Source organism: Eptesicus fuscus, chromosome 19 (genome assembly GCF_027574615.1).
Source record: "Eptesicus fuscus isolate TK198812 chromosome 19, DD_ASM_mEF_20220401, whole genome shotgun sequence".
Classification (NCBI taxonomy): Eukaryota; Metazoa; Chordata; class Mammalia; order Chiroptera; family Vespertilionidae; genus Eptesicus; species Eptesicus fuscus.
In genome coordinates this window covers 24,124,689-24,196,777 of record NC_072491.1, presented here as the reverse complement: position 1 = coordinate 24,196,777, position 72,089 = coordinate 24,124,689, and the positions used below count along the sequence as shown (strand labels likewise).

The 72,089-nt window shown below is 39.9% G+C and overlaps 1 protein-coding gene across 1 annotated transcript; it reads right to left on the bottom strand.

Annotated features, from left to right (window-relative positions):
* Window positions 1–28,083: 28,083 nt before the first annotated feature.
* SLC30A8 (solute carrier family 30 member 8) lies at window positions 28,084–56,558 on the bottom strand. Its single transcript, XM_008143376.3, has 8 exons — window positions 56,488–56,558; window positions 51,226–51,425; window positions 42,609–42,755; window positions 40,003–40,156; window positions 37,289–37,439; window positions 35,210–35,315; window positions 29,870–30,004; window positions 28,084–28,270 (listed from the first exon to the last, which is right to left on the bottom strand). The coding sequence occupies exons 1-8, from the start codon at window positions 56,556–56,558 to the stop codon at window positions 28,125–28,127; spliced, it is 1,110 nt and encodes a 369-aa protein (XP_008141598.2). The 3' UTR covers window positions 28,084–28,124.
* Between the last annotated feature and the right edge of the window lie 15,531 nt (window positions 56,559–72,089).

The following is a 72,089-nucleotide window of genomic DNA, read 5'->3' as shown; positions in this document are numbered from 1 at the left end:
GTACCTGGGGAGGATTAGTCACCAGAATGAAATTTGGAACTTGAATCTCAACCACTTTGATCAAAAGTACTCTTCAAATTATTTTATATTGGTAATGTTATCACAAGCTTTGAGAAAGAACTTACTCTTAAACATTTCTTAAAAGTGCCAGGCACCAAGGCCACCTGTCAGCTTTGACTTGCCAAAATCACAGTTAAGAAGCAAATGCTTCTGTAAACAGCAGCTGCCAAGCATTTATGAAAGAGGGCCCAGGGTGTTCTGATGAACACTGAGCAAAAGCTACTGTCTGTCCCTCCCTAAACATGCCATGTTCTCTCCCTTGAGCCACTCTTCTACCTGGAATGCCCCTCTCCTCCACTTCACCTGGTGTCACTATTCCAAAGAGTTTGTCTTGGATCTTCCAGGTACATGTAGGGCCCTTCCTAAGTGTTCCCAGAGCACCTCACACATCTCCCTGTAAAAGCAATGATTCCTCTTCACCATACGGTGTTGGTTAGTTGCCTATATCTTCCCTTTGTTGTAACTCCGACACACTTCCCCCAAACACTGGAATATTGGAAGTACTCAATAAAGATTCAAGAAATGCACCAGTAAGTTTGATGGATGTGGATGATTGGAAAAGCATTGGGTCTTTTGAAGGATTGACTTACATGGAGGGTCCTAGAAATATAAGGCCCCAGCACCAGAAATCACACTTCATCGATCCTGCAATTCAGCCTGGACCAATCCCATGAATATGCCCTAGTAAAATCACCATGGCTGAGCCATGCTATTATACAATTTCTTAAATCTCTATTCAAAGGTATAGCTTGCTTTAATTAGAGGACGTGAAGGCCTAAGCCCTGTAGTCTCTATTTTATAGTCTTCAAGGTTTTCACATGGTGGAATAAGAATATATGAATTTTAGACTTGACAACCTCATTTTATCTCCTGATAGAAAATTTCATAATCACTCCCAGAAATCTTCAGGCATTCCTGGGACTTCCATTTGTGCTGAGATTGTTTCACCTCTTTTTTTTTTTTTTTTTTTTTTTTTACCCCCTTTGTTACACAGGTCATTCCAAACTCCAATTTGGGGTGGAATGAAGGAACCATGGTAGATTTAGTGAGATTCCTTTTTCTGAATATTCATAAAGCTTCCAGAAACACGCCTGGGCAAAACTGTCTTAGTGTTTCTCTGCTTCTCTGCTAAGATCCTTTATGTCCACAGCAACTAATGTATGAAGTCCGTGAAACTACTGAACTCACATTAGTTGTCGGAGCAGTAGACTGAGTACAAACTGCAATTAGAGAACCACTGGAAGAAGACATCGGTTATAAAACAACCCTAAATCCACTTAATATGCAGGTAATGTTCAGTGCTTAATACAAAAATAGGCAAGGTCATTACCAAATTGCATCATCATCTCATGATCCATGCAGAAAATAAATGGGCTAAACCAAATAATACCTTATAAACTGAGCTTTCAAAAGAAAACGTCTATTAGACAAGCTAAAAAGTCCCATATTTTGACTATTTAATACACTTAAAATAACACAAAAAATTCTTTGTATAATTTTATTTGGTTCTCACTAATTTTTTAAAAACACCTAGTAGGCATTGTTAAACACAACACACAAACACACACACAACATATGCTAAACATCACTAAAGCCTAATATGAAATAAATAATTTTAAAAATAAATTCTAATTCCTGCATTAGCATAGATTAATACTGACCTTGAAATTTATAAAATTGTTTTTAAGTTAGATATAGTATTGTTTTTACTAATTGCACCTCAAGAACAAGAGAAATAGAAGAATTGGAGCTTTCTAAGAGTGATATTGTATGACAGAGAACTGCATGTGAAATTATTTCGTCAGATCCCAACTTTGAAGGATATGATTGTGAAGTTCACACATTTCTTTGTAAATTAGAATTTTCTTTATTTTGTGACAGACAGATAGCAGTGACTGACTTTTATAAAGCAGTTCAAAATAAATGAAGAACTATTAAATTAACTACTAAATGTGCTACTTTTCCCAGTTAAAATAGTCCATGCAAGCTTTATCTCAGGTTTTTGTTTTGTTTTTGGATACTAACCTGCTGCTTATCTTGTCCACCATCTGTTTTTCATTTGAGCTCTGTAATTTGGGATTGTGAGCACATCTTTAGGGGACTTCTCTGTGAAAATTCTGGGCAGTATGGATTTAGGAAGTGTCCCATGAATTAGACTTGGTGAATTTAAAAATATTTTATCCTTACTAATTTTGTCTACTTAACTCAGTAAGTACTAAGAAACGTGTAAAACTCTCTATGGTAGTAGATTTTACTTTTTTCTTTTAAATGTGCTAAATATTACTTTATATGAGGGCATGTTGTTAGGTGCATAAAAGCTTAGAACATTATGATAGGGATTTCTAGTGCTCACCCATATGTACTTCTTCCGGCCTTCTGGGTACATTAGAATACTATACTTCCCTGCTCCTTTGCAGGAAGGCAAGACAGAGTGAACAATAGCATGAGACCCTGTGGTGCCCTCTTACCTTTCCATGGCAAAAAAAAAAAAACAAAGAAAAAAGAAAGAAAGAAAAGCTGTGCATTTCTGATGAGGCTGCTGCAGATGATAGAGACTCCATCAGCCTGGGTTCCTGAGTGATTATGTGGGATAGAATAACGCATTGACCTGTGGTGGCTATAAAATGTGAGCAAAACATGTGAAACAAGTGGGATTCGGGTTAATTTCTCCTGCAGCAAACCTGCCCTGTCTGATGATGCTTTCATCTCTAATAAATTTTAAACTATATTTTGTGTTATTCCTAGCTACATTAACTTCCCTTTCATTAGCAGCAGCTTACTGAATGTTTTATTTGTCCTTTACTTTTGTCTCTTTTTAAATTTTATTTATTGATGTTTATGAGAGGGAGGGAGGGAGAAGGGAGAGAGAGAGAAAACATCAATGTGAGAGAGACAAATCAATTGATTGCCTCCTGCACGCACCCCAACCAGGATGGGGAGCAAACCTGAAACCCAAGTAAATGCCCTTGTTCAGTAATCAAACCAGGGACCCTTCACTGTATGGGCGAGGGCTCTAACCACTGAACCACTGGCCAGGGCTACTTTCGTCTCTTTTTAAAATCTTGTTTCTTTCATTTTAATTGTGTCGCTTATAAATAGTCTATAATCAGACTTTAATATAATTTTGTATTGGTGAACATTTTTTTTTCAATTTCAGCTTACATTCAATATTATTCTGTATTAGTTTCAGTGTACAACGTAGCCAATCATGTACCTTACAGAGTGGTCCCCCTATATTTCACATACCCACCTGGTCCCATACACAGTTACTATGATATTATTGACTATATTCTCTATGCTGTAACTTACATCTCTGGGACTATTCTGTAATTACCAATTTGTACTTCTCAATCAATCTAATTTTTAATCATTTCAACAAGCATTAAAGCTTTCATTTAGCTTCTTCTAAATACAAGGCCCTATTCTGGGTGTTAGAGATAAAGAAATAGACAAAGCAGAATTTTTTCTCTAATGAAGCTGTGAATATCTTTTGCTAGCAAGTTTGACCCACTAAAACTTATTCCTATTGCTGATGTATTTTTATTTATTATATAATTTTTTGTTTTCAATTTAGTGAAGTCTTTCCTTTTTGTTTCTTTTATTCTCCTTTCGGCTACTAATGTACCAATCCATTTTTTTTTCTCTCCTTTATTCACTTAGATGTTCTATGTTCAATTTCTATTCTCTGGGATTACTGTTAAATATTTAACACTCCCTCAAGTTGGAAAAAAATTAAGGGAACTACTATCTTTATCCTTCTTCTGAACTATGTGTGTTTCTTAAAACATTTATAACTAAATTTTCTCTCTTCTAACTTCATGTAATTGTTGTTTGTTATTTTAGTTATCCTTTGGGTTTATGTAATCCAATTAGTCATTGTTTTGATAAAATCAAAAAGAACAATCTTTACAAAATTGGTATAGGCAAATTTTACTTGGACAGAGCACAGAAAGCACAAATAATAAAAGAATAAAATTAATTAGACTTCATTAAAATTAGAAACTTTTGCTCTTTGAAAGACAGCATTATGAAAATGAAAATTCAAGACACTGCCCAGAAGAATACATTTGCAATGCATAGATACATATATGCATTGGACAAAGGACTTGTATTCAGAATTTATAAAGGACTCCTACAGCTCAAGAATGAGTAGACAGCCCTGGCCAGTGTGGCTCAATTGGTTGGGCATCATCCTGTGCATCAAAAGGATGTTGATTTGATTCCCAGTCAGGGCACATGCCTGGGTTGCAGGCTCCATCCCTGGTCGGTGGGCGTGCAGGAGGTGATTGATGTTTCTCTCTCTCTCTTCCTCTTCCTTCCTCTCTAAAAATCAACAAGAAATATGTTTTTAAAAAGATGGGGAAAATTGAGCACAAATTTGAACAGATTTCACAAAAAAGGATAAACAATAGCAAATGAAAAGATGCTCAATATCATTAGTCATCAATGAAATGCTAACTAAAAGCAAATTGAGATACCACTCAATTTATATACTGACTAAACAGATTTTTTTAAAATGATTTAAAATATTGTGATTTTGTTGGGATACATAGCAACCACAATTCCCAAATATTGCTGACAGAAATGTAAAATGGTATACTCAGTTTGTGAAAGTGATTATCAGTGTCTGACATAGTCAAACATACTTATCAGATAACCTAACAATTATACTCCTAGATTTTTCCAGAATGGATATGAACACGTGTGTCCACACAGAAACTTGTATTCGCGTGGTCATGCAGATTGATTCAGAATAGCCCAAAGATAGAAACAACCTAAGCTCCTGTCAACAGGTAAAAGGATAAAGAAAGTGTGCTAAAAATACTCAATGGCATACAGCTCAGCAATAAAGTGAACAAACTTCAATACACACCATACCATGCATGAATCAGAAGAAGCATAATGCTGAGCAATAGAAGCCACATCAAAAGAATACATACTATATCATTTTAATTTATATGAAATTCTGGAACAGACAAAATGAATGTAAAGTAGCAGAAAGGAGGTCCATGGCAGCCAGTGGCCAGAATTGCAGAGAACAGATAACCTGCAAATCTGTGCCAGGGGATTTTGGGGTGACAGAAATGCTCTACGTCTTAAGGATGGTAATAGTGGCGTGGTGTGTGCATGTGCTCAGGTTCACTGGATTATATAAGCCTTCTGAGGCCTAGAACAACGGAGATGAAAGAAAAGAGCGCCTTGATAATGGCAGGTATTGGCCATCCCATTGTGGCTCTGGGGGGATCAGAACCAGATTTAATTTGGTTTAGGAAAACGAAGCAACGTGATGTTTCATGCCTGAATATTGTGAAGCAACTATCCTCCGCATGCCTTTGATTGATACCCTCCTTCCTGAACCTGAAAAATGCTAATCCAAAAGCAGGATACATACCCTGCACAGTCCTGTTATATTCCCCAGACTGTACATTATCTTGTTGCCAGGCAAGTTAGCAAAACTAACCATACTTTCTGTTGCCTTCAAAACAAACAGGGCTTTATTTAAAAAATTTAAATGACATGATTGCTATCGTGGTATAAAGGTGCCATTCAGCTTCTCGTGGTATTACAGCGAAGCAGCTTTGACCATTTTCCTGTCAGACATCTGTCCGCCTAGACTCTGGCCTTTGCTTCTATTTGGGGTACTTATCATTTTTCTTACCATTATTGAAACTGTGCTCCCTCCATCCCAGCCTTCTCCAGTGTTTGGTAAATTCTGCCATGGAGACCACACTGGCAGTTTGATGCCCGGTGTGTGAAATAACGTGGCAGTGTCCAACCTGCTCGGCAATGAGAACTGGCGTTTCTAGGAGCTCAAGTCCTGCAGAGCCAGAGCCTTTTGCTGCGAGTGGATAATACATAGTTGAAAAGAACCCTGATCATTCCTATTCCTTATCTACTGCATTGCATATTGTGTTCTTTTGATTTACAACCCACTCTCAGATTTCTGGTTTGGTAGTATCTACTAGTATTATCTATGGTTGTCACTTGCAAGAATTGAACTTTATTTTCTTTACCTCTCTTAAATACTTGTGGTAGATAAGAAATAACCTTCTCTGTGCTCTCATTTTCACAAACTATTCATTAAACAGTTGACAGGGAAGTCCCTCAAATGTACATATGAAGGGTGTGTAACCAAGTGTGTGTGTGTGTGTGTGTGTGTGTGTGTGTGTGTGTGTGTGTGTGGCAGGGGGAGCCTGAAAGAAAAAAGAAAGAATAGACCTTGGGCTCTTGATATAAAGAGAAAGAAGAAAAATATGCTTGTGTTTTATTTTGATCCTCACTCAAGGATATATTTATTGATTTCAGAGAGCAGGAGAGAGAGAAAGAGAGAAACATTGATCGGTTGTATCCTGAATGCACCCCGACAGGGGATTGAATCCTCAACCTAGCTACGTGCCCTGACCAGGAATCAAACTGCAACCTTTTGGTGTATGGACAACACTCCAACCAACTGAACCACCTGGCCAGCATGAAAATATGCTTATGTTTTATAGTTAGAAGCAAAGGGAGGTTTGATAAAGAACTCAAAATGGGTATCGTGTACCTGGCTCTCTTGCCACTTTCTAAGTTAATTAATATTTCAGAAATGAATATTTTTCATGTTTAAAGTAGTGATTGTAATTCCTATCCCACTATTTTGTTTTGAAGATTAAGTCAGAAAATGTGCAATGCCTAGCACTTAGAAAGTAGCTATTATGTACACTGGGTCAACACTCGTGTATCATGGTACATTAGGTGCCAATGATTAAACTGACACCATCTGGACAGAAACACATTGTCTTTGCCTAATGTCAAAAGAGCAAAGGCAGCAGAAGTCATATTTGGTGTGCAGAAACTTCTAGATATCAATCCGCAGAAGGCTGCTGAGGCTGAAAAAAGCAAAATCCTAATAGTCACAAACAGCTGAGAGTCCTGGAATAGGCCAGCAAGCCTAATGGAAGACATGACAGAGAACACAGCTCATAGTCTCAGGAGACATCACGTCTTTTTAGGTAAGAAGTAGAAAAACTGCCTTTCTCTTCTGCCCTTGGCACAGACAACCCCCAAACAGGATTTGTGAGACCTAGGCTCAGTGGAAACCTGAATCTCTGACTAGTGATGTAAGGCCTCTAGAATTTGCTTTGGGATCAGGCCATGGCAACTCCAGGCCCCAGCAGCCTTAGTCCAATGTATAGCAGCTTCTAGTTCCCTGTCTTGGGTTGTTGAAATAGTTTTAAACATTTTTTCTTGAATGTAATAATAAATAAACGTTTACAGTGTTTATTTTATAAGTTCAGAGTGTCCCACTTTATCAGAAATCTCTGACTTCCAAGAACTTCACTTCTGAGTCATTAGCATCATATATCATTCTTATAGCCTATGGGCCAAGCACTAACATTTTGAGTGTCTGAGTTTTGTACCTGGGCAGAAATATACACCAAATCATAGACAGGTCATATAATCCCAGGATGGAGGACACATTAGACATTGCTTCTCCATGCAGCCATTTTTAAAAATCTTAGGACTGGCCCTAGTTGGTTTGGCTAAGTGGATAGAGCATTGGCCTGTGAATTTAAAGGTCCCAGGTTCAATTCCGATTAAGGGCACCTGCCCGGGTTGCGGGCTTAATCCCCAGTAGGGGGCATGCAGGAGGCAGCCAGTCAATGATTCTCTCTCATCATTGATGTTTCTGTCTCTCTCTCCCTCTCTGTTCCTCTCTGAAATCAATCTATAATAATAAAAGCGTAATATGCTAATTAGACCAGATGACCTCAGGGCAACCTTCTGGACAAAGCCACAGCTGTGAGGGCCGAGCCCCTTGCACAGATTTCGGCCATCGGGCCTCTAGAAAAAAATATAAATAAATTTTAAAAGTTTGAGGACTGAAAGGTAATTGATTTTAGCGATTGGTACCCACATCCTTTTCTTGTATTATATTCAACAGAGTAGGAAAAAAACAGGGTTTTGATTATCAGCTATCCCACTAACAATTAGTATATCTTATCTATAGGTTCATCTCCCCATTTCTATACACTTGGCTATATTAATCAACATTTCCACATAATGTTAGGTAAAAACCACTCTAAAACAATAACCATTGCTACCTTTCACAGTTTATGCATCACTGGGAAGTTCTATATGTGCTCAGCTGATGCTGTTTAGCCTCACCTCTGAGTCTGCTAGTGGGTTGGATGAGGACCCCTGGTATAGAATGGCCTCTCTCCCTGACTAGTACTTCATCTGCGATAATGAGGTTGACTGTTCTGCTCCATGTGGCTCATCCTCTAGAAAACTAGCCTGAGCAGAGGAGGAGGAAAGAGGGCAGAAGTCCACAAGACTTTCTGAGGGCTGAACTTGGAACTAGCATTCTTTTGCTTCCATTACTTTCCATTGACTAAAGCAAGTCACAGAAGTCCACTTTCAAGGATTGGGGGGAAAGACTTCACCGCTTTTTGGAAGATCTGGATAGATCCATTGTAAAGGGTATGGTTACCATAAACCATTGATATGTGCTACAATTGATGAAGTTATTCTCTGTGTACTGGTAACCTTTACAATTCTTTTGTTTAGATGTTGAAATCATTTTTAGCCTACCTTGACCTTGATGGTGACTTTCAAGAATGGAACTTACAAATCCCCAAAGCTCACAGTGTGTTAGACCCCAGAGTGAGGCATCCTGATGGTGCTATATAAGATACAGATTATGCACAATGAATCGGACTGCCAGGGCCTTGAGAGAGAACTTCCAAACCAAACCAACAGCTTCTAGCCTTAGACCCCTGGATTTGAAGTTTTAGGTACAGTATAGAGGGGTATTTGTAGAAGACTTCCTCCCATTTCTGATCTGTTAAAAGCAGCTGTAGAAATGTTGATTGTGAGTTATAAAATTTATACAGTAAATTTACAAAAACTATAGAAATGTATTTATAATAGACATCCTATTTATAAATATATATACACATATGTGTGTTTGCACATGTGTTTGTATATATGTTATATTTGCATATGTATGTGTGTATATAACATATGTATTTGCATGTATTATAAATTCATCTCTGTAAATTACCTATGATGGTGGCAAATACTGCTAGGTATAAGTTTCAGGCTGAAAGTTTGCTGAGATAAAAGATATCTGTAAGGTTAAGGAAGAAATCTGTATAACACTTTGTCCCGAGTCCAGAGAAGGTGATCAGGGAAGCCCCACAGGTAAATAAGGCAAATCTGCTACTAAATTGCATCTAACACCTGGTGTAGGTATCCAAGTCTTGGGCCAGTCACTATATCATCACACCTATGCCCAAATTGAGTAGATTAAAATTCAAACAAGCCATCAAGATAAAAAACATGTATGTCCCTTTCTACCTTGAAATTCTACGAGAACATTCTTATTGCTGACTCATCTATCTAGAAGCCTGAAGTGCTACTTGGACCTACCTTGTCACCAGGACAAAGGCCCTTCATTTGAAAGCCACAGTCGGGGAGTCTACAGCAGTGCATGCATAACAACCACCTCTAAAGAAGCCCACCAGCCCCTGTCACAGTTCTCCACGGTCCCTACTAGCCCTGAGGCAAAGTTGTCTAGTGCAAACAAATGTTAAGATTGAAAATCAAATATATAGCAGGACACTATATATTTGTACCTAAGGATATATCTGTTTTTCTATACTTTGTGACATGAATTAGGATGAACACACAGTATACATAAGAAACGCACCAAAATCTCACTTCCTGCTGACTGGCTAGTTGGTGAAGCTTTTTGGAAATTTAAAGAGCAAAATAATTTGCAAATAAATTAGCAAGGGCTTCCGTGTGATTATCAAGTAAAGCTTTCAATTTACAAGTCTTTCATCTGTCCTTACTTTTCATCTTCCTTCTTCCCTTCAACATTATTTGAACCACAGCATTTCCATTAGCATGAAGTTTCTGAAAATTGCTTGAAGGCTTCCCTAAGGAGTACTGAACCATCTATTTAGATATTTTAAGGTGCTTTTAATTATACGACATGGTCTCCAGATACTTCCCGTATGGGTTGGTGAAATTCAATCAGTTCAAGATTAACCTGAAATAATAATAATGGTGACAATAATAATAGCAGTAGTGGTAACAATAATGCTAGTAATACTAATAGCAGTAATAATACTAGCCATCATGATGATCACTACATTGTCTCACTGAATCCTTTTGACAGCCTCTAAGATAGCACTTTTAAAAGGTGAAGAAACTGGCTTATATTTTTCTAAACCACACAGCTAACACATGGCAGAGGCAGGATTGAACCCAGGTCCATCTAACTCCAAAGTTCATGTTCTTAACTACTTCTCTATGTTGTTCCTGGATAGACTAAAATCAGGCTAATTTGCATGTCGCACAAGTGCTAGGCTGAGACCACTGGACCAAGATTATTGGCGACTTTATCGATAGATGCTCAAGCCTTGGCTCGTAGGGAACCAGCAGTCCACCAGGCAGGCCGAAACAGTGACCATGGAGAACCACACACCCAACTCAAAGCAGCAAAGGCAGCTTAGATCCCACCTTGACAGAAAGATGCTTTGGATGGAGTCAGTGATAACTTGAGGTTGGCTGACTCTGAACAACCAGTAGGGCAAAAGTACAGAACCAAGTGACAGGTGACATGCAGCAATAGGCATAGCAGGTTTTCAAGAATGTGGCCCAGAGAGGTCAGGTGCTACACTCATGGCCTTGGGCACTGTCAGCAGTCAGATAAGTATAAGTCATAACACCCCTAAAGTGTCAACTTCTAGTTGACTTCATATATATTAAACATGCATTTGTAATAGTGGATATTTGTTGTTCACAGGCCAGGTAGAACACAGAATAACCAATCCTTTAAAAATTATTTTTAATTAAATAATTTCTGCATACTTTATATTAGATTCAACATGTTTCAGCCACTAGCTTCTGACTTTGAAGACTATAGAATCTAGCGGGGAGATAGAAACATAATTAACAACTGGAATCTATTAAAAAAGATGGACAGCCGTAACCGGTTTGGCTCAATGGATAGAGCGTCGGCCTGTGGACTGAAGGGTCCTAGGTTCAATTCCGGTCAAGGGCATGTACCTTGGTTGCAGGCACATCCCCAGTGGGGGGTGTGCAGGAGGCAGCTGATTGATGTTTCTCTCTCATGGATGTTTCTAACTCTCTATCCCTCTCACTTCCTCTCTGTAAAAAATCAATAAAATATATCTTTAAAAAAATAAAAAAATAAAAAAGATGGACAAACATATTTCTACCTCTTTAAATAGAAGAATGTTTGAAGTATTGCAGTGGGATTAAAAATACTTTATTCAGTTATGATTGACAAACAAATAGCAGTGCATATTTAATGGCTACAACTTGATAAGTTAGTGGTAAGTGTACAGCCATCAAACCATAGCCAAAATCTAGCCATAAACCTATCTAGAACCTCCAAAAGTTTTCCCAAAGGCTTGTAATATCAGGCTCCTGTTGATAAGTTGAAATTATGTTTATTATTGAGGAGCACAAGGTACCAACCCTATCCCATGATAGACTTGCATTTATCCATTCAGCCAATATTTCTCAATGCCTGTATTAAATGCCAGATACTGTGTTAATCACTGGCATATGCTTACGGTCAATATAAAGTGGCTGGGACAGACATTTTAAAAATGCAGAAATCTGTTTCATTATAAACGTGATTCGTACTACAAAGAAGTTCAGGATGGTATGGGAGTGCAATGTAGGAGGTCTAACACGGGCCTAATTCTGTGTCTCTTAAATTAAGAATTGAATGAGAATTTGGCTCTTATTCTATAAGGAAGAAGGTGGGAAGCTTCCAGGCAGAGAAATAGAATATGAAACATCCATGAAGGAGAAAGCTGGGACCTCTGATGAATGGAAATGTGACTGTCGTGAAAACAGAGGAGAAAAAGAGAGGTGCCAGAGAGGCTAGGGAGACAGATGACATAAGACACTGTCAACCCTAGTTTGCATTTCAGACTTTATTCTAAGGGCACTGAGAAGTCACATGAAGGAATCGAAGCTGGGGTGTGACATAATAATAACAAGTCAGGAATTCTAAGCACTTTACATATGTTAACTTTACAACCTGTGGGGCGCATAATTGGGGAAGGTCAGCCTTAGAAAATTTCAATAACTGATATCAGGTGCCAGAAAAAAGCTGAAGTGGGGGTCACACCCAAGCAGTCTGTCTCCAGAACCCCAGAGATCACACTGCCTCTGAGGATTAGCTTTGTGTTTCAGAGGGGAGTGGATGGGTCAGTGTGTTCCATTCATCTGTCATGTCAGTTCACGTTAGAACATAGTGTTCACCTGAGTTAGAGTGGACTGAGCTTTCAGGAAGAAATCACTGGTCACCTCTCTGCCTGGGGTACGTACAGCTGGAGGAGGCCTTTTGACAAATGTGAACATTACTGGCAGAAGTACTTTCTGCACCTCTAAGCCGTCTTGCACTTAAGAACTGGGAGGCAGTCCATATTTCAGCCACTTCCATTAAGCAGTCATGTACCTTCCCTGTATCTCCTGCCTTACAGAATCCTTGGATTAATCAGATCTTCTCTACTTAATGCAAGTTTCCCCCTCTCACCTTCCCAACCATCCTGCATTCTGCTTCTGATATCGCAGTCTAATAACTTTCATGTGAGATGCATAAGGTCATACCCAGATCTTCAGCCCTTGGGTGGTTGTGAATCATTTAGCAATTGCAAAACTTTAATGATAGCTAGGAAGTATTGAACGTTTTCAGCTTCCCTTTCCCCCAAAGGATCTGTGTAATAGAGCAGTGGTAATCATGCTCATATGCAAATGTGCCTTTTCTGAAATTCTAGATAAAACTCTGCCCCACTCAGTTTTTGCATATGAGAAACAAGAGGAATATAGTAGTAATAGGTAATCATGTAATTTTGTTTTGTGTATGCTTATATATGGAAAATTCAAAGACTATCAATATAGAACTCTATAGATGTAAGTGTATCTTAATTCAGCATTTTAAGCTGTTGAAAGTGATTGCTTTGCAAAATTTATCTTTTAAGTAATATATTCATAATACAAACAATTTTCCACCCCTCCCACTAATATATATATGTATGTAGATATAGATATAGATATAGATATATAGATATTATATGTGTGTGTATAGACATGTACATAAAATTCTAGTTTCCCATTCTTTAAAATAAATTGAGGCATATTCAACACTAACAAATTTCTTAACTCATTCACTGTTTTTAGGACATAGCATGTATGGGTTGCACTTACAATTCTATGGCTCATGAACCTTGATAATATTTTGACTATTATTCAACAGCTGAGAAATTTTTCTCTGATGCTATGTACTCATCATCTGTACCATTACTATTAGGATAATTGGCTTTCTTAAATGAGGCAATTCTCACTATTCTATAGGGTTAATGGGTTCAGGAGAAAGGATGCAAATGAATAGCATTAAAAGAATAGCATCACTTTTTTTACTTCTAGTCTGCTCACTCCAGCCCCATCTCATCACCTCACCTTCTACAACTATCAAGCAATGTTGTCCCTTTGGTGCCAAATGAGGGACTGAAGGCCCCCTCTTGCCCCTCAAGTCATTTTACATGTTATTCAAATAGCTGCGATGAGACATGAACTGGGGCAGGAGTATAGAATTTTAGAGCATGTGCTTTGGAATGACGCAGACTTGGGTTTGAATCCTAGTTCTATTACTTGTTAGCTTTGGACAAGTCACTTAAACTCTCTGAGCTGTTCCCCATATGTAACATGAAGGTTATCATACATGCATCATGAAGTTTGTTGAGGATTAAATGAGAAAAAGTATTGAATTTCTCATCCCAGTACCTGACACCTTGCCAGGCATTGTTATCATTGATATTATATATCAACAATATATCACTATTATAATTATCAACTGTAATGAGGAAAAGATTAGACCCTTTTCTCTCCCTCTAGCAGTCGGTTCAGTATCTCCTATCTCCTGTCCAAGACCTTTGAAGGGATATGCCAAGTTTGGGCTCTTGTTGCTATTTTAATTATTTAATATTCACTGAGCACTGAGACAGTAAAGCATTTGTGGAAGCACAGAAGGAGGCAGGGGCAGCCTCTCTGGCTCTGAGCGGAGCTGGGAGCATGGAGCTGGCTGGAATGTGGCTGAGAACAGCTCAGCCAACAAAGACCATCTGGCCCAGTGCAATCAGGGCTCCCAGGAAACCTGTGGGGCCTCTGACCAAACCAAGATATTTGGCCTCTAATCAACTTCACATTAACATTCTCCAAGCCTTCCTGTCTAAGACGCTAATTCCTCCTAAAAAGGTGTGTGATGAATAAGACACCACCTCAATCAGGCTGCTGATTTTTCTTCTGCCTCATCTTGCTCCTGTCAGCTGGGTTGACCCACTGTAAAACACAGACTTTTTTCTTATAATAAAGCAGAATCTTCATTTGAATAAACATCACTGCCAAAACCTCACTTTAAGAGGCCTGAACACACTTGGGGGTTTATGGCTCTGTGACTCCAACGATGCTTCTCCTGGAGTTGATGCCAGTTTCCCTTTCTTGTTAGGCAAGTGGGCAAGCTCTTTTGAACCAACTGTATTTTCTAGAACCACCCAGTCTTTAACTTTCAACCCTTCTAAAGTTGTCTGAAGGCCAAGGGTGTCCTTAATTTTAACTTAACATTAGTTAAGCTACTCCAAGATGTTAGTGATAGGATCAAAATGCATCCTGTCACTGCTCTCTTGACTTCATGACCTGCTTCAGCCAGGTAAAGGCATTCAGAGAAGTCAAACAACTTAAGCAAGATCTTCCTATTAAAACCCTGTATATAAAGTAGGCCTCCAGGGCCAGGGAAAACTTGAGATCCGATCCTCTGCCTCCCTTTCCATTGAATTACCTTGAGTTCCCCAGATAGTTTCAGGCATATAAAAGCTGCTTGGTCCATGTTTGCCGAATTGAGTACACAGTTGCTACCAGAAGGGTTACTTCTCAGCTTCCATGGATTTGTATTTGCAATGTTACGGTCAAGTAGTCTTACAGGAAGACCTCAATAAACAGTTCTCCACAATTCAGACAAGCAAACAGTCAGTGTATATATGAGTATGTGTGTTTTAGATATGTTGGAGGTTGGATAGGAGGGGCACCTATACTCCTATGGAAGGAGGTAAATCTATTGTAACAATTTCTACAATATAGGGCCATGCAGTAATATTTGCATTTAATAATAATAATTTATATAATATATAATGTGATTAGATATTGGATTATATAATGGTATATAGAATGGCTGATTATATAATGGTTTACAGTTTACAAATTACTTTTGGCTATGCTGTCGCATTTGATCTCTATAACAATTGAAGGGAATAAGGAGAGTCAATATTCTTAGTCTCATTTTACTTGTGGGGATACCGAACCCCAGAATCAGCTGTGACTCATTGCAGTGACAGAACTGGCTCTGCTGATGCCTGTCCTGTTACACTTCCTACCACCTGCTCCCATCTGCTCCACTTCCTCAAGGGCTCTACCAGGCATTCGTGAGCCATGTCTATGTTTTAAAAGTTGATATATTCAGTAATTATTCATTCAACAAACTATCCCTTGATTACTTAGATGCTAGGCACAATGATGGGTTCTGGGAGGGGATAAAAAGCTAAATAAAATAAAGACCACTACTTTTCAGGGACTCAGAGTCCAATTGGCAAAGTCAAAATTGTAAATAAATATTTTTGTGGAATGTGGCAAATGCCTACAAAGCAAAGAAGACAAAGAAAATAACTCTTCTGAGGGAAGGAAGTCAGAGAAGCTTCAGAGAGTCAATCATGGACAAGGCCTTGGATGATGAATAGGAATTTTTGTTTACTTTTTTTCAGTTTTATTAAGGTAAAATTGACTTACAATGTTGCATACACTTATAGTATATAACGTAATCATTTGTTAAGTTTAGTTATCATCCACCAGCTCATAAATTTCCCTGCTTTTGATGAGAACCTTTAAGATCTACTCTCCTAGCAGCTTTCAAATATACTATACATTATCATCAACTATAGTCACCATGCTTTACATTACACCCCCAGGACTTACCTTGTAATTGCAAATTTGTAGACTATGAGATTTTAATGAGGAGGGGGGAAGAAGAGCAGATTTTTCAGGTAGAAGAATGAGCCAAAGCACAGAGCCATGAAGCAGTATGGCCTACTTGTAAACAGACGAGAAGCTCAGTGTGTGGCAAGTGTAGTATACTTAGGAAAAGTGATGATAGATGAACCTGGAAGATGAAATCAGGCCTAATCAGATGACCCCTAACTGAGAAGTCTAGTTGTTTTTTATTAATCTTTATTGTTAAGATTATTACAGATGTCCCTCTTTTTTTCCCCCATTGCCTCCCTCCACCTGGTTCCCACCCCGCCCCAGGCCTTCGCCACCCTATTGTCTGTGTCCGTAGTTAATGCATAGATGCATATAAGATCTTTAGTTAATCTCTTTCCTCCTCACCCACCTTCTCTATGAGAATCGTCAGTCTGTTACATTTCCTATTTTATTCACCAGTTTATTCTGTTCATTAGATTTCGTATTTGTTTATTTTGATTTTTAGGTTCAATTGTTGATAGGTATGTATTTGTTGCCATTTTGTTATTCATATTTTTCTTTTTTTGCATTTTGAAGTTATTTATTACATGTTCTTACAAGCTAATATCTTTTTTAAATTTTTTTATTGTTTAAAGTATTACAAATAGTAGTGCATATGTCTCCTTTTTTTTTCCCTATTGACCTCCCCCTGGCCTCCCCTACCCCCGGGCACATGCCCTCACCCCGCACCCCCAGTGTCTTGCATCCATTGGTTATGCTTATATGCATGCCTACAAGTCCTTCCGTTGATCTCTTACCCCCCTCCCCAACTCTCCCCTGCCTTCCTGCTGTAGTTTGACAGTTATTATTCATATTTTTAATCTTTTTCTTCTTCCTCCTCTTCTTAAAGAATAACCTTCAACATTTCATATAATACTGGTTTTGGTGATGATGAACTCCTTTAGCTTTTTCTTATCTGTGAAGCTCTTTCTCTGACCTTCAATAATAAATGATAGCTTTGCTGGATAGAGTAATCTTGATTGTAGGTTCTTGCCATTCATCACTTTAAATATTTCTTGCCACTCCCTTCTGACCTGCATAGTTTCTGTTGAAAAAAATCAGCTGACAGGCATATGGGTCCTCCCTTATAGGTAACTAACTACTTTTCTCTTGCTACTTTTAAGATTCTTTCTTTGTCATTAGCCCTTGGCATTTTAATTATGATGTGTCCTGATGCGATCCTCTTTGGGTTCCTCTTGTTTGGGACTCTCTGTGCTTCCTGGACTTGTAAATCTATTTCTTTCACCAGGTAGGGGAAGTTTTCTGTCATTATTTCTTCAAATAGGTTTTCAATATCTTGTTCTCTCTCTTCTTCTGGCACCCTCATAATGTGAATGTTTGATACACTTGAAGTTGTCCTAGAGACTCCTTACACTATCTTCATATTTTTGGGTTCTTATTTATTTTTGCTCTTCTGGTTGGGTGTTTTTTGCCTCCTCATATTTCAGATGAGATCAGGTGTGCCTCCTCATATTTCAGATGAGATCAGGTGTGTTCAGGGTAGTATGGCCATAGTGCTTCCTCATATTTCAAATTGTTGATTTAATTCTCAGCATCCTCTACTCTACTGTTGAATCCCTGTATGTTATTCTTTATTTCAGTCAATGTATGCTTAATTTCTGACTGGTCCTTTTCCATGTGTTTGGCATTCTCACTAAGATCCTTGAAGGTCTCACTAAATCCCTTGGAGGTTTCTAGAAGATTCTTGAGTAACCTTATAACATGGTTTTGAACTCTATATCCAGTAGTTTGCTTTCTTTCATTTCTTTAATTTGTGACATGTTTCTTTGTCTCCACATTTTGGCTGCTTCCCTGTGTTTGTTTCTATGTATTGGGTAGAGCTGCTATGTCTCCTTGAGTTGGTAGAGTGGCCTTGTGTAGTAGGTATTCTATAGGGCCCAGTGGCTCAGCCTCCCTAGTCACCTGAGCTGGGAACTCTAGGTGCACTCCTTTATGGCCTGTGAGCACAGTCATGTTGTAGATGAGACTTGATTGTTGTTGTTGTCACGGGGAGGAATTGACCTCTAGGCCAATTGGCTGTGAGGACCAGCTGTGACTACAGTGGGAGAGCTGCTGTGCAGGAAACACCTCTATGGAGCAGGACTTGTTTCAGTGGGGCTTTGGTGCTCACTGAATCTGCCCCTTGAGTGTGTCGCTTATTGATGTGTAGAGTTGTAATCTGGTATGGACTGACACTGACCACTGGGTACACTGACTCTTGGGTCTCCAGGAAGGTGCAAAGTTAGCCACTGCCTGGGGCCACCCAGTAGGAGCTACCGAGAGATCTGCAGATTCCTCCTCTTTGTATCAGGTTTGGAAGTGCTCAGATGAGGCTCAGTTATGAAGCAAGGCAGGCTGGTGCTGATGCTGGGTCTTGGGCTTTTTATTTATAGGTTTGGGGCTCCCTGACCCAGCTGCAGTTTGTTTGAGATTTTCAAGGACAGGCCATTCATATGCAAAAACCACTGCAGGCAGCTTGGGTGGGGTTATAAATTGGATGAGGCAGGGTCTTAGGGAATCACCAGGGTGGAGCAAACAGAAATGAATGCCAGTCAGTCCTGTGACCCTCGACCCAGGAGGTCCCAGTACAGGAACAATGATCCATGTGAGTACCTCCATCTGGGACAAAGCTGCCCTGATGCCAGATAGATGTGTCCCCCAGAGCCTTACCCTGGTGCTAGAGCTCAGAGGAAGCAGGACCTTGTAAGTTCAGTTCATGGTATGGGCCTTTTAAGAGGAACAGCTGGGTCTCCAGCAGCCTCTGTGTCACTGAGCTCCAATCCACACTGGTTTTTACAGCCTGTAGTTATGGGGACTTCTCTTCCCAGCTCTGGGACCCTGGGTTGGGGGTCTAGTATGGGGCTGGGAACCCTTGCTCCTCTGGGTGGCCACCGCAGAGACAATCTCCCTCCCAATTAAAAAAAGCAGCACACGTGGGTGCCAGCCCAGCCCATTCGGTGCCTCCGCACCTCCTACCAGTCTCAGTGAACTTTCTTCTTTACTTCTCTAGTTGTAGGACTTCCATTCAGCCAGCTTTCCAGTGGTTCTGATTGATGTTTGTTCTGTATTTCAGTTGTAATTTTGATATGGTTGTGGGAGGCATCTAGTACAGGTATTTACCTATGCTGCCATCTTGATTCCATCTCCTAAGAAGTCTAGTTTTTAACACTGTGTTATATGCATTTTCAGAATTTAATTTTTAAAAAGGCAACAAGATTTGAAAATAATACTCCCTGACTCTGTATCTGACATGTAGTTGATCAATAAATATTAGAGCCCTAGCTGGTTGGCTCAGTGGATAGAGCGTTGTCCTGTGGACCAAAAGGTCCCAGGTTTGATTCTGGTCAAGGCCATGTACCTTGGTTGCAGACTCCTCCCTAGATCAGGCCCTGGTCAGGCTCATGCAGGAGGCAACCAATGAATGTGTTTCTTTCACATCAATGTTTTTGTCTTTTCCTCTCTCTTCCACTCTCTCAGAAGATCAATGGAAAAATATCCTTGGGTAAGAATTAACCAAAAAATAGTAATAATAAAGTAAATATGAGAAAAATGAGTTATATGAATTAATGAATTAATTAAAAATATCAGGCTAGGGCTGTGGTCAGCAAACTGCAGCTCGCGAGCCACATGCGGCTCTTTGGCCCCTTGAGTGTGGCTCTTCCACAAAATACCACGGCCTGGGCGAGTCTATTTTGAAGAAGTGGCGTTAGAAGGAGTTTAAGTTTAAAAAATTAGGCTCTCAAAAGAAATTTCAATCATTGTACTGTTGATATTTGGCTCTGTTGACTGATGAGTTTGCCGACCACTGGGCTAGGGGATTACAGGTTTTCTTCAAAATCTATATATTGGAGTATCTCTGCTAAATTTTATACCCAGGTAAAACATCATCCATAATTGGGTATAAGTGCTAACATTCAGTATATTTAAAAGCTATTTCTGAGCTCTGGCCAGTGTGGCTCAGAAGGTTGGAGTACCATTCCGTGCACTGAAGAAATCACAGGTTCAATTCCTAATCTGGGCACATACCCAGGTTGCAGATCCCTGGTCAGTGTGCTTATAGGAGGCAACCAATCGGTGTTACTCTCTCACATTGATGTTTCTCTTCTCTCTCTCCCTCTATCTTCCTCTCTCTAGAATCAATGAAAAATGTGTCCTCTGGTGAGGATTTAAAATAATAATAGCTACCAAGATAATAATGATAATATTAAGAAGAAGGAAGAGGAGGAGAAAAATAATTTGCATGTTCTCATCGGGGATGCTTGATCATAGTGCCTTCCTCAGAATTTTTTCTTTAGTTAGCATTAAATATGCTATAATCAAAAACCCTAAAAAATCTTCTCCATGGTTTTATGCTTATAAACAATTGGAGTTTGAATGGGAAAAGAATCTGCTCCTTGTTTCTTAATTCAGAGCTTACTGAGCCCATGGAACCTGAACTGTCCCTCCCTCATACAAATTCGTACAAGGTGCTGCACACTGTTTGAGGAAGTGGAAACCAGAAGAAGAGGCGGCGTCTTTCTGGGCCATTGATTATTCATAGAAAGTGTTGCTCTAATGAAATGTCAATACCGGCTACTCATACTTTTCTGATTGTGGGCTTCGGCCATGTCAGAGGAAAAGTTGAAGTGAAGAATGGGGCAGTAACAGAAATTCTTGTTAATAAGTCGCATGTATATGCCACATAAAATGCCCAATTGTCTGTGAAAATATGGGAGAGAGATGGAAAAGCAGCAGGGCATTCGTTTATTAAGATCCTACCGAATCCCATTTGGAGAATGCGCTTCAACTTCAAGCAAGACTCCAAAGTCACACCTGACTCTGATTCTATTGTGCAGGTTAAGTCACCATGGTTTACAATATCTTCAGCACTGGTGCTCTTTCTTCTGTAATCCCCCCAAACACTCCTAAACCCCGCAAACCTAGGGAAATAACATCTGACAGTAGCATTTGACGATGGTTTCAATTGCTGCGAATGGGACAATTATGTTTTTAGCAAATGGGTGTCACTTTGGAGAAAGGAAATGTAGGGCAGTTATATTGATGCGTGTCTCCCAGGGCTTGACCAACACACCTGAAAAGGGGGCAGTTCAGCTTGACATCACTCATCGCTTCCTGGCCTTTATGGTTGCATACGCACAAGTGTGTTTGTGTTTTACAACTGTCTAGGGCTGCTGCTGCCTCTGAAACCCATTGGGGTTTCATGCCAATGACCAGGATGATTTCAAAAGCGACCCTGACTCTTAGATCACCTTTGATCTCTCTCAAACCAACCTGCTCCCAAATGGGCTCTTCCCTCCAAGAAAAGGTTGACAGTGGAAGAATGTATTCTCATTACAGTCCTGATTGGTGTCGTAACAAACATTTTGTCATGATTTTAGTGGTAAAAAGATGACAACTTAACCCACAACCCTCTCTTTTTTCCTGATTTTGTCTTAAAGAACACACTTTAACATTTTAAAATAATTTAAACAGGTGTCCAGTAACAGAATGGCAAACGTTAAGTGTGAAATCTGAAAGTTAGGAAACTAAATTACATATGGTCACCCTTTTTTTTTTTAACATCCTCCTGGGCTGGACTGCTAAGTGGTTTCATCACTGTCAGGCCAAGCAGGACTTGTAAACCCTGGGAGGTGGGCATTCAAAGGCAACATTTGCTGGGTGCCTTTAATGATTTTTGTAATTAGTCATTTAAACAGATTGCCCTGTGATCCAAACCTGGGAATGCAGGGAGATGGGCTGAGAAAGTCATTTCCTGAAGGAACTATAAAGCTAATTGTGGAAAATGAGGCTTGTCTTTGCAGGCTTTCCTGGCTCATATTTCATTGGGTGGGAATGGAGGTGGAGAGCCACATTCTCTGACAATCTATAAAATGAACATGCCCAAATATGCAATGACAATTTAGAGACCAGAAGGAAAAGAACCAAGAAAGTGATAGTGCAATGAAACGGGATAAGAGTTCTGGGAGATCGATGATTCTGCCTTCATTGAATTACACAGTTATATTTTGTTAGTGCACTTTGAGTAACTAATTCAGCTTTCACTTCTGAGATAAAAGTAGAATTTTTCAGAGCATGTCAGAAAGGGACTCAACTGTGTTAATGAATCCACGGCTCCCTCACTAGGTAACAGTCGCTCAGATAACTAACTGTCTTGATCTCAGCACGCCTCAGTCGCTCCACGTGAGAGAAAGGACTGTCTAATTCTCACCAATAATTTTCCCACTCCCTTCTGAGAGTTTTGTTGATGGCTCAAAACCTTTTAAAAGTTTGGATGATATTAATCTCTGCGTTTGGTGCACACATACATAAACACTCACTTTGTTTATAATAATAGATAATAGTTAACATTTACTAAGTGCTAATTACATGCTATACACAAGTCCAACCTCTTTATATAGCCTAATGTATTAAATTCTCAGAATAGGGAGGTTTTGCTTATCGGGAAACAGAGGGATAGAGCATTTAAGTCACCAGCTCAAGGTCACAGAGCTAATAAAAGGAAGAGCTAAGCTTCAAACTCAGGCAATCTAACTACTGAACTGATGTTCAAAGTACAAACCTTCTTTCCTCCATGTCCTTCAACATTCCCATTTCCCATCTGTAACCAAACATGGAACACATCAATTTCTTTTGTGGGCCCTAACATCACCGTAAGCTTGAGATAAGCATCGATTGGCTGCTGGGTGACAGAAAAGCATATTGTGGATGGAACGTGGTGGAAAGTTGGTTGATTTCAGTACTCTGAAAAATAAAGTGTGTAGCTCTGAAAGACGGGAAAGATCATTAATGTTTTGATGGTCAGAGAGAATACAATGCCACGAAGTAAAGGATGCTGCTACATGCTCTCCCGGTAACTTCAATGGCCTGGAGTTCTGACCATGCCAAGGAAGGGCAAAGGGAGAAGCCGACCTTCAAAACTGATGTCTGGCACATAAAGTCCCTTGGTGGTATCTGCTCTTTCATCTTACATCCTTGCCATCCCCATTGCAGATTGTCTTGTGTGTGTTTTGTACCTTAAAATTAGCTGTTTAATGTATTTTATAGACAATTACAATCTATAAGAATTTTAATTCTATAAGAATCTACAGAAAATAAGTATTTTGTAAGTGGAGAAACAATATGAATAGGTAATTCACAGAAGAGGAAATGGACAATAAACTTTAAAATATAAGAAAATGCAAATCTTATGAAATAATTGAATATTTTTTGTCTATTAGATTGGCAAAACAAATTTTTATAATATATTTGTAAAAAGGTATGGGCTAACAAAAAAGTATCAAGGGCTTCATAAAAATTGGGTCAGCCAGTCTGGTGGTTAATTTTCTCAGCATCTATTTAAAATTTTAATGCAATTAAGCATCTCAGTATCTACTACAGAGAACATATAAAATTTTTAATTTTTATTTTTTATCAGAGAAATATCTACCATTCAGAGTTTTCAGTCTACCCAACTAAGGGAGTAGAATTTCAGGGAAATAGCAGAAATGGAGTTTGGGGTAGTTCCTTTGGTTGACTTACAAATCCCCCTTCTCGGCATTCAATGTGTTCTTGGTGTGAAATTTAAAACAAACATGACTTCAAAAAGAAAGCAGAGCAAAGAATTACACTGGAACATGTGTGTTTGCAAGGTCATCTGGTCTTTAGGGCTCTGTCCTGCACAAAATATGGAAAAGCAAAACCATTCCGTGGCCCCTGGGGCAGGAGAAATGATTTGGGGTGAACTGTCCTTTCTGATTTGAGAGCCATCTGAGGCAGGCGTCGTTAGGAACTTGACCGGTTCTGATTCTGGTTGCCTAATTCACAGTGCCTACTGAGGTGACGGACCAGTCTCTTTGCCTCCACTGAGCAGGGCAAGCTGTCAGCAGAATGCTAAGTGGCTATTTCAGCGGCGCTGATTGATTCGCAGAGATGGCACAGATGTGACCGCCTCAGTCAAAGTCAATGTTTTCTTGGCCCTCAAAATTTCAGAAAAACACAAATGCAAATGAAAAATAATGACAAGGCCCACATAGCACCCCAGAGTCATTGCCTCAACAATTACGAATGCCTCCTAGGCTTCCGGCATCCTGCTAGGTGCTGACAGTGACATAAAAATCATCGGAGACATAACTCCTTGTTCTCTATGACATTAATAAAGTAGCAAGAGTTATGTAGTTTTAAAGATCACGGAGTTTAACATTTCTTTTGCCACCTACATGCTGCTTCTTAAACACTAAAAGACACACATAAACATGCCTTGTGCATACTCTTTTTATCTAGAATGCCCTTTTCTTTATCCACCTGGAGAACCTCCGTATATAATACAAAGTCTAGCATGACCGTCGCTTGATGACATGAAGCCTCAATGGCCGTGCACACACTGCAATCCTCATCACTTTCTCTGTGCACCCTTAGACCCCCATCCATACCATTGCCATTCTAGATGTTACTGTAAGTATCTGGGTGTGTGTCTGAGTCCCCCACTCGGGGAGAGAGGGGGAGGCCTTCTTTGTTTGAGGTTCTTCTAGATTCTGGCTGTTCTTTAGAATCATCTCTAGATATGTTTGTGTGTGTGTGTGCGTGTGTGTGTGTGTGTGTGTGTGTGTGTGTGTTTCTATGTGTGTGTTTTAAAGTTCAGGTTCCAAACCAGACCCATTGGTTCAGAATTCCCAGGGTATAGACCTGCACATCTTTATTTTATTTTACTCTCCATGGGTGATGTGGACTTGGAGTCAGGGCTTAGAAGCACTCACTGGGCCCCATTCCTTTTTATAGCTCCAATGCCAGGAACAATGCCTAGCACACAGCAGGTGCTCAAGTCCTGCTCGTGGATGGAATGAATTACTCACATCCACTTTATGTCTCTTTGTAGGTAAATATCTAAATTATACGTGACACCAACTTGCTGGGGTCAACGCGGATGTTTTTGTAGGCTTCTCTTAAAGATGCCTGGGTTTCTACCGCTACATTCTTTGGTTGGTCCCAGTGCTTTAGCATTCAGATAAAGGCAGTGATCTGAGGTGGAAATATTTTCTTTTGAACAGTAAATGTGTGAGGTTTTATAATACACAAGCTAGAATTTAAAGGTAGAAGGGATTTATTGCCAAAATGTGACAAGGAAATATAGATTAGTTGTAAAAGGCCTCTCTATATATTCATATGCATGTCCACATTCAGACTAGAAAAAAAATCCCAAGAAGTTATCTAGTTTAAGGTCTGTGACAAAATGTCTAACTGCTCAATGGAAATTCACACATTCAGATAACATACGCAAAATGGAACTTACTATATCCTTCCTACACAGCTCCTCCTCCTTGTTGGAGGTAAGGACTAAAGTGTAGATGTTAGATGGTATTATATGGTCAAGGATTTAGAACAGGGGTCCTCAAACTTTTTAAATAGGGGGCCAGTTCACTGTCCCTCAGACCGTTGGAGGGCCGGACGATAGTTTTAAAAAAACTATGAACAAATTCCTATGCACACTGCACATATCTTATTTTGAAGTAAAAAAAAACAAAACGGCAAAAACACCTGCATGTGGCCCGCGGGCCATAGTTTGAGGATGCCTGATTTAGAATGAGAGAATCTGGCCTTTCCCCTTGCCTCCCTTCCCCAAGGAGAAGAGAAGTAGCCACACACAAATAATAGCCAAATATGAATCAAAATATCATATCACTAACATCTGAGTCAGGATCCAATAACCCAGTGAAATGTTTCCTGGTTGAGAACATATTGGGCTAGAGACTGAAGTGAGCCATCCATTTCTTTACTACAACTTAAATTTAAATCTTGAAAGCTGGACATTCAGTTCTCCCTGTGTACGTGAATGTCTGCCTTTATATCCCCATTGTCACTGGCATAACTCAGGTTCCCTGGGAGAAAGGTCTTTTGGCAAGTCAGCCCACAACCATATCCATTCATTTAGTGTCCTCTTTTCTTAGCCAAACTCTATAGAGATGGTACAAGTTTCGTGCTTCTCAGGATAGGATACATTAAGAAATACTGTCAGTTCTTCACTTTTAAACTTAGCAATTTTTTCATCTGATTCTTTTGAATAACACAGTCTTATCTTTTGCATGCAATTCTGAAATAATGGCTCATTCTCAATGCAGATTATTTGGTCAAAAAGATCATAATAACTATGTATGGGGCTAGATGGGTGCTTAAAATATCGATGGTTGGGGGGGCTGGTGTGCTCTGTAAAGTACATGATTGGCTAACCACTATGCTGTACATCTAAAACTAATAGAGAGTCATAGTGAATGTAAACTGTATTTGAAAAAAAATAATAAAAGAAATAGCCAAAAAATAAAAGTGTTCAAAGATAAAGTATAGATGAGATTTTGGATAAAATAGATCTAGGTTTCAGCTACTTTCCAACACGGACTTGCTTATCTCTCCTGTTTCAGGCCCTTAAATTCACCCCCTCACGTAGGGCCCTCCAGCCACCAGGTCCTCCCTCCATTCCTCAAACACACCAAGTTCGTTCTTCAGGGTTTCCAGTCATGATCTTGCTTCTCCAAAAACCAGCTCCCCCCTGCTGTTCATTTGCTTATCACCTGTTTTTTTGTTCTGCTCTCAACTCAGAAACTGTTTCTCCAGAGAGGTTCTCCATTGACCTCCCCCAATCTAAACCAGTCTCTTTTCTCTTGTTATCACTTGCCACGATTTGTATTACATTCTTGCTGGTATTTATTAGTGCAATGCCTGTCTCTCCCACAAAAGGGAAAGAACTCTATGAAGGCCAAGGCCATATCAGCTTGGTCCACCAATGCTCAGTCCATAGCCGGCCTCAAAAGACATTTTTGAACGAATGAATAAAAGACATGGTTAAGGTACTTAACCTGTATGAGCCTATGTCCTTATCTGTATGGTATTAACTACAACTTCTCAAAGTTATCATTAGAATGAAGCTAGGTGATAAATTGCCCGGTTGGACAACAGTCAGTACTCCATAAATATTATTCAAGACCTTATTAATTTTTTGACTAAATTATTTTCCATGTGACTTGAAATAAGTAGTCTGCCTCTTTATGTCTCCTCATTTTCTTTTATTAATAGGTCCTACCATATGAAAACTCTCAAAAAGCAGTAAATTTTATAATTTTGCATTTGTCCACGATTTTTATACAGAGAAATGCAATATAATTCAATCGTTTCAGACATGGTACAACATAACTTGTAAGCAACATGGAGCGAGGGCATTTCTACCCCATTTAGTGAACAGTGATGTTGATAGATAGGGATTCAAAAGAATTGCCTCAAATCATATTACAACTTGGTGGGAAGGTCAAGTTCTTATGCAGTATTGGGCCTCCAGATTCTCTTTGTCCTTGACTTGGCTCTTCCTATTTTTACTTCTCCAGTTTTGGGAAATTGTTGTGACTCTTTCCTTGCCACAAATTCCTGATCAGACTTCCCTTATTTCCGTGGTCGGCAAACTCATTAGTCAACAGAGCCAAATATCAACAGTACAATGATTGAAATTTCTTTTGAGGGCCAAATTTTTAAACTTAAACTTCTTCTAACGCCACTTCTTCAAAATAGACTCACCCACGCCGTGGTATTTTGTGGAAGAGCCACACTCAAGGGGCCAAAGAGCCGCATGTGGCTCATGAGCCACAGTTTGCCGACCTCGGCCTTAGTTCATCTTGACCCACTCATCCTTGGGCTGTGCTGTTGAAGGGCGATGCACTGTTTAAGGCCTATAGTTACAAACAGTTGTTATTTCAGCCCCAGGTAGGAATGGCCCACACATATACTCCTGAAATGGAACAGAGCTACTGATGATAATCGGTATTGGTTAGTGAATCTAAATGCATCTCATTCATGGTGCATGGAGCTAAATAAAGAAGTATAACATGTGCATTGTACTGTATCATCAATTTCTCAAACGTCTTCCTTTGGTTCCTTATTGTTTATGTTCCAGGAACTACAGAGCATCACGTAGTGACCTTTCAACTCAGGAAGCTGATGGTCTGACCGAACTAGTCCTGAGGCTCTTCACAGAAAAGGCAGCCGGGGTCCTGGTCGGCGGGAGATTCCATCTGAATGGTGAGTGAATGCACAGGAAAGCTATTGCTGAGGGCTTTAGCAATCTCTCTCTGAACGCCCTGGCTGTCCCGGCTGGATGCTGTTGAAGAGGAATCATAGTGAGCCTGACATTGATTGCACACAAATAGGCAACTACTACATCTCCAGCTTCAAGTACTTGATGGGGTGGGGCACAGGCCTAGTGCTCAGAAGGAGCCAGGTTGGCTCTGACAATCAACTACATCTGCACAGACAAGGTGTGTGTGTGTGTGTGTGTAGGGGGCGGGGGCGGGGAGGGTGGTTTAGTGCAGCAAAGTACCCAGACACTATGGGAGCTCTTCTTCACAATTATCTCTGGGGTCTGGCACTCCTAGGAGCTGAGTATGAAAGTGGAAATGAGCCCTGGAAAAAGCCAAGACAGAACTGTTACTTCTTATACAGCCTTGCTCACCAGTCCCCAGGGACCTCTGGGTTGCAGCCCTTATATCTAATCAGAACCTATATTAAGGCTAGTGACAGGAGGCAGGGAGCATTTAGAGCTCCCCACAGACATTTCTTAGAGCAGCAACCCTCACTCCATCTTTTCTCTTGTCCCCAAAGGTATCAGGAGGCTGTAAAATTCCCTCCACAGTAACATGATTACTAGGTTCTTCCATTTGCAATAAAATATTAGTGTTGTGGATGCTGTAAATTCCCTGTAGCCAGATCTGAGCCGCTCGGCGAAGATCAGGATGTCTGAAAAAGCAAAGTCCTCAAATGACTGTCACCGATGTTCCTGTACGCTGCGTCTAAGTAACTTCCTGAGTTACTTTCTAGCAGCCTAATGTATCTTATTGGCCTGTCTCCTGAGGCAGAGATACACCTCCCACCACCCAGTTTCTCAGCTCTATGACATATCCTGGACAAAATCACCTACTTGAGAAAGTCATTTTTAAAATAAATCCAATTTCCTAAAATTATCTCACATGGTTATAGAATATCTAACCGCCCATTAAAAAAAAAAAAAATCACTATTAATTTTTACTACCAAGTTTTTTAGGTTGTTAGAAGCTTAAGGCCCAGCCAGCGTGGCTCAGTGGTTGAGCATCGACCTAGAAACCAGGAGGTCACGGTTCAATTACCAGTCAGGGCACATGCCCAGGTTGTGGGCTCGATCCCCCATGTGTGGGGCATGCAGGAGGCAGCCAATCAATGATTCTCTCTCATCATTGATGTTTCTCTCTCTCCCTCTCCCTTCCTCTCTGAAATCAATAAGAATATATTTAAAGAAAAGAAAAAAAGAACCTTAAGGATGGAACCTGTGTATGCTTCATCTTTCTGTCTTCGGTGATAGGCAAAGCATCTCATACACAGGAGATACTCAATGAAGATTTATTGTTGAAATCATCCCTATTATTTAACTATTTGAGTATCAAGCCAACCAGGTGAAGTCTAATTTTCAGAACCTAAGGACTTTAAATTTGGGTGGCATTTCCCCCCCACTTTGTTCTACCCTCTTCAGTCAGCCTCTAGGGATATCATTAGTATCATTGTTGCCATGACAACATTGACAAGGGGTATGGTTTTCAAAGGCCCTTGGTAATACAAAGTACTTCACAGTTGTTTAGACAGGCATCGGCCACTAAGGGCAGCTCTACAAAAAGGAGGAAAATTACTGACTTTACAGAACAAGGACTGAATTTTGTCCAGTCTTACTGACCTGCAGCAACATGAGCCGAGAGAATCACCTGGTTCGTTGTTAAAGACCAGATGTGCAAGCTGTGCACAGACACCACCCCATCTACTGCTAAGATGAGCTCCTTCACAGCATTGTAGTTGAGGTTCTTTGGCACACCTGAGAGAAGGAAAGAGTGAGAGGCTATTGTTATTCAACTGAATGTAGCTCATCGAGATGGCCAATCGGGGCTGCAAAGTCCTCACCCAAATATCAACTTGTGCCCTCTTCATTTATGGTTTCTTATCTCAAATGTTTACAAATCAGATTCCCCCATTGCTAAGGGTTTACCATCACTCAGAAGTTCACAAAAAAACATTTGCAGATTTTACTATGCAGTAATCAACCACAGTGATCATCCTTCATTTGTGGATGTGTTATTAATCCAGTTGTGCTTTTTCTAATGATCTTTGCATACACTCTGGAAGCGAAGCAAAATGAAATAACATGGGATTTGGTATCAGATAATCTCAGGTTAGCATTCTGGCTACAACTATTTTGAATTTACCTAAATCTTAGAACTTCTCTGATTTTTAGCATCATTTATAATAAAATAAGGATGATTAGAACAATATATAGTTCACAGTGTTCTTTGAGGAACATATCAGAAAATAACTGCCCTTCGTAAACTGTATTGCTGCATAAATGGGAGTTATCCAGCAGGTCACTTTAGTGAACTGTGTTAATAGGTGACCCTAATATTGTAAAACCATTTTATTATTCAGTTTGTAAAACTTTTATGAATTTAGGTAGATGAGTGAGGGTTTATATTCAGGTCACAGAGTAGAATAGTTTGACTGTCATCCCTGTTTCTAAAGGAACAGTGTGGAGCACACAGCAGGATGAGGGGACTGGCAGGCAGCCCATCAGCTATTCTCTGGGCCTGAAGGAACTGGGGTGTCTCTAGCCTGGAGAAGATCAGGTTAAGGAAGTAGGATCACTTTTTCCAAACATCGCAAGGATTGTCATATAGAAGGCTAGATGGTATGAAAGTGTGAGGTTGCTTGCATTGGCTAGCTACAAGTGGAGCCAATGATTGGTTAGAATTATAAAAGATATCAGTTTGATATAAGAATTTTTTAAAAATCAACTCAACCAGCACAACAATGGGAAAAGCCATTGGGTGCAATAGTTAAATCCCCATCAACGGAAGATGATCCAAAGAGAATACTGTAGAAGAGATTTCTAAGCCTGACCCACTTTCAGCCTCTACTTCAACCATATATATACCAACCATATAAAAATAAATATGCCTCAGCTGCATGTCCGTCCTCCTGAAGAAAATTTCTGTGAATGAGGCTCTGAAACCTACACTCCTCCAGAGCCGCTCTCAACCTTGGATGCACATTAGTTTCATTGGAGGAGATTTTAGAAATCCTGATTACCAGGTTGCACCCAAGATCAATTAAATCGAATTCTCTTGGGATAAGACCTCACATCAGTATTTTCATAGCTCACTTGATGATTCTAACACAAAGCTATGTTTGGGAACCATTGCAATTCTATTTATAAGCCACTGGATAGTGGTTCTACTTTGCAGTTCTCAAGCTTGGCTACATATTAGAAAACATCAAAGCCAGTCCCCAGCCCAGTCTACTAGTATTATATCAGAATCTCTGGCTATGGAGCCTACACATAAATGTTTTTTAAAAGCTTCCCAGATTGTCATGAGCAGCTAGTCAAGAAGCATATACTTAAAAAGGGGGGGGGGGAGTGGGGAGAGGTGGATCCTTAACCTGCCTTTTTCAGAATTTAAGAGCCTTACTCATTGGGATTTTCTCCTTAGGGCTAATTTAAAATTCTCTACAATTTGAGTTTAGTTTAATTCCATTTCATATTATTTCACAGAGGTAAAAAAGAGTTGGTCAATATGTAATTTTACTGAATGAGCTGCACAAAGCTCAGGATAGCAGAAACAAATTAGTGGGGGTTTTTTTCCTCAGATTAGTCATAGAATGTATATGCAGTCATGGGTGAGGTTGTTGTATTATAGCAATAATAATAATGACATAGCTTTGTTGAGAACCTATAGTAGGTCAAGGTTTATGCTAAGCACTTTATTTATAACTAGAGGCCCAATGCACGAAGATTCGTGCAAGAATAGGCCTTCCTTCCCCTGGCTGCCAGCACTGCCTTCACTTCCGCCTGGAGCCGCCTTTCTGCCTTCGCTCTGGCCCGGAGCCGCCTTTCTGCCTTCACTCAGGCCAGAGCTGCCTTCAGCCTCTCGTCTTGTTGCGTCAATTTGCATATTCCGTCCTTATTGGCTGTAGGTGCCACCATCTTTGTTGTGGAGTTGTGGTCAATTTGCATATTCCATCTTTATTAGATAGGATAATTATCTTATTTTAATATTTACAAGAACTTTACAAGCTAGTTTTATCAGTGCTACAATTCCTATTTAACTGGAGGAGAGGAAATTGGGAGACAGAAAAGTTAAAAAGCATTGCTAAGGCCACATAGATAAGTGGGATGTGAGGGTCTGCAGTCCATGCTCTGAGTGTGAGGTATTATGCAAATGCTAGACTCTAGGGATTGCAACCCAAAGTTGACTATTATGCCCAGTGTGTCATCACTGCAGAGTTTTATTTGGCTCTTGAAGACCTGCTATCGTTCATCTAGGACCCTTATGATGAAGTCATGATCCCATTACTTTTTGTCTCTCTTGCCTCATTTATCTCTTTACATTTATGAGGAACACAAGTCCACTATTACTTATTTTACTCCATGAAATAATGTCAACGAGCATGAGGCTATGCTCCCACTGACCTCCATGCTCCATCACATTCTAGAGACCATTTTTCCCCTGACAGAGCCTGCAAAAATATTACTGCATCCTGGAAAATACTCAAATTAGTGTTTAAAAAAATAATTTCCCAGATTAATAAATATATGAAAAAAATCACTCAATTATAGAATTGCATATTAAGTCAATAAGATAAAATATTCCACCAATCAGATTAGGAAAGAAGAGAATCAGCAGTTTGATAATACCCCATGATGGGGAACATGTGAGGAAATGGGCACTGTTATATTCTATTGGCCAAAAAGATGTTGCAATAGTTTTCTTTTTGGCAGAAATGACCATATCTGTCAAATTTTAAAATACACAGAACTTTTGAAACAGAAATAACATTTCTAGGAATTATTCCAAAGATGTACAAATGCTAAAAAATATATATGCACAGGAATGTTAATTATACCATTAACATTGGCCATCAATAAGCAAGTACATGCATACAGTGGAATAGCTTATAGCTATGTAAAAAAATGGGGTGTTTCTATGTATGTACTTAAATGGAAAGATATCCAAGTGAAAAAAACAAGTGCAGAGCAAAATAAGTATAAAACCAGAATCCTATTTGTTTAAAAAATACATACATACACACACTTTACATATATTATGTATATGGTATACATTATATGTGTATGTACATAAATATTTATATATATTATACATTTATGCATTTATTATGCGCATATATATGTATATATAGTTATCTTTTGAAAGATGTGTGTCAATTTATAGGTAGATGTTACCCCTGATGAATGGGACTGAGAATTCAAAGTAGAAAAATGGGGGAGACTTTTAAAATTCATTTTCTACCTTTGCACATTATTTTAAAATTTTACCAAAGATAAGGATTTTTTTATGCTATTCTAATTTGAAAACCTAGTTTAGAAATTAAGCATCTGCCAGATAGGAGTTATCTGGCAGTTTCCATAATTAACTGTTCTTACTTTAAATAAATAAGGAAGATAATCACCTGAGCAGATCTACACTGAGAGACAGGGAAAGTGGAATACAGTCGTCTCAAGTTGTGCACCAATTTGCCTTTTATCCCATTAGTCAGTCAGTAAGTGCCATCCTAGCGACAACAGCTGCAGCTCAGCACTTGGCCCTCAGGAAAGGAAATGGGTGTATTTGTGACTTGACAAATCAAATATTGTCACCTCCAGAGCGAGGAAGTTCGCTTGTTAGTGACATTTGATTCCATTTGGTTTCGCTATTGTCAACATTATCATCTGCCAACAATGATACTGCCCACTGAGAACAGAAACCTTAAATGCAGCTGTGGCAGTGAACACTAAAAATGCGAGCTGCTTTGAAGGCAACAGCCCTCTGAGACTGCGTCTCCCTTATTTCAAAATGTGCAAGACAAAGAAAGAAAAGTTCATTCAATATCCAGATATTTATGATCATCCAAATGTTTGATATGATGCAAACCTCTGGTTCTGGTAGAATTTTCTGGGAGCCATTCCCAGCCCCCTCCTGTAGGAATCTCGAAGTGCTACGAAAAGACTAGTTCAGCGGTTCTCAAAGTGTGGTCCCCAGACCAGCAGCAGCACCATCTTGTTAGAACTTTAGATTCTTGGGCCCCAACCCAGACCTATGTCCCAGGAAGGGGGTGGGTGGACCCAGCAATCTGTGTTTTAACAAACCCTACAAGCAATTCTGATGCCACTAATGTTGGAGAGCTGCTGGCCTAGTCTAACAAGGGTTTTAGGCAAACCCTTCTGAATAGTTACAATGCTGCTAAGGATCTAATCTAATAATAGACAAATATGCAAATTGACCACACCTTCGCTACACCTAAGCCACGCCCACCAGCCAAGCCATGCCCACCAACCAATCAGGACGAGTATGCAAATTGCCCCAACAAAGATGGCGGCTAATTTGCATATCAAGACAGCGTCCAAAGAAGTCAAGAGCTGCAGAAGGGAGTAAAGCTTTGAAGAAGCAAGCAAGCCGGGGGGGAGGATAAGGGCGGGGCGGAGGCAGGGCCGGGGGCGAAGGGAAACGCGGGTGGGCTGGAGGAGAAGGCGGGGCGGGGGACAAGGGTGGGGCGGAGGTGGGGCCGGGGCCGAAGGGAAACACGGGCGGGCTGGAGGAGAAGGTGAGGCAGGCGAACAAGGGAGGAACGGAGGCGGGGTAGAGTGCAGCAGGAAATCCTATTGCAGGATTTTTCCTGCAACGGGAAAGCTAGTAGGTTTATACTTGTCTTTCTTGGGTCTTATCCATGCATTTAGGGATAAACTAATATTTTTACAATAACTTCCTCCATGTCTGTCTTTAGTGTTTGTGCATATTGTTTTTACACTGAACCATATCATTTAACAGTTGCTGGAGGAAAAATAGAAACCAATACTTTCTAGTTGTTCCATATGAAAGAAAATCATAATATTTGTTTTTCCCCAAATTCTTTATCAGTTTAAATGTTCTCTGTGATGCATATTCATAGTGAGCATGCCTTGAGGCTACTACCTCTTGTGGTCATAGGGAAGAGAAAGCATGGATCTTGGGAATAATAATAAAATCGCTCCTACCTTCCATGAGTACGATGGAGAAGTCCTTTAAGACCGTGACAGTACTGGCCAGCACCAGGACAGAAAACACAAATGTGCAGATTGAGTCAGCCATTTTATAGTCTGGCTGGAAAATACAAGGGCTTTGGTTAACTGAATGTGTGTCTCCTTTGAAGAAAGTCTGATGCATAAAATGGGTAAACCTCCCTGTTTCCTTCCCTCTCAATCACCCTTTCACCCCCCACTTGACATCCAACTTGACATTTGATATCCAACTCAGAGGCAACTTTCTGAAGACTCGATCTTTCTTCTAAGCCAGGGGTGGGGAACCTTTTTTTTCTGCCAAGGGCTGTTTGGATATTTATAACTTCATTGGAGGGCCATACAAAATTATCAACTTAAAAATTAGCCTGCTATATTTGGTCAAACATTTAATTAGCTCACCCCTAATGCCTTGACAGGGCTGAACCAAATGATTTCGGGCCTCATACAGCCCTCAAGCCAGATGTTCCCCACCCCTGTTTTAAGCTTCAAACTACCAGTGACGGAAGAAGAGAGACTACAGGGCATGCTCTCCCATCATTTAAGAAGTGAAGGGAGAGATATTCTTGAGTGTTTTCTCAAGAGGCCTGATTTGACTTCTCTGAAACGAACAGAAGTACAGAGTTTGCGATGAGCTGGTTCGCACAATGCTCATTGACTTTTCAGCCTTAATTATGATGAGAAGAAAGCCTGTCACCTGCTGAGAGGTTGCATATGCCCAAGGTACAGCTGGAGCTTGGTCTTAGGACTGGGGTTAGTGTGGTTTTTTCCCCTTCCAAGTATGACACATGCTCGAGACAGGCATCTTTGATCCAGTCCTAAGAGTACACGCTGAGGCCTCATTCTTGCCTCTCTCGCCACTGAAACCCTTAGCCTCAGGGTGAAACACCTGCGACTTTGCCTCTGATGCAGTTTTGGGCCACAGAGAAGTCTGCCTCATTATCTCTAAGAAACTTAACCTTTATAAGCATACGCTCAAACTCGACTAACCCATACAATTTTGAACTATTTTTCCTTAAACTTAAAGCTTGCAGAGAGCATTTGCTCAACTGAATTCAGATATGTTTTTGTAATTTGTATTTACGTGTTTTCATTTTTAGTAAAATTACTGTAGAGTCCCTGCTACCTGGGAAATCATGATAGAACAAAGATAAATGCTTGTCTCCATTACCTCCCGCCTCCACTCTCACCACCCCTGTTGGTTCTCAGTACTACCAAACGCAGACCTGCAATGAATATTTCCTTAGGGTCAGAGGCTCACCCAGAGCCATTCCCACTTTCCATGAACACTCTGACCTTTTGGGGAGAAGGTACCTCTCCCCCATTGTGGGTGATATTGTGGGACATTCAGGTGTTCTACCCTCCCCTGGCCAAGTAGCAGGTACAAGACCCAAGCTAGACTCCTTTCCCAGAAATATGAATCTTCAGCATAATGATAATAAATTGAAAAAAATGAGTTGAGTCATATTCATTTCAGTTTGGTGTCTGGGACAGAAGTTGGATAGTTTCTGAAATCTATATAACAAAAGTGACCCTTATTTGTATCTTGATTTCTGTCTGGAGTACATCCAATAAACTTCAGCCAATAATATATATATGTATATATATATATATATATATATATATATATATATATATATATAATTATGTATATATAATTATATATAACTTTATTTTTTACATATATTTTATTTATGTATGTATTTATTTATTTATTTTTGCTTAAGTGAGCTAGAGATTTTTTCTGTTGCTTACAACCCAAGATCTCTAGATATTTATGGTTCCATTATAGTGCATATTGACCCAATGACAAAAGGAATTACTTTCTTAAAAGACTGGAAGCCCTGCAATTAAAGACAGAGCTCTTAAGAATTTGGAAAGTCCCAAGGTTTTCAAGCTCTGAATGTTTATTTGTTTCTTTGTTTAAAATTTGCACAGTAGTGTGTTTAGGAAAAAATAGTCTGTCCACCCTCCTTTCAGTTAATTTTGGAGGACCCACTTTTATACTACTTGGTCTATAAAATTGCTGTGACAGTGAGTTAAATCAAACATACTCACCTTGAAGTAGATAATAAGTGCGCTGGTTAACACACTGATGCTCTGAAACAGATCCCCAAGGGCATGCACAAAAGCTGCTCTGACACTGGCATTAGCTTGCACTTCCTTGTGACTGTGGCCAGGAGGCCTCTGGTGCAAAATCACACTTAGTCTGGACAAGAGAACATGTTCTCAGCACACAGGAGATTAACCCTTAAAAACCTACCCGGCACAATGGAAGAGTTAACAGTAGCATATATTATCCAAATTGACAGGTAATTAAAATATTCATGTTTTAAGATCTACTAGTTTGGACTAATTTTGAACACAAGTGGGTCATAGCATTTTCAATTTTTCACAAAAGGGCAGACAATGAAGATTCGCCTCAGTTTTCCTTTCCACCTGCCTAATGCTCCCCTTTCACATTAAAACTGGAAAGCATCACTACTTCGATGAAAGCCAAGTATTTTATAATGAGGAGGAAAACTATCACTTATTGAGGGTCTACTTACTGTCAGGCACTGAGCTAGGCTTAAAGCTGAACTTTGATGGGAGCTTAGTTAAATGTCCTGGTTTCAAATGCAAAAAGCATTTTTAATTCCCTTGTCTTTCTGAGCACCTGAAAATTAAGGTCAAAGTTCAACAGCAGTTGCAGTAAAAAGAAAATGAGGATGGTATCTGTTTAAAAGTCAAACTCAATCACGGAGGGTCCAGATTTATGTGGTAGTTAGCTAGGGGCACCCTTCATCTTCGTGTAGCATCGATACAATTATGTGCCATATGACTTGGGAAATTATTAATATTTTCATTCTTCATGCTGCCTTGTGGACATGTTGTTCTCCCATGCAAAGATGATGTTATTGATCCCCGGTCAGCAGGACACATGCTCTGGCTTGTCTCCTAGTGGTAATAGATTGGGATTGATCTCCCAATGCCAATGTGAAACACATTTTCAATATAACTGGGCGGAAATAGGGATCTAGTCAGTTACAGCAGATGAAATATCACTCTTCTAATTGTTTAGCTCAGAGATTTTTGCAATGGTTTGCAAACTAAGAGGTGAGGAACAAAGGCAGGCACAAGGTAAGGGTACTAGAGGAACCTGAGGAGCTTTCTCTAAGTGTGCACGCTCAGCTTTTCCTCTCTTTCCAGAGATCCACTGTGCCCTCTCTTTAAAAACACTGTTTAAGATGCCATTCTTCTATCACTCTCTTCTTCACTCTCATGTGTAATCCTATTGCAGTGTATCATGTGGCATTGCAAGATAGACAAGCAGATGATGCATAGATAGTGTATGAGTTTCCTATTGCTGCTGTAACAAGTTACCACAAGCCTTTCTAGCTTAGAACAACGTACATTTATTATCTGACATTTGGAGGTCAGAAATCTAAAATTAGTGTGCAGGACTGCATTCCTTCTGAGGTTTTAAGGGAGAGCACACTTTCTTACCTTTTCCAGCCCCTAGATGTCACTTACATTCCTTCATCTTCAAAGCCAGCAATGCAGCATCTTCTCTCCTCTCTGACCTGACACTTCCCTTCTATAAGGACCTTTGTGGTGACATTGGGCCTATCTGGATAATTCAGGATAATCTCCCCATCTCAAGATCCATCTTTAACTTAATCACATTTTTAAAAAAATTTTTATCATGTAAGGTAACATATTTAGAAGTGCTAAGCCTTTGAATGTGGAAATTTTTGAGGGGCCATTGTTCTCTCTACCACAGATGATACAGATAGATGGACAGACAGACAGACAGACAGTTTTAAATAGATACAAATAGACAAATAGATAGTTTTAAATAGGTTTGTCCAGAAATATTTTGGCAAATGAGAAGGAGCAAATCGACCAAAAGGATCAAAGCCCTGGCCTTAAAACTCCATTGTCATAAGCAACCAAGTAGTTCATTTGGGGAAGAGCAGACAAATATGGCAATGATCACATATCCAGTAGGACATGATCACATGTCCCATAAGAGTGATTTAAGACTACCTGGTTAAGGCAATGAACCAACAGGTAGAAAATAAAGAGTTTAGCTAACATAGCTTAAGGAAGAATTTTTATATAGTCAAAATATTGCAAAGATATGGTAGAGTGCTTATGAGAGAAATAAATTCTGCTATTCTGTTAAAATATATGAAACTAATGACCATAAAATGGATGTTGCAAGAGAGAATTCCAAAGTAGAAAGGGGACTGAAGTAAATAAAATTTAAGATCCCTTCCAATCCAGCTGTGTGAGAAGCCATAATATGTCCCTGTAATAAAAACTGAGTAGGAGTAAGTCACATCCCATGGGGAACTATCAATATGCAAGAGAGAGCAGAATGGCTAGGACCCCATTCTGAGTATGGTGGGTCTAGATTCAGATCCTGGCTCTACACCTTCTCACTGGCAATTCATTTAACCTCAATGAGCTTCAGTTTTCCAATCTGGAAAGTAGGGATGTTGTGAACATCGGGCTTGATAATGTAGACTAAAAGATCGTATCACAGTCCCTGACACATAAAAAGCATTCAAAATGGTAGCTCTTAGGAGCTGATATTAAAATACTTAAACGAGCACAACCAACCTTACTTTCAGTCATAGAACCATTTGAGCACTCTGTCAGGTCTCTGCCATCCTCACAAGTGGAGGAATTAAACACAATAAAAAAACTGCAACAAGAACAAACACACATCTGAGTCCAGACAGGGTTAAAGGCAAGCTTCCTGGGCAGTGTGTGGGGTGACTTACACAATGTTGGCTGCCACAGCACAGCCCGAAACGATGATCATCACGGTGGCCTGGATCTGGTAATCGGGGTACAGCAAGCGCTCACACGCCAGGTACACCAGCACACCAGTCACTGCCCAGACACACAGCATGGACAGCAGGGCACCGAGGATCTCTAAGGATGCAAGCACACAGACGTCCACACACAAAGCGTTCATGAATCACCTTAACGTCCCCAAGAGTCATGAGACATTAATGTTCCCTCTCCCCCCACCAAAAAAAAAGAAGCTTTAGACTAGTTCACTCTGACTCACAAAGCAAAACTGTGGAAGGATTTTAGCACTAAGACAAGCTACTTTCATGTTGCATTTATAAAACACCAGCATCTGAGTTCCTTTGCTCCATGTTACTCAGTAATTTGCAGCAAATTTTAAAAGCGTATTATTTGTTGCCTGCACTTGCTGTTTTCCTTGGGGATTTTAATTTAAGCAGGTGCTAAAATGATTGAAACTTATTGGGAGATGAAATAATGAGACACAAAGAGTAAAAGGTGTTTAGAAACTCTTAATTTTGCCATAAAACATTTACAATGTGCCAATACCAGTAGCTTCTGTGGATTAAAACAGTAAAAAGGGAAGGCTTGAGAGGGTACTTGAAAAATGAGTTTCATTTGCCAACCCAGCATCCCATAAACACAGAGGTGAGCTCAGAGGTATATCAACACTCTAGATGCATTTTAAGAGCAACAGTAAGGAAAAGAAACATAGAATGTGACATTTACATTAACATTCCAAGATAAGATAGTGTTCAATGTGCCCACTGAGTAAAGTACATTTGCTCACTTAGGAGTTCCTTAATGCCTCACCCTGATCTGCAACTCAATCTTGAAGGTGGATTCTGAAAGCCTACCAGGGTCTGGGAACATTCTGTGAGTCGGTGGTCAGGCACATTCCAGAATTTTTACCTCCGCCTTTAAGCAGGCCCCTGTAACATGTTGTTTCTCATTGTGGGAGGAGCGTTTCCCAGACTTTAGTCACTTGTATACAATCATCACAACTTTTGCCATATCCACATGCCACCTGTCTCATTAGACATTTAATATTCTCTTTAAATAAATTCACTTTTTATACTTAGCTTCTTCCTAAACAAAGGTATTCGTGAAATTACAGGCTTGATGTTCTAGTTGATGTCCACCTCTCTGTCTGGAGTGGTACTACCTAATACGTTAGCCATCCATCACCTGTGGCTGTTTACATTGAAATTAAGTAAAATTAAAAACCCAGTCCATCAGTAGCACTGGCCATGTATTAGAGTGTTCTGTGGCCACATGATACTCTATTACAGAACGTCTCCCTGGAGGCAGAGTTCTATTGGGCAGCACTGGTCCTCTGGTGTGTCAATGCTCATGGACATCCATGGCCAGGACGAGAAAGTCCGAACAGGATTTGAAATTCCACGTCCCTCCAATGTTTACAAATCATCCCATGTTTACAAAACAGCTCCGGCCAATGGTATCAGAAAGGGTAAAGTATGGTGGGCACATGATGCATTACACAGATCTTGTAACATAGAAACCCACACCTGAAACCTATATGTCCATGTGGACCAATCAATTTAATAAACAAATATTTAAAAAAAGAAAGGGTAAAGTACAGGTATGAATTTATACAGACAAATGGCTGGTGCTCAGCCAAAAGTACAAGCATAGCTGTATTGGGGGACTGGGAAAGCAGCTTCAGGTCACACTCTTTTTATCGATCTTTATTGCCTTATCTTCCTCTCCCGCTGATTGTTAAAGGAAGGCAATTCAAAACACCCCCTGTGGCCTGACTGCAATGGCTCAGTGGTTGAGTATTGACCTATGAACCAGGAGGTCATGGGTTTGATTCCCAGTCAGAGCACATGCCTGGGTTGCGGGCTCAATCCTTAGTAGGGGGTGTGTAGGAGGCAGCCAATCAATGATTCTCTCTCATCAATGATGTTTCTCTCTCTCTCCCTCTCCCTTCCTCTCTGAAATAAATTTAAAAAATAGTTTTTATAAAAATATCTTTAAAAAAAACAAATTAAAAAAACACACATTTTGATGATAAATTGTTTGGTATGAAATTAGAACTCACTTTCACTCTTAGCTTGTAAAGCTACAGCCCACAGTTGCCAGATGTGGCCTGTACATGGTGGTGTCTTTCAGCAAAGCCCTCCCACGTCAGCATGTTGGCCACCCCTGCCCTGCCCTCGGTTCTCCTTCACCTTCTATTCCTGACTCCCCTGTGAGAAGTTCTTCCATCTCTGCAACGTTTTTTGTGCCGTCTGTGCCTTATTTTGCAAAATGCTAGGAGCTTCCCAGATGCAGAGTAACTTAATGAATGCTATCATGGCTGTCGCCCTACACTGAGACCCTGGGGCTGGGGTGGTTGCATGTGTTCCTATTGTCCCATCGGAGCAGAGGTAGGTGATTAATCTGGCCTTTAGCTGAATTGACATAGAGAACACATGTCTAATTCATCCCGCGCACCAGAGATGTGCCTCGGGAGTTTTCCAACAAGGCTTTGCTTTGTCCCTTTTGAGTCTATCCTGGGTTTGACTCTGAGGCACTACACCACCACGAGCGCTCCGTCGGTGAACTGTACCTGCTCGGTGCCATCCGAAGGTCAGCCGCTTGGAGGGAGGCTTGGAGGACAGCCACAGGGAGAAGAGGCTGAGCAGGAAACCAGTCAGGTCAATCAAGAGGTGGGCAGCGTCTGTGACGACAGCAAGACTCCCAGCAATGTGGCCGCCTGGGGGTGCACAGTATCACATGGGGTGAGGATATAATGTCCCGCACAAGGGTTCCCAACCCACCAAGGGTCCCCAACCCGTAATGGGAAATCAGCCTGGAAAGGGGGGTTGGGGACCCTTGTGTGGGGCACAACTAGATTCCTATGTACTAACCCGAGTTGGTGAAATGTCACAGACCCACAGAGCTTCAGAAGACACATCAGCATCGATCCAATCCACCTCTTCTTCCCAGTTTGACAAGTAAAGAAACAGAGACCCAGAGAGTGGGTAGGATTTGAACATGTAGAAATGGATGTCTAGGGCAAGGCCATTGCTAAGGGGTAAAGGTACAGAGATTGGAGAGTGTGGGCATTCTTGGGTATCATCCCCGTTAGACCAGGCCATGAGGATTCAGAAAGGGCAGTGCAAAACAATGAGGCTGCAGAGGGAAAGGCCAGATTCACAGGGTCTCACACTCCAACTGAGGACCTGGACTTCCGTCTGTAAACCAGATGACACAATGGCCCACGGATGGGTTTTTATTTATATTCTTGCCTTGCGATTTTACCATAGTCTTTACTGCTTCTGTCTTCTCTACTAATTTGCATTATCCACCTGAGTTCGAGACCCCTGTGAGGAATAGGGGGGACAGTAAGGCGAAAGGACAGGCACCTTCTAAAGGGACTCCTGAGTGCAACAGTCCAGTGAAGCAAGGGAAGAGAACCCACGCCGCGGAGGCCCGCCTGGCTGTTCTCTCTGTTCCCTGGGCTCCCTCTGCTTCCCTCTAGTTCTCTTTTGAGCAAAGACCTCCAGCCTCCAAAGTGGAAGCCAAAGGAAAGCCTTGCCTCTTCCTTCCCGAACAGAGCTTGTTGTTTGAGAGCAATAACCTTTATTGCTTTCCACCTCGTCTTCCCAGCAAAGAGCTTTTGCTGACGGATAGTCCTCCCAGCGGCTGTTTATTGCCTCCTGCACTAAAAAGCGACGGCGGCTGTCAGTCATCAGCCCTCGGTCATCAGACTCACCTTGTCGGCTAATGATTTTTAAAAATTACATATATGGCTCATAATTGCAATCATCCCCACAGACTGCTGGCTCTCGCTGCAGTTAATAACGGGTTTGTCAAAGTTTAATGGTCTGAGGGAAAGGAGTCTTCAAGCTTGTTACTGAGCTGTCAGTGCAAAAATCACAATGATTCATTAGCCAAAAAGTAACATTTTGCTAACAAATCAAGCTGTCCTTCCAATTACCCTGAAATGTTGCTCTATCTGCCAAACTGGGGCTTGATAATGAAGCTGTGTTGCTAATGCATTATTTCTTGCCCGGAAAATGACTGCAGGCAGATAAGCAGCATGCCACCATCTCAGCAATGAGTGATGATGGTGATTCTATGTGCTGAGCTGAAATCGTAGCCCAAGCCAAGGAAATGAGGTCTTACGGGGTTTCTTCAAGAGGCTCCGCTGAGTCAGGAGGCAACTGAGAAAGAAAAATGGCCTGGCTTTCGAAGAAGCATGTTAATAGGGGAGTTCCGGAAACCAAGAACCATTTTGCAACCATCAGAACTACTTTTAAGAACCATCCAGAAAATTGTGAGCAATCATGATGAGTGGCTGTGGAGCAAATTGTTTGCAAGAGGTAGTTTGCAACTGAACTTGCATTTGCTTCTGAATGCATGGGGTATGACTGACAATTAATTCAATCATCCCATCGGTATTTGTTGAGCCCTTACTGTGCACGGTGCAGGAAGAGGATACACAAAGATAAAGTTTAAAAATCCCAGTCTCCCCCAACCTACATGGCTCAGTGGTTGAGCATCAACCTATGAACCAGGAGGTCACAACTGGATTCCTGGTCAGGGCACATGCCCAGGTTGTGGGCTCAATCCCCACTGGGGGTGTGCAGGAGGCAGCCAGTCAATGATTCTCTCTCTCTCCTCTCCCTTCCTCTCTGAAATCAATAATAATAAAAAAACACACAAAAATATTGCAGTCCCTCTTTTCCGTGATCTCACTAACACTCACTGTGCTGAAGACATGCATGACAAATAGACTAGAAGAATAAAAAGCCACTCCCACTGGGAGCTTTGGGAAACTTTTCACAGGAGAGAAGGGGAAGAATTAGCTAGAAGAGAAGGGTTTCTCAGGGAGAGGTAATAACAGGAATGAGAACAGAGAGAACTGGAAGAGCATGGAACCTTTGTGGAAAAGCAGATGTGGATTGTTGGAGGAGTAATGGGAAATCAGACGGCAAAGGTGGGCTGGGGACCCTTGTGTGGGGCATTATATGTCATGCTAAAGAACTTGAATGTTATCCTATGGGATCAGGGGATCTACTTATGATTTGGAGGCTAGGTCGTGACACGTTCAGATCAGTATTTATGAGGGCGATCTTTGCCAGCAATCCGGAGACTGGCCTGGAGGGAGAAGCAGCTAGCAGTTAACACACAAGGGTAACAGCCAAAGGAAATGATGATAAAGGCCTGAAGTAAGGCGGCAGCCCTCATTGGTCTGGATTACTTGGCAAGATGTAGAGAGTGATGCACTTATACCCAGGTAGGAGAGGACTGCATTCTGGAAACAGACCCTACTGAGGGCCTGTCGGTGGAGATGACAGCAGAAGACCAGGGGACCACTGGGCCTGGGTCTCATGTTCACCGCAGGGTCAGGGTTGCTGTGAAGCACACATGATGCTTTCTGTGCAGACATGGACATACTGACCGGACTGAAAGAGCGAAATGGTTGTCTGACAGCATTCGCCTTGTTTCCCGTTCCTGGACTACACCATTGTATGCTAGTAAGCCATATTTTAAAAATTCTCTCATTGCCTTATGAATAGCATTGTTATACTATGTAACTTGTTATGCCAAAAACTCGTGGAGTTATTATGTAACAAGTATTCAAAACACACCACAGTTTGCATAGGCATGTTTTGACATTTCTTAAATCTTTAATACCAGGAGCATCCGGAAATGTAAGTGGTGGGAGCTACTGACACACCCTGGCTCTAGTGGAGAGTAAGTCTCTTATCAATGAAGCTTGTGGTTACCACACCACCCAGCTGTATCTTTTTCTTACTATGAAGATATATTATTTTTTTATTCTGAGATACTTACCGTCTCCCCCAGCCAGCCTCCAGCTCTGTTTTTCTATCGAGCAACATAGTGCCTCCTCCATTCTTGCTTACCTCTAAGCAGTCCTGCTGCAGGATGCTTTTCCTGACCACTCTGTTTCTTCCAGGATTGGCCATAGCTGAGCTTATTTTTTGTGAGTTTTTTGTGTCTTTATGTCCATCTTTTCAAATTGGGATACATGTTTACATCTACAATGTAACTCATCTCTTTATGGCCTTTCTACAATTAGGAATTTCACAAGCAATCAGAAAGAGTCCCAATTCAAATTCTTACCATTTGCAACAGCATGAATGGAACTGGAGAGCATTATGCTAAGCGAAATAAGCCAGTCAGAGAAAGATAGATATCACATGATCTCACTCATTTGTGGAATATAAAGAACATCATTAAACCGATGAACAAAAATAGATACAGACACAAAGAAGCATCAAACAGACTGTCAAACTTCAGCAGGAAGGCAAGGGAGGGCTGGGGGAGTGGCTAAGACATCAACCAAAGGACTTGTATGCATGCATATAAGCATAACCAGACACTAGGGAGGTGAGGGCATATGCTGGGGGGTGAGGGAGGCTGGGGAGAGGTCAATGGGGGGAAAAGGAGACATATGTACTACTATTTGTAATACTTTAAACAAAAAAGAAGAGTCCCAATTCAACAGGTTCAAAGGACATTGATGCGTATAGCCTTCTTGAATCTTGAATTCCTCCCTCCCATTTGCTCTACAAATTGAGTTCAGTTCTCTCTCTAAACACAGATCTATGACCTGGTTCTCCTCTGTTTAAAATGTCAATTACTTCTCCAGGCTTGCAGAATGAGTCCAGGTTCCCCATTCTGCATGGTCCTTCTTGAACCCTCAACTACTGTTCTAGTTTTATTCTCCACAACCATGTTTTACCCTCCACCACTACCTTAGGTAGGTCCTTTCATTGGTAAGTCATAACTGCCTAACTCAAACTAGCTTAAATAGTAGCAACAATCAAATGATAATGTATTGACTCAGTAACTGAGGACAGATCTGGGTGGGATGGGACTGGGTGCAGCCTACACTCAGGTTCAAAAATCTTGGTGCTCCCCTCCGTGTCCAACTATTTTTTTTATGGGGGCTATAAAAATAAAATACTTTTATTTTTAAAATGGTACTACAGGGACAATATACATTCAAAAGTGTCCTTTTAGGTTGACTAAAACTTTTCTTTTTTTTAATTTCTTTATTGATTAAGGTATCACATATTTGTCCTCATCCCCCCATTCCCATCCCAAACCCCTCCCCACGCATGCCCCCCCCTGTTGTCCATGACCACTGGTTAGGCTCATATGCATGCATACAAGTCCTTTGGTTGATCTCTCCCCCTTATCCCCACCCTTCCCTACCTTCCCTCTGAGGTCCGACAGTCTGATCCATGCTTCTTTGTCTCTGGGTCTGTTCTTGTTCATCAGTCTATGTTGTTCATCATTTCCCCTAGATGAGTGAGATCATGTGCTACTAGAAATACACTTATAAGAACCGAAAATGAGACAAGCAATAATGGTTATGCTGAGAGACAAATGAATCAGTCTGTAGTGAGTGTCCAACTATTGCTATTTATTGTCCTAGTGAAGACAGACTTCCTCCCCTTCGGCAAGAAAAGTGGGCCTCTGGAAGCTCCAGGTTCAGAGCATGTCAGCATAGTCTTTGCAGAGTAAACAGAGCTTTCCCCTCTAGCCTCCCTATGTAAAGACCCAGAGACGCTGGTTAATCCAGCTTGGCATCTCACACCCAGCCTTGTCTATGAGCATGAGGTACCTGGGCCAGGATACCAGAACTGCAACCAGGCTGTGAGTGTGAGAAAGCTTGCTGAACACGCAGTACCAGTTCACTACCAACAGTGGCACCCAAATGTGGCTGCCTAGCAGACTCACTTGAATTGCTTCCTGAGAACACATACTTCCTGTCCTGTTGCAGACCCACCCGCTTGCTCAGTCTCTCCAGGCAAGGCTGGTATTTACTACTGCGGGACCACAGCAACAATCAGGTGCTGCTCATTCAGGCCCCTCCATCCGAAAGGCCCTCTCATCTCCCTCTTAGCCACCTCTCAATGTCTACCCCTCCCTCAAGGATTTGCTCAAATCCCATATCCTGCAGGAGTGATCTGAGAATAATAATTGCTTTCTCTGACATGGTCAAAATGACTTTAGGGAGGAAGTGAGCTGTGGGCTGGGCTCTTGAATCATGGCCAGTGTTTTGATGAGTGTGGGGGATGAAGGCAAGTGTTTTTTCATTCAAATGAAAAGGCATACGCCAAAGCTACAGAGATATTAAGGCATAATGATTATTTTTGCATTCGATGAATAAATGGCTGAAACAGAAAGCCGTGTAGGGAAGTAGTAAAGGAAAGAGACTGATAGTCTGTTTGGCAGCCAGATGGTGGAATGACTTGAAAGCCAAAGTAAGAGTTTTTCATTTTGTCCAGGATGCCAGAGCTCCCCAATATATTGTTCTCTCTCACTTGGGGCTTAGCACAGAGGGAGCCCCTAAACCAGGCTATTGTTGCCACCGGTATTCTTGCCAGTTTACCTCAGTGCCCAGTAAAAGTTCCTACATCTGCCATGATGGGGAAAGGCTGTCAAGGGCTGAACTAGGCAACAGGGAGCCAGAGAAGAATTTTGAAGACAGAATCAACATGATGAGAGCCATGTTTTAGGAAAATCTGCTCAAAATAAATACAGCTCAAATTCCAAATGGTTGTCAGTATCCACTTAATTTCTTTACTGACATCACTTTCCTCTGACTCTAAAAGTCACATTAGAACACAGAGACCTATCCAGGAATGAGAAGATAGCTTCCCATTTTACCCCCTAAAAATGCAAGTCATTTTTTTAAAAGCAAAGTGATAGAGCATACGAATGGGTATAAGGAGAAAAGTGAGTTTTTTTTTGGATGGAATAATCATCCATTCTCAGGTGGTTATTAATTTTTTCTCTATTACCCAAAAGGTAGCATAAATTAATAACCATCTGAAAATGGATGATTATTCCATTAGCATCTGCTAAGCTATTTTTTTCCACTATAATGGCTGGCAATCAGAATTAATTGTTTTCTTCAAGCTATGGAGTCTTATGGCCTATGTACTCAGACTTTTATTGCTTTTCAAAACTGGAAAAGAACTTAGACTTATCCAGCCCAAGACAGATCCAGGGTTGTTAATAACCTTCTTCCAGTTGGTTTACAAAAATAATTGATAGCACACAGTTTCTAGAGCCAGGGTAAGTCTTTTGAAGGAACTGACTTAATAGCTTGTGGAGTAGCAAATAATGTACTTGTCACAGTTCCAACCTGGAAAACGCCCTGTGGATACCCACTGACACCTTTGCCAAAGGAGTATTCTTTTTCATTATTGAAATTCATAAGGTTTTGGACAATATTGCATGGCTCATGAAAGAGACTGACAAAATGGAAAATCTGAAAAACAGAACCCATTGGTGATGTCCGGAAATTCACATCCTTCCAATAAAGTCCTGGCACCGCCCCATTGCAAACGCAGCTCAGGAAGATGTAGAGACTGGCTTGTTTCCTCCACTACTTTCTGCCTCTGCTTCCTCCTGGATCCGTGTGGATGCTGAGAATCGGTGGCATCTTCTCCCCAGCTGATGTCTAATCAGTAGTCTGAAGCGAGATGGTCTTTCATTCACAAAACTCACTTTTCTCCTTATACCCCTTCTTAAAATCACAATTAGGTTTTGGAGAAACCCGAACAAAATGATTCTCATGCTTAATTAAAATAATAAACTAAAATAAATTATGTTTATCTTTTTTTCTGTTAAACAAGGAATGATAAGGGAAGAATAAGAGATATTGTAACATACAAATTTGCATTAATTAAATGTGTTAGTACTGACAAGAATCAGCAACAGGAATCATGAAATACCTTAGAACCAAACCCTATTGTTTATAAAAATTTGATAAATGATATAAGAAGCATCAAAAATCAATGGAGAAAATAATTATTTCATAAATGATACTGGAAACATTGTTAGCTGTTTAGAAAAAGATTTTTTTTTCAATTCTTAGAATCTATCTACTTTCACATTGATTGAAAACTGAACAACAACAAAAGGGTATTTATCTTCTCAGTCCCTGGGAAGGCTTACTAGGCACTAAATTGGTTAAAGAGTAGTAAAAAAAATCAGCTAAAAATAAAATGTTCGATACAATTATCTCTACAAAATTTTAATATTCTCTATGTCAAACCAAAAATTAAACAAAAATTAAAAAGCAAACAAAAAGCAGTAAAAATACTAACAAACATAACAAAAGTTTAATATCCTAATACAGTGGTCGGCAAACTCATTAGTCAACAGAGCCAAATATCAACAGTACAACGACTGAAATTTCTTTTGAGAGCCGAAAACCAACTTCTGCACATGGGCCACGAAGCTTCAATCACACTGTATGTGCGCACCCACACGTGGTTATTTTGTGGGGGAGCCACAGTCAAGGGGCAAAAGAGCCACATGTGGCTCACGAGCCGCAGTTTGCTGACCACTGTCCTAATATATAAAGAGCTCCCAGAGATCAATATAGCGAATTAGAAGTTATCTAAAAAACAGACATTGAGAGGCCACCAGGAATGCATTTACAGGGAAATACAGATCACTAATAAGCATGCAAAAAAATATTCTAGTACTAATGGATGTTAAAATAAAGCATATTCATTTTTATATTAACAAAGATTTCTAAAAGATTAAAATAAGTTCTGGTAAAGATTGGAGAGAAATCATTTTCATGCAGACCTGGCAGACATAGGAATTGTATTAAGCTTTCTGGATAGCAGTTTGGCAACATGCATCAAGAAGTAATAAAAATATTCATGTCCTTCAACCAACTATTTCCATTTTTAGGACTCTCTTTAAAGGGATTAACCAGAAAGGCAGGCAGAGTTTTATTCAAGATTTTTTATTGCAGCATTGTCCATAAACAGGAAAAAGAATCCCTAAATTTCTAACAATAGAGAGATGGTTCTTTAAATCACAGTGGAGTGTACATTGTTCAGGCGTGAAAGTATTTCAAGAGCATTTGATGGCATGGTCAAAAGCATTTAGTGTGCTCTCGGCTGTGTTGAAAAACCGAGCTATGAATAGAAAATATATTGTATGGAAATACTTCATAATTTTATTGGCAGTTACCACCCTAATGTGGGATAGTGATGAATGTTATTACGTTTCCTTCTATTTTCCAACGTATCTACAATGAGCACATTGTTACTTCATACTTAATAGAAAAGGTTAACTCTCACTTTAAAAGAAGAACCGAGGTCACCCTCCTGTAACGATGTAGGATTTTGTTTGCTTGTTTAATCAGAGAAGCCTCGTTGAGAAATACTCACCCACAACCTCTGCAATCATGAAGACGAAGCATATTCCCGAAGCAGCCCAGAGTTTCCACTTGGCGTAGACTTGCTCATTTGCCCTGTTCTCTGTGGCCTTGGCATTACCGTGACAGTGATAGATGGCTCCGGACCCCAGCTCCTCTGGCTTCTCCCCAGAACAGTGATCTTTATTCACGGGTTTCTGCTGGCGATCCACACTGCGCATGAGTTTGACAGAAGCAAGAAATGAACATGGTTGCAAACACCACTGACAGCCCTACCCATTCTCTGAACCACTGTGAGGACATTTGCCAGCTGTCTAGGAAGTTGTAATTCACAGCTCCTTCTACAAGAAATAGCAAGTGTAAGGAAGAAGCAAGCAATGTCTATCTGAAGTCTCAACTACTAAAAGTTTTGCTCTTATTCAGCCAAACTCTTCTTCAGTCTCTACTACCAGTGATTAAGAGATAGCAAAGGAACAGGAGAAAGGAAGCAGATACATTTCCTTCCCAATAACTTCATTTTGAAAAGATAGTGGATACTGTCCCACAAATCAAAAAAGGAGTGGGAACATTGTTAAATATGTGTCTAGGAGCCAGCTGATGATTCAAATTCCCACCATTGCGTGCCATCACTGTCACTTTCTTCTCCACAACAACATTGTTAATAGATCATAGCAGTTTTCCCTGCTAAGTCCATATGGACCCTCAGAAACCATCTTAACACAGCATTGCACACAATCTCTACCAATCCATGGAAGTTGAGACTTACTTATACTTCCTATAGCACGCAGGTCTACTAGCTCTGCTCACACAGAAATCATTATTTAGAGCCATTTATAGAATTATAGAAGTTCACAGATGGAAAGATTATAGATAACATTTAGTCCAACCCCATAGTTTCTTGGCTGAAATAATTAAGGTTCAGAGAGGTTAAGTAATTGCCTGAGGACAAATAGCCAGGAAATTGCAGAGCTGGGATTCCAAGACTTCCTGTTTTTTTCCAGGTCATCCCACTTTGCTTCCCTACCTGAACTTCAGTAAATCTAAAACCAATCTTTACTGATGCAAATGTTGATGTTCACAGATCTTGAACTAATCAGATTTAATTTTTAAATAAACTTATTAGAAGCATTAATAAGATTATTAGAATTAAGAGCTTTGTATTCCTGACTTTGAAAGGTACAAAAACAGAAATAATTAAGCCTCCAGTTGAAGAGCTATTTCATTTGTCTTATCGCCAGCTGGAATTAAAGATCTGCAGTCTTCCGCTTACTGGTAGATGATGATTTTGATTCTGACTCTAATTATCATTATACTTATTTTTTCTGAATAAAAGAATATATTTATTATAGAAAATTGGGAATTACAGAAAAGCACAAACAGAGAGGGAAATTACTGGTAACCTTACTTGCAGGAGACAATCACTATGGACATGTTGTTGTTTAGCTTTGTAATACACAAACACACTTTTTGTACATAATTAGAGGCCATGTTAATTAGGATGTTTTTTATTGCAAGTGCAGAAAACAAAGCTCATGCTAGGTTAACCAATAAGTGGGGATTATTGGTTGTGAAACTGAAAATGTCTGGAGGTTGTGGGCTTCAGACTGGTTTATCAGGGCTCTGGATCCCTTGCTTTAGTTCTAACCATGCTTCAGGCAGTTTTCCTCATGATAGTGGGATGGTTGCCTAAGGCAGTCAGGACCACACACTTGCTGTTTCTTATGCAAGGAATGAAAGTGTCCTCATTTCCAACTGCTAAACAAGAGTTCTAAGTTGCATGCTGAGTTGGCCAAATGAAAACCAACCCCTAGACCCAGAGGAATATGGATGGGCTGATTGGCTCAGACCTTGTTCCAATCAGAATATTGGCTAAACCCAGCCATGCTGACTCCTCGAGCTGAGAATGGGGTAAATACTACCTAAATCACATGGTTGCAACTCCATGGGGATTGTGGATGACATGACTCTGTCACCAGAGGATCCTACCAAAGATACAGCTTTGGGACCTGAATCTTAGCTGTATTTATTGTTAACATTTCCTCAATTTATTAAATATTCTGCATCATTACTTTTAACCTGTAGAGATTGTTATATTTAATATAGATATGTCACAACATAATTAACTGAATTCCTATTATTGAACAATTCGTTTTTTTCTAATTATTTGCTCAGATAAGCACCACTGTGATTCATATTCTTATAGTTAATCTTTGCTCAATATATTATTATCTGCTTAAAGTGTAATCCTAGAAGGGAAATTGCTTGGTCGAAGAGTATCCATAATTTTAAGGACTTCGATGTATATTGCCAAGCTGACTTCGGAAGGTTTGTACCAATGATGTTAATAGCACTCAGGATTTTGAGCAGTTCCACAAACTCTTCATATTGCAATAGGAACCACTTGGCAAGAGGCACATCAAGTATTTATACTTTTACATTGTTGCCTTGGTAATGTGATATGTGCCCTGATAACAAACAGCCACATACTGTAACGGTGTGGGTCCCAATGGTCATCAATTCAAAGGACCCTGAGAAACTACCTGAATGCATTTGTTGTACATAATAATCCCCACTTATTGGTTAACCTAGCATGAGCTTTGTTTTCTGCACTTGCAATAAAAAACATCCTAATTAACATGGTCTCTAATTATGTACAAAAAGTGTGTTTGTATATTACAAAGCTAAACAACAACATGTCCATAGTGATTGTCTCCTGCAGGTAAGGTTACCAGTGATTTCCCTCTCTGTTTGTGCTTTTCTGTAATCCCCAATTTTCTATAATAAATATATTCTTTTATTCAGAAAAAAATAAGAATAATGATAATTAGAGTCAGAATCAAACCCATGAGCAAGACAGGGCCACCCATTGTTCTAGCACTGTCTACATGAGCACTGGTTTATTTTATATTTTCCATGAATCTCGTGGCCAGAGAAAACCAGGTGGTAAGTGACCAGGAGAGAGAACTTACCGCTGGGCAGTTTAGAAGGCAGGAATCCCACCAGAGCATAGCCTGTGGGCAATGCCACAAGGGAAAAATGCAAGAACGCTGGCCAATTTTGACTTGTAAATACTGCTTTCCTGTAGACCTCAGATTGACCAATATGGCTATCCTTTGGGCTGAGATTGAACTTGAAGCACTCAGCCAGACATCTAACAGTGGGCCTCATAGGGTCCATTGACATGGGATGCAGAGTGTTCATATATGTGTATGTGTGTGTTTTATGGACGCATAAAAATGTCCACAGTCTTCACTGGGCTCCCCAAAGAATCTGTGACTCGAAAAGTGAAAACCCCAAGTTAAAATGCATTCCCCGTCACCTCATTAGAGCAAAGTGGTCTAAGCTGTCTACGTGCAGTGCAGGCTCTTGAGCTGAAGGATAATGTGAATCTCCAGAAGAATTTTTTAAAAGATGGTTCTAGAAAGCAAATGCTATGATGTGTCCAAAAATGAAATGGAAATTTGCTGCCACTGAATTAATCACTATGGATTTCCACACATTATAATATAGTTGAGGCTCTGTAAAGCAGGAACAATACAGAAGCAAAGAAATTCACTACAGCATCAAAGAGAAAAAAAGGGGAGAAACAGGTTTCTGACTGGGAATATGAGGGAACAGGATAATTTCTTCCGGGTCTCATATCTTTTTATTTGAAAAGAAAAGAAAAACAGGCCTGACAGTTTTTATCATCACCATATCCTGCAAGCTAAACCCATGTCTGAGGCAAATGAGACTCTATAACCATAAATGGTTGGCTTTCTGTGCCTCACAGAGTGCTAATGGTCTATTTTAGTGAAAAGGGAAATAGTGTTATTTCAATAAAGTACAGATGCTCTATTAAAAGTGTCCAAAGTGTGAACAATTTGTTGTACAAAATTTCTGCCTGACCTAACATGAGTTTTTATTGTTTATGAACTCAAAAAAATCACATCTAATATTACTTTCTAAGAAAAATAATTCTTATAAGGTGAGATAATAGATGAGTTTGGTTCTTTGTCATATGTTTGCAAAGCAAAGTTATAAATATCCTGAGAGAGAAAGCTTTTCTTTGCAGCTGCTCAGACAGTTGATTCTATCAAATATGATGTTGCTGCTCTTTGGAATATTAATTTGGTCCCATGAAACACACAGCACAACGCGTATTATTAATGGATAAGTATTTTCTTAACTTCTGCTCCTAGCATGAATGTATTTCAGATTTTCATTCTTTCATCTCTACGTATTGAGTTTCTCTTTGCTCCCCACTTGGATTGAATTCCCCAAACACACAAAACTCATTCTTACATGTCTCTGTCTTTACCCAGCAATATCTCCGTCTGAACAGCTTTCCTTAACCCTACTTCCTGTGTCAGGTTCCTCTAACCTTACTCTAATTCCCTTTATTTTTCAGTGCTCAACCTATCGCTTCTGAAAAGCTTTCTCTGACTGCCATAGACCAGCAAAGACCTAGGTTTCCTTGAGATATTCTCATTGAACACCCTCAGAATGACACTTACATGCTATTTTGTAATTGATTTTTTTCTTATATGTATTCCATATTAGACTCCAAGTTTCTAGAGGACAGAGATCTGGGACTAGGAATCTTTTCTTCTCCATTATATATCCAGGTGTGTTCAATCCATAATTTTTTTAAAAAGGTAAACAAATTAATATATTGCACATGGCACTGTGGGGGATATTCACAGGAACTAGAACTATGTAGAACATTAAACACAGCTCTTTTTATGTCAGGTGTATATACTCAATAATGATATTATATGATTAAGAAAATAGCAAATAATTTTTTATGCGAAGAGAAAAGCACTAGGTGTGGATGGAATAAGGGTAGAAGGATGAATTGGCAGAAGATGATGCAAGAAGTTGACAAATAATTTTAACATCAATGTAACTACAATTTTGTCACATCATTGAAAAGCCTCCCTCCTTACTAAACATAATGTAATAAAATGTACTATCTATTTTAAAAGTAGAATTAATTGAGGAAAAGAAAGGCAAACACATTAGATTGTTTATGTCTATTTTCTGGAAGGAAATCTACAGATGGAAAGACATTCATAAAGAGTGTCCTTCATGCTCTTAGGATACTTAAGACTCAAATCATGAGGAGTATTGCATGTTTCAGGATATGAATTATACAAGTCTTCCAACAGTTTATAAAATTTTACAAAATGTCCCAAGTTGCAGAGCAAAAGTTCCCAGTTTGAAGCTGTGGGATCTAGGGATGTATTGAGGATTGAAGACAGAAAGCCGTGAAGCAGAAACAGATGGCTGTTACCTGTCTAGTGTGAAGGCATACATCTTGGTGGCTTTGTCATTCACAAGATAAGTTCTTTCCAGAAACTCCATAGTGGCCAGGATGAGAGCTTTCGCTGCGACTGTAGTATTATTGTTGTTGTTGTTGCTCTGCTGCTGCTGTTTAACTCACTGGCCAGTTTGGGAAGCAAAGCGGCATTACAAGTATTCACACACTTCCCAACGAAAAAAATAAAAGGGCTTCCGGGACTTAAAAGAACAAGCCTCCTACATCAGTGTTCTTGTAGGTCTGCTAAACTGACAGCCTCCTGGAGTGCCATCTGGCCCCATTCTCTCACCCACAGGTTCCCTTCCTAGAGAGACGTGCAGGGAGGATCCCATGAAGTGTGTGTGTGTGTGTGTGTGTGTGTGTGTGTGTGTGTGTGTGTGTGTGTTTCCCATGCTATCTGATTCCATTGTGCTTTCTAAGAGGTGGAGGACTCAGGGCTTCCTTCTAATTGCTGATGTAGAGATTTGGTCTTCAGAGCTCACCTGAGTGATCTGCAAACAACTACCCTCTGTACAATAACCTCATTTTTTTCTTTTCTTTCCTTTATTTATTTATTTATTTATTTATTTATTTATTTGTTTGTTTGTTTGTTTTTGGTGGGGGGAGTCTCTCTCTCTCTCTCTCTCTCTCTCTCTCTCTCTCTCTCTCTCTCTCTCTCTCCCTACCTAAAGGCATTTCTCCTGCCATTTAGTTCTAAGATGACCTCTAAGCAGCTGTCAGGATTGACTTGCCTTCTTCTACGACCATTTTGGGATTTCAGTACTGAGCAGAGGACATGGGTCATTAGTCACTGAAGTCTGTAGACTGAAACCGTTCATGGTGCGGCAGCTTTGAAACCCTTTGACAGGCAGGAGGAGGGCAGACTCAGCTTCTAAGTAAACAACAGCCCTCAGCCGTACAAGAACCAGAATGACCTGTGTTCTCCTCGGCCAGCGCACCCTCTGCTGAGGATCAAAGACTCTCCCAAGGAAACCCTGCCAGGCAAACCAATCCCAACTCTTAGGAAAGGAGTTTTCTGAGCTGATCCCAGACACCTTCAACCACAGACTCCTAGGAATGAACATTTGATTTTAGTACAAGGAACTTTACTTTCCAAATAAGAAAGGATATGATAGCCCCAGGGGAACAGCCTGGTCAAGCGGCAGGCCTTTGTATGTGGGCCAAAGAGTAGGGCCTGTAGGGATGCATGCAGGATGGGCAGTGCCAGGAAAGGGGGTGTGAACCCATCCATGGAGTCTTTTCATTCTTCTCCCTCTGTCAACACTCACTTCTAGTGAGAAAACGCATAGTGTGGTCCAGAGTAGCCCAGTGGCCCAGCATCCTGACAGTTTGTCCATCTTGATGAGCACAGACCTCAATGAGCTAATACAATAAATATTGTCCCCAGAAGGAGAATGGGACTCAATAGCATTTGCAACAGCCATTGAGGGGGAGAAGTCATCTTTGGCTGAGCAGGAGAAGGCAGGCTTCCTATCACCTCTGTGGTGGAGCTGTGCCACTTCTGTGACATTTCAAACACTGTAATATTAATTCTTTGGTGCCTGGCCACCGTGGCTCAGTGATTGAGCGTCAATCTATGAACCAGGAGGTCACGGTTCGATTCCCAGTCAAGACACATACCAGGAGTTGTAAGCTGGATCTCCAGTAGGGTGCATGCAGGAGGTAGCGCATCCAAGATTCTTTCTCATTATTGATCTTTCTATCTCTCTCTCCCTCTCCCTTCCTCTCTGAAATCAATAAAAATATATATTTTTAGAAAAATTAATTCTATGGTCTTTTCATAGGACCCATTGCCTAAAAGATTATTAACTTTGCTCTGACACATGGATATGAGAGAAATGGCTATGAGAGGCCACTTTTCCTTGCTGGACAAGTTCTGGGTCTTGTGTTTGCAGAATAAAAAGCAAAGTAATTCCTTCTCATGTACTTTGCAAAATAATACTTTATTCTGGAGAGGCAAAAGTAGGAAACCAGAAAAGAATTATGCATCCATTTTTGCGACACATTGCCACATGTTACAGCGTGAATCATTTGTGAGTAGTTTCTAGCACCTGTGAGAGAAATGGAATTCAAGTGAATGAATGTCAAAAATGGAGGAAACTAAAAAAAAAAAAAAATGGAGGAAACTACTTTGAAAATAACTACTTTACTTAAAATTGGATTGAAATCCATTAAGGATAAATGCAAGGAAGAGAAGCAATATTCATATGTAGAAAAGAGAATACTTGGCTATAAATACCAACAGAAAACAAATAACGTGGAAGTCTGAGATTTTGTACAAAGCGTTTTGTCACTAGCATGTATATGGATGCACAGAAATATTTACATCTGTGTGTGATTCTGCGAGGATGGAGATACATACTATGTTGTTAAAATGAGTTGCTTATTGAGGCAAGGATAGAGGGAGGATCGATGAGAAGGGTCAGGTAAGACTGACAGGGTAAGGTGGAGAAGGGAAAAGAGGGCATGGGGACCCAAGTAAAAAGACAAGAATATAAAATATTGCGCCCCCAAATCTATCATCTCTCTTATTTATGTGTAAGTTGAACTATATAAATTGCAATTTTTTAGTACCAGTATGACCTACAATAAGCAATTTCATGTCATTGAACTTAAATATATATTTCCACATGTCTACACACATATAAATGTATATGTGTACATGTATGATACAGTTAAAAATAAAAAAAATAAATGTGCATATTTTCAAGTATTGGGAAACTAAGTACTATTTTCATCAAAGGTTTGTGAATTTCCAAGTGCTACCCTTGAAGATAACTACTTTACTATAAATCAAAGCTTCCGATGTAAGTAACATAAAAGTTAGGGAATAAGGGATGATGGCAAATAAACTTTTATGGTTAAAAAAATGCAAGTTTTGCTGCGGTAAATTTAGATGTAGATCAGTTATGATCAAGGATTGCCTGCATGCTACACTATGTAAAATATTCATCTCTTGATCACCTTATCCTCTCACAATCTCATTTTAACGACACCATTACCCACCTCTCCCCCGTGTATTGTCAGCACAAGGTTTATGAAAACTACCCCATCCTTCCTGACTCACCTCTGGCCCGCTTTGGCATGCACTGCCAACCAAGGGCCAATGGCCCTAATCAGACTCCACAAGAGTCACAAAATTTGTATTTGGAAAGCAACACAGATCAAAAAAGCACATCCCCTCTCTTGTTCACAGTCGGTTTGGGTTGGCATTGTGCTGCTCATGCCAGTTTCCTAGGCAACCAGCTTCCAACCCATCCTGAATTACAGGTTGTCCTGTCCGCCCACTCTCCATCACAAGCTTGTAGCAACTGAAGGGGCAAAATGCAATTTATAGCCGTTCCCTCTGGGAATAAATATTCTGTCAGCCACAAGAACATCGCATCCCTGGCACAACCCAGAGCTAGTTGCGCTCTCCAGTGCTAGCTATTGTCAGCAACAGTTTCTTAATAGGATTTTACGAACAGTAGCCCCGTACAGAAATGTTACACGAGTGTCTTAGCTTGTTTGATATTTCACTTGCAGAAAGGATGTGTGTATTTGTACAAAATCACTGATTATCCCTAGGCATTAAAGTACAGAGCTTTTATGATTTGCATTCACAAAACTTAAACTCATATTTCAGAAATAAGAAATATTTGTTTGCATGTAAACTCTCCTTTAAAAAGAGACATGAAAATGTGCTTGTTTCTAAATAATGTGGATTTTTCATCCTGTTTGGCTCTTTCTTATTTGTGGGGAGAGGTAGGTAGTATAGTGAGGTGGCTTAATGCATGCACATGGGCTTTCAAATTAGACTTAGTTTCAATTTCTGGGTTGAACACTGCCTTACATGTGTGACCTTGAACAAGTTACCCGACCTCAGTGGTTTTCAGTTTCTCATCTGTAAAATGGGTGCATTAGTAGAATCCATCGTAGAGAGTTCTTGTGAATAGTAAGAGAGATGATGTGTATAAAAGTGCTTAGCAGAGTTATCTAGCATATAACCCATTTTATATACAAGTGAGTTGCTATGGACTTAGCCTTGTCTAAGTAAAATGCCTTGGCTGTCCTTGAGAAATTGGCCCCAGTCTTAGCAGAAGACTAAGAATTACCCAAGGCTAGAAGGATCCAACAAGGAAGTAGAAGATATTGAAGAAGGCCTGGGGATTTTAACCTGCCATCAGCCATATGAAGTGGGTAGGTACCTCACTTTGTGATCAACTTTCTAAAATAGTAGATTTGTTCTGCTTCATAACCATCTGTTTAGCAGTAGAGTGCTATTCAACATGTGTCTTCGTTAACTGGCACAACAGGAAGGAGATGCAAACTCAATCAGTGTAGTTGCCTGCTAAAGATTCTGTATGCGTGCATTCCCACACAGACTATAAAGATCCCCTCTCTAAGTTAGGTAGCATTTCCTTTTGAAGGTGGTTTTATGGTTATTATTACAGTGTGAGGTTTTTCAAAAGTTCCATCCAGGAACTTGAAAACAAAGACATTGGAAATTTAATTGGATTGTATTTTAAAGAACACTATGAAAATTTCATTTTAATCTAAAGTCAACATGTATAAAACATAAAGCATTCCCTGATATTTCATACTCTACTTGAAAATGAAATGAAAGTCATCTGAATTTTATTTTCTTTTTGATAAATTGGCACCATATAACTCTCTTTTTTTGCCACTTTGATTTTTAAAGAGATTAAGCTGTAGAAATGTTCCAGTGCAAATATAATTTGTATTTGTTGAAAAAAGAAAGACTTGATAAAATATTGATACTAAAACAATAAAAGAAAGATTTTATTAAGCCTGATAGATGCAAATAAATAATACAAAAATAAACTCACAGTTTTTTTGGTGAGGGAAAAATATTAGGGCTGGGTACTTAAAATGTTTATGAAGTATGTATTTGATTGATTAGGCTCCATGTGCCAAACTTCCTTTCGCAAGAACTCTGCAAACGTGAACTAACTAGACCTTAAATGCACCCTCTGAGCTAGATATGCTTGCCTGTGTCTTGCAAACTCCAAAGCAGTATTCTGCTGTGTATGTCCCTGTTTTATTTACATTGCCCAGCAAAAGAGGGTTCCAAGAACCTAAGCCATGATTTTAAGGCATTGGAATAAGAAACAGAAACAAAAACCTACTTTCAAATAGTCCATCTCCCTGATCTGCAAATGCACAGAGCATCACCCAAAACTAAAGCACTGGATTCCTGAATTTAAAAAAGAGAGAGTCCTCATGTCGTTATCTGCAATGGCACCATTTAATTTCCATCAGTACAGTTTACTTTCCTTTCGTGCACGGCCTTGAGGGGCCCATAATTCCTCTGAGGAGAAGGATTTTCACAGCAAGTCCCTTCTCTGAATCTCGAAGCCCGGATTTGTTTGATTCGAGCCTGACAAGACTGCCTCTCGGGAGATAGTCCAGGAGACAAGACAAAAGCCGCCTGGAAGCTTCCCCTGAAAGACTCAGCTATTGCTTTTCATGTCAAACCCAAAATGCATCAAAGCAGCTGGGTTCTCTGCTTGGAAGCACAACCACAAGGCATTGCAACCAATTCATCTCTTCTTTTGGTATTAGTGAATTTGCTTCCAGGGAATCCCTCGGTTTACATACTGCTAATCCAATTGTAGTAAATCTCACCCCCACCAACAAAGGATGAGTTCTTTGAATTTGTATCCAGTGCAAACATGTGAGGTATTATCGTACTTTTTATATCCCTAATCTCTCCACTCTACCACCCAGATATTGGTTAGTGAGATGGTGGGAGCTTCCGTTTTCCTCCCAGTCAGCTAACTCCAGAAGAGAAGAGAATAGTTATTTAATTATAACAAGCAAATACATGAAAGTATGTTTGCAACAGATTTTTTTAAAGCTTATGTGCCTAGGATAATATTCCCCTTGACCCTTGGTAATCTAAGGATTTTTCTCTGAGCCTTCACCAGAATTGTGATACTTCATTATTCAAGAATAAACTTTTTATTTTAAACATGATAAACATTCAGATTAAATTGCTAACAAAAGTAATATCCAAGACACAGACAATAACAATGTCCTCCATTTTAAGTACTGTATATGCAACAAAAATCCATAGGACAAATGACAGTTTGAATAGTTTTTGATAGAAGTTGGTAAGAATAGGATTTTGGCATAACCCATACTTCCTAGTCACCAGTTAGTTTCAAAGAAAGCTGTTAAATTGTAAACTCAGGTGCCCCTTAGCCATTTTCTATTGAAGGAATCACAAACAGAACTTGAGTCTATGATTATTGTAATGTCCCAACGAATACTAAGTTGCCATCATTTATTAGAATCATCATTATTATGGAGTTACTGTCAGTAACCGAGGAATAGTTCTTTATAATCTGCTTTAAGCTTCATAGCCATTTCTTCTTAACTTTTTAATAAAGATGGGGCCCCAGCTAAAGTGAGGTTTACTGATTAGTCCTAAGATTTCAATACATTGGATTCATTGTCTGCTCAAATACATGCTTTCCACTGTTGACTGGACAGATTAGAGGCCTTTGGGCATTCCATTCTAATCCACCTGGTCATTTACCACTAATTCTAACTCTTTACCAGGTAGATATGATTATTTAATTTCTACCCAGTGGCTTAGACAAATGGTATTTTTTCTGTTTCAAACTATCTTGGAGGTCATTTCACCTAAGACTAGCTTATTTGAGCCTGGTTGGCATGGCTCAGTGGTTGAGCATCCACCTAGGAACCAGGAGGTCAGGGTTCGGTTCAAGGCACACACCCAGGTTGTGGGCTCTGTCCCCAATGGGAGGCATGCAGGAGGCAGTCAATCAATGATTCTCTCTCATCATTGATGTTTCTCTCTCTCTCTTCCTCTCTGAGAGCAATAAAAATATATATATTTAAAGACGAGCTTATGTGATACCTGAATCCAGCCCAACCATTTTAACTGATATGACTGCTCAATTGACCAATACTGTGTCATGCTAAATGCAGCCAATTAGTAAAATCTGGGTCTGCAAGTTCTGATTCCATCCTTTTTTCTGATTTCCAGTATGTCAATGAATAAGTTTACTTCTTTCTGCCCCAATTTCCTAACCAGAAAAATGTGAATGACAGTATTCAGCCACTTCACAAGACTCTCATGAGTAAAATAATCCCCCCTCATCCTTCAGAGGTAACAAAACACTTCCCAAGATTTAATATGGCTAAATACATTAAATACTGAGAAGTCATTTGTAGATAAAATAAATAAAATGTACCATAAGATAAACACCACCTAAATAAACATTTTAACATGTTTTTAATTTAAAAAGTAACATATATGCACAGCAGAATATCTCTAAAAATTGAAGGAAGTGGATAATAAGTCCTCCTACCTAGGTTAACACCCAGGGAATGAATCAATTTTAAGACTATCCTGAATACCTTTGTGGAATTCTTTGTGGATACACACACACACACACACACACACACACACACACACACACACACACTCGCATGCACGCACGCACGCATACTTTTTTTAACAGTCCAATTTAATATGTAGTTTAGGAATGACTTATAAGCCTGTCAACAGTTAATTACTTACTCATCATTTCTTAATTATTAATAGACTTTATTTTCTACAACAGTTTTAGGTTCATAAAAAATTGAGTGGGTACAGAGATTTCTGATACACCCCAGCCCCCCACTCAGGCATAGCCTCCCCCATTATGAACATCCCCACCAGAGTGATACATTTGTTTTAATGGGTGAACTTACATTGATACATCATCACATTCAATATCCTTACATTTGGGCTCATTCTTGGTGTTTGGACAAATGTATAATGACATATATCCACCCTTATAGTATCATAGTGAGTAGTTATGCTAACTAAAAATTCTATCACACCCACTGTTTTAAACCAAGTCTTTTCCTAGTTTTTATATGGCTGCTGTCTGGTGAATCCTAAGATATCATCCATAGTGAGATATTTTCTTTCCTGTGCTCTTGCTGGGAGACTCCTACTACTCTACCTACTGGAACAAGATTTGATGGCTGTGACAACCTTTCTATAATTCCTCCATGGATCAGCACATACTATTTCATCCTTTACCTCATGTCTTGTTTACCAGCAATTAATCAGGCTAAAGTCCACAGAAGTTGCTTTACTTTGGGATAAATGGGAAAGTAGAAAGCAAGATGCCCTCTGAGACAATGCTCAACCCAACAATTGGCACATCAACCCATCCTCCTCTTCTTCCCAAGCCTTGATGGAATTCCTAGTGCTAGTGGCTAAGCTCAAAGTCCATGCTAAGTCAGCTCTAGTGATTTAGACAGACACAATTCCTACTCCCTGAGAATTTATCGTGTAAATTGGTACCGGGTGACATACCATAGTAATTACAAACTAGCAAACATGTTACAGTACTGCCAACATATTTATTCTGGAAGTATACAGCATTCATTCACTAAGTGAATATCATTAGCCCATTATCTTCAATGCCAATACTAGAAACTCTTACCCCAGCCCACTGAGTCAGATTGTTAAATCTGACTCTATCCATCAAAAACAATATCACGTATCACACATTATCTTATACTTTATTATGACTTTAAACAGAAAATATTACTCTTTAGAGCCTTAAATTACAGATACCAGAGCTTTTAACACTGTTCTGAGAAGCTAGGCAACTTAAAATGAAACATTTGCTTTGTCATATGAATCCAAATATTTTCCTGTCTTTCAGATAAATGCCACAAGAAGGTCCATCTTTTCTGGCTTAGTCTAATAATTGAAGTAATGACAGTGTATAAGAAATAATATCTCTCCCAACACCCTGAGGACAAAATCATCCTTGTCACTCTACACTGAAGAGCTCTTTCACAGAGAGTTTCAGTTATGACTCTTGAGCATAGTGTTTACAAACACTCAACATATTATTCAGTAGATGAGAGGAAATGGGAAGGCCACCAAAAAAAAGTAATTTAACTTAGACACTAAGTAATGTGAGAAGACTAATTAGAAGTGTGACTTTCCAACAATTTTCCCCTGAGAACTTCTACCTGAGACTTCTTTGTCCTAGGTTTCATATCTTAAATAGACTTCAGAGGTGTGTTTTTTTAATCTAAAATGAACACCTGAGAATGTGACAGTGGCCTTAATGTAATCGGCAAAAACCAGAGGACACGTCCAGTGTCCTGTCTTCTAGAGAACAGCATGATGTGTAATTGGTTGTAGAGAGTTTCCATTGAACTGGTTGCCTGGTTTTTGAAATGGGCACTAAGAAGTGTAAGTTTCCATCACCTGCAAAGGGCCCCCTCCGACACCTTGCCAATACTGCCTCCTTTCCCAGGAACACTTCTTCTCCTCCTGCCTTCTCATCTACTCCTACAAGACTGTAAGCTGTTGGTGGGCAAGGGCATTACTAGTTCACACTGTTGTATCCCCGCTTCTTAGTATAGAGTATATGGCATATTATGTGTGAATAAATAATTTTTAGAAATCAGTGAATGAAGGAATGAATGATTGGATAGATAGGTGATGGATGGATGGATGGAGTACAATGGTGAGAAGCTATTACATAGTGATTCAGAGTAAACTTTTGGAACTCACGAAGGTTTGGATATCACTCTACTCATTAGCTGGGTTATCATAACCTTTCTGAACCTGTTTTCTTATCTGTAAAATTGGATAATTAGGTTTTTCTTATAGATTGCTATAAAGTTGAAATGCAGTAATTTATACAAAATTAATTTCACATGTAAAGATAATACGTTACTTAATAAATAAAGGATATGTATATTAATACTTCATCTATAAAACCAGCCTATAATCAGATAGGCAATTCTGCCTGATTAAATATGAAAAAAAAATCACAAAGGACTTTCAAATCTAGTTGTCAAGTCAACTAAGATGGAGAAAAGTGATAAAAGGTGGACTTTTCTGCCTTAAAAAAGTTAACAAAAACATTTGGAGCTGGCAAGCATTATTAAGCTTAAAATTACGCTGCTAAAAGACATGTCTTAGCTGTATCTGTGCTTCCTTGAATGGGGGAAAAGACAGCAAGAGAAAGGAGGAGATCATGCAAGCTGTTGCATTGTGGAAGCAGAAGACTATTAGACTAAGCCAGAAAAGATTCGCCTTCTTGTGATATTTCTCTGAGCGACAGGAAAATATTTAGATTCGTATGACAAAGTAAATGTTTCATTTTAAGTTGCCTAGCTGTTCAGAACAGTGTTATAAGCTCTCATATCTGTAATTTCAGGCTCTGGGGAGTAAGATTTTCTTTTTGAAGCCATGATAAAGTATAAGATAATGTGTGATATGTGATATTGTTTTTGATTGACAGAGTCAGATTTAATAACCCAAGGGACTAAGGTAGGAGTTTCTGATTTCTAGTGTTGGCACTAAAAATAACCAGGGCTATTCTCTTAATGAATTAATGTTGTATACTTCCAGTATAAATATGTTGGCAGTACTGTGATATGCTTGCTAGTTTGTGATTATTATGGTATGTCAGCCAGTAACAAATGAATTGCTTTTCAAAGCAATTCTCTCTTAGATTATAAATTCTCAGGGAGTAGGAATTGTGTCTGTCTAAATCACTAGAGCTTTCTTAGCAAGAGCTTTGAGCTTAGCCACTAGCACTAGGAATTCCATCAAGGCTTGAGAGGAAGAGGAGGATGGGTTGATGTGCCAATTGTTGGGTTGAGCAATGTCTCAGAGGGCATCTTGCTTTCTACTTTCCCTTTTATCCCAAAGTAAAGCAGCTTCAGTGGACTTTAGCCTGGTCGATTGCTGGTAAACAAGACCTGAGGAATAGTATGTGCTGATTCGTGGAGGAATTATAGAGAGGTGGCCACAGCCATCAAATCTTCTTGTTCCAATAGGTAGAGGAGTAGGAGTCTCCCAGCAAAAGCACAAGGAAAGAAAATAGCTTCATTATCAATGCTTCATTAACTCTGACATTTACCAGTTAAATTATTATGCATCTAGATTCTATTTTATTTTTTCTTCTCAAAATACAGAAACGTATTGCTTATTTCTTTCACTAAAACTTGCAGAATATACTTTATTTATTCTACTGTCATTTAAATTTATAAGTACATTTTGGACAGTATGTATGTGAATTTTAAAATATATGTGGAGAGAGCCAATTTATTATAAGATATGCAGAGTTCTGCATTATTTCTCATTGGTGCAAAACTAATTGGCTTTTCCCAGTCATTGCACAAATATTTATTTTTCCATTTTATCATCCTTATAATAGCAGCTGAAATTAGAAGAGGGCACAACCATCTGGCAAAACCTGGAGCAGAAGCCTTGCATTTCCCAGCATCCTACCCTCATTGATTTTCTAAGCCTCAGCACTATTGCTGATAAAGCTTCCTTTCTCTCCACAATGCCACCCCATTGATGGCACAAGTTACCCATGCATATCTCCATTCACAAGAACATTCGGTAATATTTTTCTTTGAGCTGAAAAGAAATTCCTACAATATATGGGTTATCTAAGGCCCCAGAAGTAGGAATGAAAATTGGTGGCAAGAACTCCTGGCTCCTCCGCTGACCACACTAAGGTTGTGCAAATTTGGGCTGATGTCTCTTCATGTGAAATGAGAGAGAATGATGAATAGCATAAGAGAATGGAAAGAACTAGAGCCCATAAGACCAAGTTAACTTCTCAATTTGGGGACTAGACTCAAGGATCTCAATAAATGCAACAAAGAAATTTCTTAAACACCCCCATTCCTTATCCTGATTAAAAAAAAAAACACCTTGGGTATATCTATATATATAAAAGGCTAATGTGCTAAGTGTCCAACAGTTCGACTGGTAGCTATGGTGCACACTGACCACAAGGGGGCAGACACTCAATGTAAAGGCATGGAAACATGGGACAGACTGATGAATCTCAGAAGGAAAGGGGGAGGGGGGAGACAGGCAAGAGATTAACCAAAGATCTTATATGCATACTAGAGGCCCTGTGCACGGATTCGTGCACCAGTGAGGACCCTCAGCCTGGCCTGCAGGGATCGGGCCAAATCCATGCACCAGGCCTCTGACATCCCCCAAGGGGTCCTGGATTGTGAGAGGGTGCAGGCCAGGCCAAGGACCCCACTGGTGCACAAATACATGCACCAGACATCTAGTGCTGATATAACTAGCTGGAGATCTCCTGGCTCCGTGAGATATTTCACTTTAATGTCAAAATCCATGGTGTATGGATATCCAAAGTATCCCCTGTATTTTTGTGATTTTACCCTTTCAGAAAGGGTACAAAGAGCGGAAGGGTGTCTGCCTCCATGCTCTGCTTCTTTGTAGCAATGTACTAAATCAGAAAAGAAACTCTCCTTTATTTTCTCACATAAGTAATGTGCCCACAGTGCACTGACAAATGTAGCTGACTTACTGAAGATTGAGGGCAAAGATGAAGGAGGAAGTCAAATTGCAGCCATGTGACAAATCTGAACTGGAACCATAGTCATCATTGTTCTAAAAAGATACTCCTGTCCTCTTACTAATAGGCTTAGGGTTTTGCCTCATCTTTCACTCACCTGCCTCAGTCTGTCCACCTTTCTGACTTCTATCTCTTCATTCTCTTTTTTTTTATTATTATTCTTTTCTCTTCTCTTGGAATCATACCAATTTTTTTAATGTATCATATTCAGAGTAATTCAGGAATAATCTTTAGTTGCCTGTTTAGTTAGCTCTCAGCCCTCACACTAAGATATTTATCTTCCCAAATGAGAAGAGTTCTCTCACTGAAAAGAATTATGATGCCAGAATTTTTGTATCTTGACCATCTTCCCCCTCATTTCATTAAATGGTGGTATATATGTAGCAATATTGGCTGTCATTCACTGGTTTTTAAATGTCTTCTCTTTCTGGACACAGAAGAGGACTTCTCGGCCCCCTTGAGATTGGATGTGATCATGTTTCTAGTTACATCCAATTGGTTGAGGGTGAAAGTGGTTGAGGTATTTAAATGCCAATGTGAGATTCCTCCAGTACTGATGTTACCCTGCTGTGGCTAGAAATTGAGTCTGCTTCAACCTGGGTGCCTAAATGACAACAATGAATGAACAAAGCCTCCCTACTGACCTGCACTGGACAGGTGAGACATCTTTGTTGCTGTGAGCACCTGAGGTCTGTGACTTATTTGTTTTTGCAGAATAATCTAGCCTCTCCTGACTAATACAGTATTTTGATCACAAAGGGGTGGCACAACTTACCTCTTCTTGTGGCAAAAGTTTGCATCCCCTTGGGCCAGATTTTACAGTCAGGGGAATGAGCATTTAAAACAGGTTCTGCCCTTTGACAGTGCTCGCTCTGAATCTCAAGGCCTGAAAAGACACAATTTTTAGAGAATTTGCTCATGGGAATCATTTGGTCCTTCTGCTCATCCACTCCCTTTCACACTTCTGCCTCTGCTTTGAACATGGCCTATCAAGAACTTTTCAAGTTGAAATTAACCAGGCACTTGCTTCTCAAGTGCAAACAGAAAGGTGAAAAAAGAGGAGGGGTGTTCCCAAAGCAAGTCAATATATGGTTGTACCAGCCAATGCCCAATGCAGGGTCTTTGTTCAGTTTCTTCATCAATAGTTCCCAATGTATTCAGTGTACCATCAAACCTGAAAATGAAATGAGACATTAAAATAGCAACTCGCTTGTATGTGAGGTATGTTCAGAATGATATGTTGTGTTCTGAAATTAGACAGTGAGATTATTGCACCACTATGTAAAATTACTAAAAATTCTTGAAATATACACATAAAGCTAGTGAGTCTTATGGCAGGTAAATTGACCTAAAATTTTTTTAAAGGGACAAAGTAAAATATATTATTGCTTTGAATAAAGCATGATTTTAAAAATCAAATATTGCTTTATGTTATGAAATGGTCATATTATACAGCACAAAAAGATACCATAAACTTTCATTTCAGTATTTCAAGAAGTATGATCATGTCCCCAAAATATTAATGACTGGTAATGAAATTAGTTCAGATTCCTAATTAATGTTTCATTGAAAGTTTCCATCATGCTATTTTAATATTGATAGCCTGTTGATGTAAATGTCATCATTAGTCTGGTTCTGATGTCTGTTTATGCTTTGCATAAAATCAGGAAGATCACATTTTTAGAACATGAGGGCCAGGGGAATCGACCTTTTAGTCTCCGTGTCATCTGAGTAAATGGTAAAGTTTATATGTTGGCACATTCTGTCTACTGTCATGTATTTAAATCTGGTCCCATAAAAGGATGGTTAATTTCCCAGTGGCAAAGAGAAAATAGTGAAGGTGGAGGGCATGGAACCTGGCCTGAGGTATGCCCTCTAAGTTAAGACAGAAGATACAGAAACTTCCCACTCATTCGTTCAACCAATGTTGGTTGCATGCCTGCTCTGTGCCAAGCAATGTGCTTAGTGCTAATGCTGCAGTGGTGACCAAGTCCATAAGGTCCCTCATATATTCCAATGGTAGAGAGGAGTGCCCAGTACAATGTCAAAAACTATGACAAACTCAGGCATGATTTGAGGAGCGACTGACGCAAGGATTTCCATACAGAGGAGCAGAGCCCCATGGAGGGGAATGGAGAATGAGGCCCTCCATGGAGTAAAGGCAAAGTGTGGCCATCAGCAAGGACACCAGGGAAACTACAAAGCTCTGTGATCCTCGTTTGTCGGAAAGGTGACTTAGGCTGCAATGAGGAATCAGGCAGCTCAAAGGTCTTCAGTAGAACCCCCAGAGCCCAAGTGCAGAACAGAACCTAATACCAAGTCCTACTGAATGCAAGTATGGGAATGCTTAAAATTGCTTGCTTCAACTATGGCTTCATCTGGGGCCCCCAGTGCAGGTCAGACCTCAGAGGAAGAGTCTTTGTAGATGATGAGCCCATCCGTTGGAAGCTACGATGAGTACAGACAAGGAGAAGCTGCATGGCCGTGGTTAAGGGTATGAGCCCTGGGAGCAGAAAAGCTCAGTTTGAATCCACGTTCTGCCACTTATGAGCTAAGTAACGTTGGACACATGATTTAATCAGTTTCTTTATGTATAAAAACACCGATGATTATAATAGCATCTAATTTATTGGATTATTGCCATTATTAAGTGAGATGATATATGAGCAGTGATTAGAATATTACCTAACCTTTCACAAACTCCCATGATATACTATATTATTAAAGGATGCCAGGGCCTAACCTTTACAGCTGCAAATAGGTTTTTAAATTTCATTTAACCACATAAGATTCTACTATAAACCAATAAGAGTGAGTCTGCAGGTCATGCAAAAGCCAGTCTGACATTGCTTCTAAGCCTTAGTTACTAATAAGTAATTAGCTTGAATATAAACATCCAATACAGCAGTTTCAAATGTAAATAACTACTCTGATACCCTGGTTTCCTTTTCAGTAAAAATGAACATACCGTAGGTGATACTGTAAGAACACCTTACATTTTCTATTAATATGCAAAGTACCTAGAATTATATACTAGTGTTTCTAGCACCTCCCAATACTCTAGGCCTCCTGAGAGCATTGTAAGGGTGGGGTCTTACATGGCGTCAGCCAAGCAGAATGAAACTTCGGCTTAATGATCTCACTTAGGACCAGATGATGTGA

Bases quoted from the DNA above. Each gene is read 5' to 3' on its own strand.
- SLC30A8 (XM_008143376.3), bottom strand. From the start codon at position 56,558: ATGGAGTTTCTGGAAAGAACTTATCTTGTGAATGACAAAGCCACCAAG. The intron at 42,756-51,225 runs GTGAGTATTTCT...GTGCACCCCCAG, and splicing joins CATGATTGCAGAGGTTGTGG to GCGGCCACATTGCTGGGAGT. The intron at 37,440-40,002 runs GTAAGTCACCCC...TCTCTTGTCCAG, and splicing joins GCTGTGGCAGCCAACATTGT to ACTAAGTGTGATTTTGCACC.